The 66,212-nt window shown below is 44.4% G+C and overlaps 2 protein-coding genes across 9 annotated transcripts; one reads left to right on the forward strand and one right to left on the reverse strand.

The window, feature by feature from the left end:
* Positions 1 to 9,009: 9,009 nt before the first annotated feature.
* On the reverse strand, positions 9,010 to 52,953 carry MORC2 (MORC family CW-type zinc finger 2). 8 transcript variants are annotated; one of them, XM_047762074.1, is made up of 27 exons: positions 51,684 to 52,952; positions 43,673 to 43,726; positions 40,012 to 40,046; positions 34,573 to 34,641; positions 33,762 to 33,852; positions 30,267 to 30,375; positions 26,043 to 26,202; positions 25,813 to 25,924; positions 25,224 to 25,349; positions 24,609 to 24,688; positions 23,671 to 23,753; positions 23,055 to 23,140; positions 21,467 to 21,607; positions 21,216 to 21,370; positions 21,002 to 21,130; positions 20,456 to 20,561; positions 20,036 to 20,168; positions 18,663 to 18,737; positions 18,195 to 18,575; positions 17,583 to 17,714; positions 17,131 to 17,185; positions 16,553 to 16,694; positions 16,218 to 16,445; positions 16,036 to 16,129; positions 11,984 to 12,172; positions 11,799 to 11,875; positions 9,010 to 10,734 (listed from the first exon to the last, which is right to left on the reverse strand). In XM_047762074.1, the coding sequence occupies exons 1-27, from the start codon at positions 51,749 to 51,751 to the stop codon at positions 10,728 to 10,730; spliced, it is 3,117 nt and encodes a 1,038-aa protein (XP_047618030.1). In that variant the 5' UTR covers positions 51,752 to 52,952; the 3' UTR covers positions 9,010 to 10,727. The 8 variants fall into 8 exon arrangements, with proteins under 8 accessions (XP_047618030.1, XP_047618026.1, XP_047618034.1 ...); XM_047762070.1 differs by having other exon boundaries at positions 11,799 to 11,891; XM_047762078.1 differs by lacking the exon at positions 16,218 to 16,445 and having other exon boundaries at positions 11,799 to 11,891; positions 51,684 to 52,953.
* A 268-nt stretch (positions 52,954 to 53,221) lies between these two features.
* Positions 53,222 to 58,881, forward strand: TUG1 (taurine up-regulated 1; the record flags this gene model as incomplete). The annotated part of the gene is made up of 2 exons (XM_047762644.1): positions 53,222 to 55,597; positions 57,163 to 58,881. A coding segment is annotated over one exon (471 nt), but the record flags the coding sequence as incomplete, so codon positions are not given.
* Between the last annotated feature and the right edge of the window lie 7,331 nt (positions 58,882 to 66,212).

Below are 66,212 nucleotides of genomic sequence, written 5' to 3' on the forward strand. Positions count from 1 at the left end.
GCATCAAAAAGAATAAAATACCTAAGAATAAACCTACCTAAGGAGGCAAAAGACATGTAGTCTGAAAACTGTAAGATGTTGATGAAAGCAACTTCAGACAGCACAAACTGATGGAAAGATATTATCATGTTCTTGGGTTGGAAGAATGAATATTGTTAAAATGACTATACTACCCAAGGCAATCTACAGATTCAAGGCAGTCTCTATCAAATTTTTAATGGCATTTTTTTTTTGTCTTTTTCTAGGGCCGCACCTGTGGCATATGGAGGTTCCCAGGCTAGGAGGTCTAATTGGAGCTGTAGCTGCCGGCCTAAGCCAGAGCCACAACAATGCGGGAACTGAGCCACATCTGTGACCTACACCACAGCTCACGGCAACACCAGATCCTTAACCCACTGAGCGAGGCCAGGGATCGAACCCGCAACCTCATGGTTCCTAGTTGGATTCGTTAACCACTGAGCCACAACAGGAACACCTCAATGGCATTTTTTGACATAACTAAAACAAAACATTTTAAAATTTGTATGGAAACACAAAAGACCCAAAAATCCAAAGCAATCTTAAAAAAGAAAAACAGAGCTGGAGGAATCAGGAGTTCATACTACACTGCAAAGCTATAATAATCAAAACAGTATGGTACTGCCACAAAAACAGAAAATATAGATCCATGGAACGGGACAGAGAACCCAGAAATATACCTACCTGCCTATGGTCAATTAATCTACGACAAAGGAGGCAAGAATATACAATGGAGAAAAGACAGTCTCTTCAACAAGTGGTTCTGGGAAAACTGGACAAATACATGTAAAAGAATGAAATTAGAACATTCTCTAACACCATATACAAAAATAAACTGAAAATGGATTAAGGACCTAAATGTAAGACTAGATACTATAGAACTCTTAAAGGAAACCAAGGCTGAACACTCGAGACATAAATCTCAGCAATATCTTTTTGGATCCATCTCCTAGAATAATGGAAATAAAAACAAAAATAAACAAATGAGACAATTAAAAGCTTCTGCACAGCAAAGGAAATCATAAACAAAATGAAATGCACTTTATAGAATGGAAGAAAATATGTGCAGACAATGCAACAGAGAAGCGATTAATTTCTAAAAGATACAAACAGCTCATACAGATTAATATCAAAGAAACAAACAACCAATCAGAACAGGTAGAAGATCTAAATAGAAATTTCTCTAAAGAATACATACAGATGGCCAAGAAGCACATGAAAAAATGCTCAACATCACTAATTATTAGAGAAATGCATATCAAAACTACAATGATGTATCACTTCACACTGGTCAGAATGACCATCATCAAAAAATCTACAAATAATAAATGCTGGAGAGGGTGGGGAGAAAAAGAAACCCTCCTACACTGTTGGTGGGAATGTAAATTGGTACAATCACTAAGGAAAACAGAAATGGAGGTTCTCTAAAAAACTAAAAGGACCTACCATATGATCCAGCAGTCCCATTCCTTGGCATATATCTAGGGAAAACTATAATCTGTAAAGATACATGCACCACAATGATCAATGCACTACTACTTAAAATAGCCGAGACATTGTAGCAACCTAAATGTCCAACAGATGAATAGAGAAAGAAGATGTGGTATATATACACAATGGAATATTACTCAGCCATAAACAATAATGAAATAATGCCATTTGCAACAACATGGGTGGACCTAGAGATTATTATAGTAAGTGAAATAAGCCAAAAACAAATAGCATATGATATTGCTTATACTTGGAATCTAAAAAAAAATTATACAAATGAACTTATTTACAAAACAGAAATAGACCCACATACATAGAAAACAAATTTATGGAGTTCCACATACATAAAAAACAAACTGATAGTCTTGATGCATCGGAAACAAATCCGACTAGGAACCATGAGTTGCAGGATCGATCCCTGGCCTCGCTCAGTGGGTTAAGGATCCAGCATTGCCGTGAGCTGTGGTGTAGGTTGCAGACGTGGCTCAGATCTAGCATTGCTGTGGCTGTGGTGTAGGCCGGCAGCTACAGCTCCATTAGACCCCTAGCCTGGGAACCTCCACATGCCTCGGGTGCAGCCCTAAAAAGACAAAAGACCAAAAAAAAAAGAGAGAGAGAGACAAACTTATGGCTACCAAAGGGGAAGGGGAGGAGATAAATTAGGAGTTTGAGATTAACATATACAAACTACTATATATAAAATAGCTAACCAACAAGGACTTAACCTATAGCACAGGAAACTGTACTCAGTATTTAGTAATAACTATGAGGGAAACGAATCTAAAAATATATATACACACACACACATAACCAAATCACTTTGCTGTACACATGAACCTAACACACCATTATAAACTAACTACGCTTCAACTTGTCATAAATAAAGGGAAGGGAGTTCCCATCATGGCTCAGTGGTAACGAACCCAACTAGTATCCATGAGGACACAGGTTCGATCCCTGGCCTTGCTCAGTAGGTTAAGGATCTGGTGTTGCTCTGAGCTGTGGTATAGGTTGCAGATGCGGCTTGGATCCCGTGTTGCTGTGGCTATAGTGTAGGCTGGCAGCTGTAGCTCCGATTCAACCCCTAGCCTGGGAATTTTCATATGCCACGGGTGTGGCCCTAAAAAGCAAAAAAATCAAAATAAAAAATTTTTTAAAATAAAGGGAAAAAATGTAGGTAAAGAAGTAGAAGAATGGGAGTTGGTATAATGAATGATTTCTTACAAAAAGCTTCCCAACTTTGACCCATTCTTGCATTTCTGTGTTAAAACCACCCTGGGGGGAGGAGTTCCCATCGTGGCGCAGTGGTTAACGAATCCGACTAGGAACCATGAGGTTGCGGGTTCGGTCCCTGCCCTTGCTCAGTGGGTTAACGATCCGGCGTTGCCATGAGCTGTGGTGTAGGTTGCAGACGCGGCTTGGATCCCGCGCGTTGCTGTGGCTCTGGCGTAGGCCGGTGGCTACAGCTCCGATTCGACCCCGAGCCTGGGAACCTCCATATGCCGCGGGAGCAGCCCAAGAAATAGCAACAACAACAACAACAAAAAAGACAAAAGACAAAAAAAAAGAAGTAGAAGAATGAAGCACTTTGTGCCAATGGGCATGTAAACTGATACACTGCTTCTGAAAAGAATTTGGCATCACCTAGCAAAGTTGAAATAGGCATGGCCTGTGATGCAGCAAGTCTACTACAAAGATTATATATGCAACAAGAGACATAAACATGAATGTCCACAGATGAACTGTAATAGAAAAAAGCTAGAAACGACCCAAACACCAATCGCAGAGACACAGATTTTTTTTTTAATTGTGGTATGTTCCACTTAGTTATAATTCATTTTCATCACAGTATTCGGCATTATTAATTTAGTAGTGAAGGTGAATAAATTTCAGCTACACTCAACAACATGGATGAATTTCTGGAACATAATACTGAAAAGAGAAAGCAAATTGCATTTAAGTTCAAAAACAAGCAAAACAAAACACTTATTTAGAAATACAAACCAAGGTGGTTAGTGTGTAAACAGAGAAAAGAAAAGATGAACGAACACAGCACAGAATTCTGGATGGTGGTCACCACTGAGCAAGGAGGAAAGGGGAAATGACCCAGGAGGGGCACAAGGATTATAAAATAATAAAATATGTTTTCTTAAAACAGGTAATAGATATATGATGCATATTCTTTTTACCTTATAAATATTTTATAAATACAGTATTCTTTTGTAGCTACTCAATGTCTAATAAAAATAATCATTAAAACAGGAGCTTAGAGGAGAAAAACCCCATAGGATTTTATTAATAGATGCTGAAAAGGCATTTGACAATGGGAGATGGGGATGGGGGGCTTACCACCCACATTTAATTCTGTGTAACTGGTGCCCACCCCAGCACTCAACTCAGGCAAGACTGACAGTATGGCTTTGTCCCAGAAGCCACAAGTTTAAAAAAACAACAACAAAAACAGAAAGAAATTCTTTCCACACTTGAAAGGCCAGTCACCAAAACAGAGAGCCAATATCCTGTTCAATCCTAACATGTGCATTTCCATCTGCATCAGAAAAAAAACCCTGGATAATTAATTACTGTTTCAGAGGTTCAGCAATTAGCATAGTGGCAAATTTGCACATTTCATCTATAAAACACGTTTACTTTTAAAACTACCAGAGTTCATAAGATTGCAAATAAATTATTTAAATAATTTGCTTTTCTATATAATAATAATCAGGAATTGAGACAGAAAAAAATTCCCTTCACAACAGTAACAAAAAACATAAAACAGGAATAACGCAATAAAGTTACAGAACCTGTAAGAAGAAATAATAGAATCTTACTGGAAGATCTAAAAGGAGTCAAAAAAATGGAAAACCGGAGTTCCCGTCGTGGCGCAGTGGTTAACGAATCCGACTAGGAACCATGAGGTTGCGGGTTCGGTCCCCGCCCTTGCTCAGTGGGTTAACGATCCAGCGTTGCCATGAGCTGTGGTGTAGGTTGCAGACGCGGCTCGGATCCCGCGTTGCTGTGGCTCTGGCTACAGCTCCGATTCAACCCCTGGCCTGGGAACCTCCATATGCCGCGGGAGCGGCCCAAGAAATAGCAACAACAACAAAAGACCAAAAAAAAAAAAGGAAAACCACTTGGTATCTATCTAGGGAGATTTAAAAATCATAAAAAATGTCAACCCTCCCATAACTTACATCTAAATCTGATGCAGTTATAATTTAAATTCCAAATGGAACTGGCATGAATTGGATAACTTGATTTTAAACTTTCATGTGAGAAAAAATTCTAATAGCCTGGAAAAATATTTTAAAAGAAAAACAGTGAAGGACACTGAGCCCTCTAGATGCTGATGATGCCCCCAATTCTAGTTTCAGCTAGGATCTCACTCAGCACTTTGGAAGTGCCTGTCCAACTGGAAACAGGATGTCTCCACTGACATATTTAAGGGTCATTTCAAGCCCAACAGGTCCAAAACCAAATAGACTGGAATATAAATAATGGCCAAGGTGGGTCATTTAATAATAATTCACTTATGGGGCTGGCAAAAGTGAATTTCCATCTGCAAAAACCAAAATCAAAGTCTGACTCCAGCCTTACCACTTATACTAAAATATTTTCCACAGGGAATGGAGGCTGACATAAAAAACTTTGAAACAGTGCCACAAAAGGTAAAATGTTTGGGGGTAGGCAGAGGAGAAGGATTTTCTTAAACAAGTTAGGAAACCCCAAAACGTTTCATAAAACACCAGAAACCAAGCCAAGGACAGACAAACCATAAGGAAAACAAAGTTGTGAGCCACAGCTTTAAGCTAAAAGGCCTCAGGTGCTGCACCTGAGGCCCTGAGCAAGCGGCCTAACTTTCAGGAGAAATTACCTAGAGGCTATTTTAAAATGTAAAACATGCAGCTTCTTTTCCAGGCCCTCTGTCAGGCATATATAAAAGCACCAGACCATTAAGAACACCTATATAAAAAAGTTTCCTGTGGTGACCCAAGAAAGTGGGAAAATGGGGGGGGGGGGGAGGGGGGCTTTCACCTGGGCCCGGCCTTAACATTCAGTCTCCAGGGGGAAACTCTGCTTCTCTGCTGAGGATGTGAGCCTTCCGCTGGCCCCAGGATGTGGGACCGTCGAGGCTGCTGGCCCCGGAGCTGGTCGTGAGCGACTGGGCCACAGGGACCCGATGTCGGAACCCAGGATGAGTCTGGCACAGCAGGGTTGTTCCCAGCGCTCTCCTCTCACCCAGCTGAGGTGTGGAGGCTGCAGGCTCCACTAGGGTACGTCAGTCCTCGCGCGCACCACGGTTCCAAGGCGCACGCGCAGGACACAGACCACGTGGGGCTAGGGGCACCGCGCAGGGGCTGTTGCGCGGTCGCCTCGAGGCTCTGGAGGAGAGTTAGAGGGTTGACGTCTGGTCCTACAACAGTTGGCCGCCCGGGAAAAGACGGGCTTCTGGGTGGAACTGAGTGTTGAACAACTACAAAGCCTCTGGAAAGAGATGCCGCATGCTGGGTTCTGGTCACGTCCTCGGGGCCAGGTGAGAGGTTGCAGCCAGGCCTCAGGCTCATGCTGTATTGCACTGGCTAACAATTTAAAGCAAAAAAGACAAAACTTTTCCTTCTGAGTTAAGGGATCTCCCATTGCAGTGCCCCAAGCCTGGCTAGTGGCATGTTGGCTTAAAAGGTGGAGAGCTGGGGAGGGGAGTGAGAGCCCAGGGCTTAAACAGAGAAAGAGATATGTGGACAAGGACGGACAGTAAATTCAAAGTGGTGGATTAGAGCTGCCCACAGATTCCTAACGATCCTGCAGTTGGCTGAGCAGGAAGTGACCCCACACAGGAAGCATCTCAGCAGAGTCCAGAGTGGGCAAGAAAGGGATGTGTCTGTCAGAGCCTTCCCCTCTTCCTGGTCCAGGTTTGTCTCCGTTGTATGAGCTCCCCTACCCTCCAGGCCTTGGCTGGAAGCTGCTGAGAAAGTCAGAGCCCCAGAAGTACCAGGGGCAACCTGCCCAGGCAGCCAAAGTCAGCAGAAAACCCCACCTTCTTCACCTGAAGGGATACTGAAATGGGCATATGGTTAGAAGGCCATGAAGATGGCTATTGAGTAAGTGGTGGAAGGCCTACAGGTAGCGGGCCAGGACCAGTGGATCTCAGAAGCAAAGATAAGGAATCAGGGCAGCAAGGGCTTTGGGCCCCATGCCAACTGACACCAGCTCAATTACTATCTAGATGGGCCTCTGGATAAATTTCTGCTGGAGAACAAGCCCTGAGGCTCAGTAAGCCAGAAAACCTCTAGTGTTGTCCAACTTCTTTATTTTAGAGAAAAAAAAAAGGGGGACCCGGGATGGGCAATGATTTGTCTGAGGTCTTGTGAGCTGGAAGAAGGAAAGAAATTTCTGCAGGACCCATCAGGGGCCCTAGTTGGGCCTGGCATATTCCAAGTTAACAGATGAAAAATTCCAGACTGAAAAACTGGCTTGGCAACATTTTGGCTCATTGCTGAGTGGAATGTGCCTTACCAGGCCCTTCCTCTGCCTAGTCTATGTCTTGCCCACTATGGAGAGGGTGCCCCCAGCAGTGCTGAGGACAGACCCTCAAACATGGCAGCAGAGAATGCATGTTCTTCTGTAGCTCTGCCTTCTGTGGGCAAGCTGGCAGTCCACCTGCCCAGGGACCAAGAACAATGTGGCCATTCCAAAGGAAGCCAGAGATTCCATTTCCAACAAGGGGCAGAATCCTCCAGTGGAACTTTGAGGATGTTTCAGGCATTTTGGCAACTGCCAGTGGATCCTTACAGCCTGGCCCAGCTACATTACAGCCTTACATCAGGAAAGAGTAGCCACTGCCCACTCAGGCCAAACTTTGTGTTCTATGTAAATGGCAAAGAAGTTTGAGTTACATCAGTCTCAACACTAACTGGTCTGTAGAGCTGTGAACTCTTGCTCAATGCTTGGTCATAGGACTGAAAGACAGTCACGTCTTTCAAGAGGAACTGGACCCAATAAGAAGAGCCAAAGCGCAGTGTCACAGGAATGGATGCAGGAGGAATCAGAGAGGTTTCTCAGCCTGTTATTAACCTGTGCCTTCCTTTGGTAAACAAAAATATCAAACCCTTGTCCTGACCTGGTAATAGTATTGATGCTAAAGTGGGCTTTTTAACACTTAACTCCATGGACACTTAGGAGCCAAGGGGGTGGTACAAGGTGAACATTTCAAGGACTTCATCTGATTTGTTTTACATCTGATTTACAAAGTCCTACCCCAAGACCCAGAATTACAGCCCTATCCCAGGGAGGAACACAACTGGCCCACAAAGATGCTCAATCATATTAATTCAAACCAACTCAAAAACCCATCACTCTTCACCTTTGAGATTAGTAAACGTAAACTGGAAAAAACACATACAGGAAAATGTGTGGAGGAAATACACTGTTGGAAGGAGTTGAAATTGGAAGTCTTTTCTGGAATGTATCTTAGAATTTTTAACGGATCCACCATCTGACAGCATTTTTTTTTTTTTTTTTTGGAATTTATCCTATATAAACACAGATCTGAGTTAATGATTAAGTACACATACACCAGCATTTTTCATAAACACTAAAAACCCCAACGTCTGGACCTCCCTTGTGGCACAGTGGGTTAAGCATCTGGCATGGTCACTTGGAGCAGCTTGGGTTGCTACTGTGGCATGGGTTCAAATCCTGGCCCCAGAACTTCCATATGCAGTGGGCATACCAAAAACACACACACAAAAACAAAACAAAAAAATCCAATGTCTATAAACGGGACTGTTAAATGACAATAATCCAAGACAATGAAATGCCATGTTGTTCAGAAGAATAAAGTAGACCCATGTGAACTCTTCAGAAACAGGTCCCAAGACCTGTTCCTAAGTGGGGAGCAGGCAGAAGCAGAACAAAGTGGACGTGTATTTGTGTACAGGATAGTTTCTCTTCAAGGGGGATGGGGATGGGGATGGGTTGGGGGGAACCTTGCTTTTCATGGTCCAGTCTTTTGTACTGTTTAAATTTTTACCATGTGCCTGTGTCATTTGAAAAAACAAAAACCGAAATAAAGTGCCCATCTGCCCCCACTCCTTAAAAACAAGGGCTGGTGCACTCATTCACCTCTTTATAGCCTTGAACTCAGGAACTTCCAAGTCGTTAGACAGTTCCAAGCAAGTCAGTCTTCCATGATGGGTAAGGGGAGGGGCCACTGCATCTTATCATTCCACCCAGCACACAGGAGCTCTGCCTGGGAAGTAAGCTGCATTCAACATAGCCATAGTTGGATTTAAACAGCAAAGTAGGTGCACCTAGGAGTTGAAGCTAAAAAGGTTTAAGAAATTCAGTATTTTACTTTATGTGGGTGTCAGAGAGGATGAAGACATGAGACAATGAAGATGCTGCAGATAAAGAATTTGAAAACATTTTAAAGCCACAACGGTGGAAAGAACAAACGGGAGGAAGGTGCTAGATTTTACTAAAAGAAGAAAACAGACTGAGTTCAGGATTCTCACCATTAAAAGTTTATAGTATTGCATTTTGTTTACAGGTGTGTAAATAAAAAACTTGAATATTACCCTCTGGTAAAAATGCAGAACCAACTTCCATTTAGATTAAAAGTAGATTTGGAGACAAAAATGGACCATATGCTGCCTGTGATGGAGAGAGAGAGCTGTATAGGAGAGGAACCACCAGCTCAAGAAACCCCAAGACTGAGGATCTTGTAGAGGAAGTGATCAGGGTCTCTCTGGGTGGTATTTCCCACCCCCACCCCTCCCCGCCCTCTACCCAGGGATGTGGTTTGGGGAAGCCCCAAACCCACAAGTCACAGGCACTCAAGCCCCATGCACAAGTGGGTAAAGACTTCCAATTCCAGTGTGGCCTGCCTCCCTCCCCAGTGCTTCCCAGTCTTCTGAAGTCTTCACAGGGTGGCATGTGGCCACTGCTGATCAGAGGTAGGTAGACACTGGAAACACTGAGGTCTGAATCGAAGACCAGTGGTATAAGGCCATAGTTCTTGTGCCTTCAGCAAACCCAAAAGTCCCCAAACAAAGAGGGGGAAGAAGAGAGTTGGGGTAAATCAAACAAAATTTTTCCAATGGCCATTAAAGAGAAAACTCAGCAACTCTTGCCTTTGTCTTTAACCCTGAGAAGTTGTTTGAGGGACACAGCTGTAAGAAGCTGTGACCAGGAGGGAAGGAAGGCATGGTGTGCTTCCCGCAGAGCTGCCTCTGGAGTCCCTGCGGCCCACTTCCCACCCCGAGGGGCTCACTGACCCCCTTCTCCTGTTGGCCCCATAGCAGGGACCTTGACTGGCATGGTGGGCCAGACAGAGGGGAAGCACTAATAGGCAGTAGCAGGCTCTCTACATCGCCGGCACCATGGTGGCAGGTGCACCAGGACCCGGCCTCATCCAGGTGAGGCCACCACCAGATTAGCACAGAGGCTCCTTCACACACCAGGTCCTTTCCTAAGGGGGATCCTTTGGAATTTAAACATTCAGTGTGCTACCCAGCAATCTGACCAGAGTAGGATCTGTCCTCTCCTCAACCCAAGTTTTTGAGGCAGGAAACCTCACTGTCCACAATTAGCTGAGGAAATCTCTAGCAAGGAGAACTTAGGTGGTGGATGGGGAAGCTGAACAGGAGGATCTTTCTTCCCCAAGCTGTTTGGACAGTGCCATAGCCAAGAAGACTGAGCACTCGGACCACCACTAACACCCTGACAGGAGCCACAAGCAGCAGAACCCCTCGGCGCGAACCTCTTCCTGACCTGTGGCTCCTGGAAAAGCACCAACCCTGGGAGGCCCAGTCCCTCCTCCCCCAGCCCTGGAGCCTCTCCCAACTTCCAAAGGGCACTGGATTGGCCACAGCCAACAGAAGCGGCTCAGCTGCAACTTGGCATTCTGGTTCTCCGTCCTTTGCCCAAAAGTCACCAAAAAAAGGTATGGTCTCATAGCAGGCACAGCATCTTGTTTCTTTTAAAAAATAAATATTTATAAACTTAGGGAGGAAGATTCAAAGAATCAGAGTCTCTTTCCCTCCAAAAGCACAAATGTCCCATGTGACTCAAACCAAGGTTAAGTCCTCCAACCAATAAATGATACACCACCCCCAGGAGCTCGCCTAAGGGCAAGGGAGCTGATCTCTGGCCCCCTTAGTCCCCCTTGGTGATCAGGTCCTCGATGTAGGCATCCAGCTCGTCGTCTGTGTTAATGTCTATGTCCTGGAATAGAGCAGGGCAGGGTCAGCTGGGGGCCACAGTGGTGGGGGGCCCACCTCCCCACCCTTCTTGCAGCCCATGAGGCCTGAGCCCCAGTCCCCTCCTTTGCCCCCTCCACCCTGGCCATCAGGCCTGGCAAATCTGGATGCTCTGCCCCCTCCCATCTATACACAGATGACGCCCAGATTTTTTGTTCCTGCCCTGCCTTGACCCCAAGTTCCCACTTGCCTTAGCTGTGCTGCTAGCTTCTCAGACCAAATACATCCAGGAGCACAACAGCACCACCCACCCCAAGTGGCTCCCATCTCAGTACAGATACCACCTTCCCTCCACCCAGGGGCTCGGACCAACCAAAACAATCACCCTTGTTTCCTCCCCTTCCCTCAGATACTACGAATCTGCCCACTTCTCTCCCTCCTCACTGTCACCATCCAAGGTTCAGGCCGCCAGAATCTCTCGCCCAGAAAACTGTGGGAACCTCCTCACTGGAGTCCCGGATTCTAACCTCTGCCCCCTCCAGGCCCTCCTATAATCAACCAGAGTAAATGTCTTAGATTGAAATGTCTTAGTGCCACACCCCACCCCTCCAGGGACTTCCCACCTGTACAGGCCCTGCCTCTTCTACAGCCCACATCTCTCTTCCTCAGGCCCTGCTTGTCCGTCTACCCAAAGCTCTCACATCCCACTCCTGCATGATGGTTCTGCCCTCAGCTCAGATCCTCAGAGAGGCCACACCCAAACACCCAAGTAAAGCGGACTCCCTATTTTCTGTCTCTTGTATTTACTTCATGGCACTTCCCACCATCAAAAAGTGCCTGCTCCACTAGTCGGGCTGTGAGAGCAAGGGACCCTATCTGGCCTGTCTGGCTCACCTAGGGTGCAAAAGACCAGCACAGAGCAAACGCTCAGTGTTTACTGCCCAGATGAAGGGCTGAGATCTAGAGAGCACTACCTGCTTCTGCGCTACCCAATCCCATCTGGGCGTCATCTGGAAAAGCAAGAATGTCTTTCTATTTTATGACAAGGTTGTACATCAAAATGTCTAAACAAGGGCAAAAGTCTGATACCGTGGGTCTGGCTGGGATGAGGCCCTGGCAGCCGCACCACCTCCAGCCCTCCTGGTCAGGATGCTGTGCAGCCAGGGCTAGAACCACAGATTCCTGTGAGTAGGAGAAGGGAGCAGGAGGTGCCCAGGCCCCCCTCCCTGAGACATTAGGTGGTCCAGCGGCAATGAGAGGGCTGCCTGGCTCACCTCCTGCACCTTTTGCAGGAGCGCCACGATGTTGGTCCTCAGCTTCTGCAGCTTCTCCTCCGTCTCGCGGAGCTTTCTCTCAGAGGTACGCAGGCTCTCCTCGGAGGCCTTGGCCCGAGAGTCAGCACGGCTCTGGTAGGAATGGCACAGATTCTGGAGCCCCACTTCATACTGCTTGAAGTATTCTTTCTGTGAGGAGGGGAGCCAGAGGGTGCATGCATGAGCACACAGGGGTCCCCAGGGCCCTCCAAGATGGGCATGGTGCCCCCAACTGGCTCAGCACAAGGAAGCTTGGTCTGAAGGGATGCCAGACCAACGAGCAAATGCTCTCAAGATCAGAGAAGATCTTGTTGCCCACCTATATGGCTGCCACAAGGATGAAGATGGGGGTGGGGAATCATACATCTTAAGCACTTAGCAAAGTGCTCCAGCAGACAGCAAGCTGTGAGTAAATGGGAGGGATGAGTCTCACCATTCCAGGTGGTGCAAAAAGAACAAGAGTCACTCTCCCAGTTCAGTCACACCACTGTAACTTCAGCCCTTTGAGGAATCCCCTTCCAAGTCATACCCAACAATGTCAAGACCAAACATTCTCTTCCATAAGTACTGACCAAGCACCTATCAACAGCAGACACCTACAGGTTTGTGTAGCATGTTTATAAAGCGTCAGAGCTTTTCACCATCTTCCCTAAGAGCCTGAAACTTCCAGGACTGGGGTAGCAATGTTAACTAGCAGTTTCTCTAGACATGAGGCTTTTCAAACTCTTAGAAGGCAGCAAAACATTTGTTTCAAATAAAAAGTAAATGAAATCTCAGTAGAAAAAACAACTTAGGTAATATCTCTTTATGTTTAATTCATTATCAAAGTTCATTAATCACCAATAAAAATGATGAAGCCAGAGTTCCCATCGTGGCACAGTGGTTAACGAATCTGACTAGGAACCATGAGGTTGCGGGTTCGATCCCTGGCCTTGCTCAGTGGGTTAGGGGTCCGGCATTGCCATGAGCTGTGGTGTAGGTCACAGATGCGGCTCAGATTCCACGTTGCTGTGGCTCTGGCATAGGCTGGTGGCTACAGTTCTGATTAGACCCCTAGCCTGGGAACCTCCACATGCCGTGTGAGCGGCCCTAGAAAAAAAGAGGCAAAAAGGCAAAAAAAAAAAATGATGAAGCCATTTTGATGAACACACAATCAGCTGGTCCTGGCTAACTACTGCAGTCTCTCCAACTCTAGCATTTATTTCCTTCTGTGAAGATGTATGAGCTACTTAGTGTTGAATGGTTCCTGACTGCTGTTTTTTAAAAAAAGTTAGAACTATTTAACTATTTACAATCCAGAACACTATTCTAGTTAACCAAGACGGCAAGAGAAACTTCAAGTTCTGCACCAAAAATAATTACCACTTGGCAGCACAAAATAAATGTTCAAGCAGACTCTAAAGTATGAAAATTAAATATACAATGTCTTGACCCTAACTATGACTGGTATTCCCTTAAAATTTTTTTTCATTGTTAGGCCATTATACATTCACGTGTATTGTGTTACTTCTTAAAATATACATATTTGAATCTAATATTTGTAGAACTCCTGAGTGCTTTATGGAACTCCTGGTCTAGCTTGATGGGGAAAAGGATGGTCATTTACAAGCTGACAAGGACACAATGAACATTAGATGCTGTTGTGTCCCTGATGTTAAGATAATCAACGTCTGAGTTATATTTAGGCATAACACTTAGGAAGCTAAGAGGTAATGCATTAGTGGTACACCTCCTTTTACAAGCATAAGCTGACAGACTATTTTAGGCTCAGATGCTCCTGCTGACTATGCTTTTGGTCTGAGCAGTCAGGACCACTGCAGAGATTCCACCGCACACAAGCTTTGCTGAATTTGGTGACAACTTTAAGCCAAAAGCAACAGACTGACGAGAGGATGCCAAACCAACCTAGCTGGCCTATCAGCTATTTGTTCCTGGGATCTGCAGAGAACACCTGCAGCCTAAACAAGGGCAAGAGTTGAGGGGTGCAGCTTTGCTCAAAGCCATCCTAAGTTCCGCCAGCTTCTGGCTTCTTCAGGGTACAACATCCCCTTCTTGCAGGGGAGCAAGGCTCTTGTCCTGAGTTCTGAGATCTGCCATAACAGACTGTTCACCTCTCTGAGCCTGAGTTTCTACAACTCCTTGCCTTATTTCCTTTTCTTAAAAGTAGAATGGAGGTAAAACTTCATGTGCTTCTCTCTGGCAAACTTTATCAAGCACACAGCTTCCACACAAGGACCTGCTGCCTTGAACACACCAATCCTGCAGCTTCAATTCCAGCTGTCCTCCCTAGAAAACTTAAGCTATTCCTACCACAGCAACATCCTCTTGGTGTGTATGACTACTCCCAGGCCCCCAGCTCCAGCCCTGGCCTTCCTGCACCTCCTAAGTGCCAGTGCCCAATCTCCAGTGTCCTGCCCACTGGACATCACCGCAAACATGGTGCCAGTACCTCCATCCCAAGTCAATTAAATCATAGACTGTCTTCCTTACCCTCACCTTCTGTTTTCTCTCCTAGTTTTGTCACCAACCTCCAACTCCCATAGGCCTGAGAGACAGGGAATCACGTGCTCTCCCAATTGACTGCCTTCAGTCAACAAAGGACCTCTGACCTGGCCCCTTCCCCTGCCAGTCACCCTTCCCCTTATGCCACTCTGGCTCCCATTCTCCCTCCCTCACCTCTGACCTATTACTGGTAGGCAAGCCCCTTGTCCCAGCACCTCATCCACCCATCCTACCCAGAACCAGCATTAGCCTCTTAGGGGCAGGGGCAGCAGACAACTTACTGCTTGTGCGCCAAATCAGCCCACCACCCACTTTCGTAAACAAAGCTTTACTGAAGCACAGTTACATCCTTTCCTCTGCCTGCCGGCTATGGCAGCCTCCACACTATAACGGCAGAACTGAATGGCTAGCCACAGGGACCTTGCAGCCCATAAAGCTGAAAACATTTGCTAACTGGCCCTCTACAGGAAGTCTGCTGACGACCGCCCTGGACATAGTTCAGTAGGCAATTCCATCTGCTCACACCTTTAGCTGGCGTTCACTTCATACCAAGTTTAAGCCACTACATCTCAGGCCAAGCCCTCCGGACATGTCATTATCTGACTCTGAGGCCCCTTCCCCTGAGTGTTCACCACACCTGCTGCCTTAGCCCCCACATGCCCTTTCATCCCTGCACCTCTGCTCACAATAGTCCCTCTGCCTCAAACACTTCCATCACTCAAAACACTTAATCCAAACCCACATTTTCTTCAGACTGGGTTGCTCTTTCCCCTCCCCTGGGGTTGCTCCAGCCCTCCCACCCACTTCCAGAGCATTTACTGCTCACAGCCTCAGGTCTAGATATCTGCTCACAATTCAGTATCTACTGACTCTTGAGCACTTAGAGGCAGGACTCTCTTTAGCTGCTCCCACCCTGAGGCACCACATCTGTACTTACTGGGCTTATCCTCAACACACTGGAGCTTCTCTATACCTCCCACCGAGAGTCAAGTTTTGGGCACTCAGCCTAAGCTCTTCACTGTTTCCTGCCTCAGCAGAGGAAAAGGGTCATATTCAACATAAAAGGTCACACCAGGAAACTCCCATCATAGCTCAGCGGTAACAAAGGTGACTAGTCCATGAAGATGTGGGTTCAATCCCTGGCCTCGCTCAGGGGGTTAGGGATCTGGAGTTGCCATGAGCTGTGGTGTAGGTCACAGACACGGCTCGGATCTAGAGTTGCTGTGGCTGTGGCATAGGCTGGCTGCTACAGTTCCGACTTGACCCCTAGCCTGGGAAATTCCTTATGCCGAGGATGCGGCCCACTGAGCCCGCTGTCCCAGCACCTCACCAGCTACATACCAGTTACCCAGCTAAGCTCCACAATATCACGTCCCCCCTTTTCCTCCTCTCAGCAGATGAAAGGGAAGCTGGCTACGTGGGGCAGGGGCCACACGGCAGAGAGCTCGCAATCACAACAAGTACCAAGTAGGGCTTACAGAGTCAAAAACCAGAAGTCAGGCCAGACTCACCAGAGGAAATGATATTAGTTCCTCCGAATTCATAGCACTCAGCTCCTTTTTGGAGATGGGGAAACTTGGAGGCAGGAAGTACCGTAAGCAATTCCTAAACAAGAGAGAAGGTACAACAGGGGTTAGATGGCACAGAGAGGGTGGAGAGCCTCTGCTGGCCTCAGAAAAGGACAAGGACGCACCGAAGGATCTGGACGAGCAGGTCAATGGTCTCATGGCTGGTGCTAGGGGCAGTGGTGTCGGGCTCGATTCGAATGCAGTCTGAGGTGGAGGGCTCCACCATGGCCACAGCCTGCTGGGCCACTGCCGCCTCCTCTTCCTCCTCTCCACCCTCCTGCTGCGTGTCTGGGCTCTGGTACTCCGGGGAGGGGGGCTTCATCAACCGCACGTCCTCACTGCCCTTCTCCACCCTAGGGGGACAGTGTTTGTGTCACGTGTGTCCCAGGCTCCCAGGAGAGGCTGCCTGCCCCTGCCCTGGCCAACTCTTGTCAACTCAGCTTCCTGGAAGGGGTGTTACCAGCGGTCTCTTGGTGTTGTGTCCGTGGGCACATAGTCAAACTTCACCTTCCACCGCACCACGTTCTTGCCCACCTCCACGGCTGTGACACGGCCTGTGTACCACTCCCTGTTCACACGCACCTCCACATGCAGCCCTTTATCTGAGAGTGGGGATTGGGTTGGAGTCAGAAAATTAGACTAGAGCCCCCCCTCCCCCGCCCACCCCCCCAAGCCAGGACCATTTCAGGAAAGGTCGTCCCAGGTTCACAGGGACAAGAACCCCTTGGAGCTTGACCCCACTATGCCAGGGACATTGGAGCCCAGCCACCTGGTCTCCTTTCCCATCTGTCATGAGGGTGCCAGAGAGCAGAAAGGTAACTGACTGCCAGGGGTGAACACCAAGGAACTGATGCTAAAAATAAACCTAAGGGTGTGCTAGCCTCAGAACTCTCAGAATGAGACCAGAAACCATTGTCACATGAGAGTCCAGAGCCAGGAAAGCCTTCTTGAGCCTCCGGGATAAGGTGTTGCTGGCCAAGGGGCCACTTCCCCACAGGGGCCACTTCCCCACAGGGGCCAGGCACTCCCTGAACTCACCTTTCTGAGCGCTCTTGACATCACCTGAGTCCTCTTCCCCAGCACTGTCTGAGAGCTGCAAGAACAGAGTCTGTCAGAGGCACTGCCAGTGTCTCTGAAGAGCAGGCAGTCTGCCCAGGGTCCTCAGCAGTCACCTCAAGTCTTCTCATGTAGCCGTTTAAATCACCAGGCCTCACTGGGAGCCGCTCTCTACACAACTACGTTAAGTGTCTACACGTCTGCCTCTATGTAAACCTCAATAAACAAGATAACGGCAAGGAGCAGAACATCACAGATCTGCATCGGTGTGACCTCAGGCCTGTGATCCAGCCAGTCTCACTCACAATCCTACCTGGCACTGTTGTTTCTAGTCATCACTGTGACTGGGAGTCCTTCAGAGATGGGCTTCTGGATGGCTCACAACTGCAGGTGGTGAGCAGGGACCCAGGGGCGGGAAGAGGCTGAGAACCTACCTCATTCAAGTCCTTTTTTTCCTCCTTCACAGCAAACTTGCCCCGCTTGGACCGCTCCTTCCTCCTCTCAGCCTCTTCCTCCACTTCTTCCTCATCAGAGACCCCAAGACTGCGCTTCCGACTAGGAGTGGCCTACAGCAAGAGGAAAGGGAGCACAAGGGACCCTGTCAGCCCTGGAGGTGCTAGAAGATCCCTTCTGGCCTAAAAGAGCCATTCAGGGAGGGGTCTGCGTGTCTCAGTCCCCGCCAGGCTGGGCTCCTGACAGTACTGGGTATATAGCAACCCCCAACTCTGCATCTGCAAGGACTCTGCTCAAGGCTGTCTCAGGGATCCTCTGAGTTCATTCCCCACTGAGCCACACCAACCACTGCTGCAGTCCACCAAGGCTGCCACCAGGCTGCCAATCTCTGCACAGCATGAGAAGCCGGTGGTGACTCAAGGTTGCAGAGGACCAACACTCACAGAGGGCCTCAGAGCGCTCCCTGGACAGGAAACCAACAAGCTCTGTGCCCTCAAGAGTCTGTTCTGCTATCAGACTCCTCCACAAGGGCAGCAGGGAAGCCTGATCTCTGCCCCTTGGCTGCCCACCCCAGCAGGTACTGCCCGACTCACCGGGGAGAGTTTACTGGGCGGCTCTGGCTTCTTGACCACTGGAGTTCTAATGGCTCTGGGAGCAGGGACTTCCCGAGGGCCCTTGGAGTTGGGCAGCAGAGATGGTGATGGTGGCTGCACTAGAGGGGCAGGCCGGGCCACAGTCTTGACTGCAGCATTAGCAGGCTTTCGGGGCACCTCAGGTGGCTGGAGCAGCCTAGAAGTACTGGCCTCTTCCCGGGCTGCCACGGCAGGAGGCTTTGGGGCGCTGCTGACAACAGGAGCCTTTCGGGGCTGGCTGGCTGGCCTGGGAGCTTGCAGGGAAGGGGGTCTGCTTGGGGCATTCTTGATCACAGCAGGTAAAGGTGGCGACCGAGGACGCTGAGGTCTACGTGCAGGTTCCTGAAAGAGGCCCAGAGAAAGTGAAGACACAGATCCCAGCATGAGACAGACACCTCAAGAAAAGCCCCTCACCTGCCCCAGCTTTACCTCAGTGGAAGGTCTGGTGGTCACTTCCAAGGGCAATTTCTTCAGGTCGGCTTGGGAGCGGATGGGTGTGGTTTTCTGCAGAGTAAACATGATGGTGAGGCTGTCTGCATATCTTGGTACATTCAAGCCAGCTTCCTGGATCCCCAGTCTGGGACAGTTGGTAAATAAGAAAAAAAATCTGGGCCACAGTCCTACTATACAAGCCTCCCATTCTCACTGGGGAAACAAAAATTCACAGACACTAAACCACTAACAAATTACAGCATTCTGTGATTAATCCAACAATTCAGAGACTGGGGAAAAATGGACCAAACTCTTACAAAACAAGCCAAAAAAGCCTGGAGATCCCTGATGTACAACGCCAGAAAAGACAGGTAGGATTCAGCAGACAGGGAAGCCTACATACGATGGTTGAGTTAGAGAACATCTGCCTGTGCAGAAGCCAAAAGGGAAAAGCTTTTGTAGTAAGTATGAAAGGGTTGATGCTATGCATATATCTAAAAAACAACCTGACAAATCAATTAAGGAAAAATTTAAAGCAACAAAAATATAAGAGAATAAGCAGTCCTAAAAAAAAGACATGTGGGAAAAAAAAATTAATTTTAGAAACATGAAATTCAAATGATAAGAAGCATAACTTTGCTTATCAATTTTGCAAAAACATTTAAAAATAAATGTACTGCTGGTAAAAAACAATATAATACATTTTCTGGAAGATAATTTGGAAATAGTTTTTTAAAAAACCCCACAGAATTCTAGAATTCTCTTACTCTTTCAAATTCACTTCTGGAAAACCATCCCCCCAAAATAATCACGCACTAAAAAATAGTGTGTGTGTAAGATATGACACAAATGTCATGATCTCCGTATTTCTAATTAAAAATATATGCATTTATGTGCACGGAGCAGTCATAAAAAGTTGGAAGGATATGCAGTCAATGGTGATTACCTCTAAAGGCATTTATTTTCTAGAGTTTCAAAAATTCTAAATGAAGTGGACTTGTTTGTAATATATAAACAAAAAAATTTTTTGGAGGTTCCTAGGCTAAGGGTCCAATCAGAGCTACAGCTGCCGGCCTACACCACAGCCACAGCAACACCAGATCCTTAACCCACTAAGCAAGTACAGGGGTCGAACCCACAACCTCACGGTTCCTAGTTGGATCTGTTTCTGCTGCACCACAACGGGAACTCCCTAAAAAAATTTTTTTTAAAGAATGATCAAGGCATACTCAAGAACTAGTGTGCCTGCAAGCTGGGGTCTGAAAGCACTGGCAGCACTCACGGTAAGAGGAAGGTGAAACTGAGTCTGATGGAACGGGGAGCCACTGAGGGTTCCTGCCCCATCTGCCCACCGCTCATGACCCGCACACCTGCAGGGCCTCCAGCTTTTCCTGCTGCTGGCGAATTTTCTCTGTCAGTTGTTTCTGCTTCTCTTCCTGGGTTTTCAGGTCCTTTCTCAATGTCCCCAGGGGAACCTTCTGCTTCTGTTCAGAAGCCTCACACCTGTAGGGAGACAGTGCTAGGGAGGGCGTAGCAAGACAGCTCCAAGTAGGGCAGGTCCTTCCTCCTCTGCCAACCATGCTTTCTCACCACAGCAACCTCAGAGTTCTCAAATGTACAATTAATACTCACTTCAGGATGCGTTTCTTATTTCCAGGCACTTAACTATGTACAGCAAGACAGAGATGTAAGGGTATGAGCACTGACCTCAAGAAGCACAGTGGAAGAGAGAAAAAAGTACAGGGAGGTGGGAAGATGCCCACAAACTCCTTATAAGAGAAAGTGCTCACCGGTCCTGCTCAGGATCAGGGTTCATGGAGCAAACCCAGGTGTCAGGGTACTCTTTTTCCACAGAACTCAGCTGGAAGGGGAGGGTCCGCCACTTCAGACACAAATCTGTGACACCAAAAACACCCCCACAAAATAATCATCAGCCGTGCCCAACAATCAGGCTCCTTCCAGCCCAGCTCAAGGCAGAGAAGTAAAAATCCCTAGGCTGGCTCTAGCTCTGCCTTCCTCACAGAACAGTGACTCTTCTCAGGGACAGTGATTCAGTAAGGATAGAAACTTTCTATCTTAGACACTCAGCAGTCCCAACCCCTCTCTCCTCCAACAGGATCCTGGCTCAGTCATGACTTACACTTCTATCAATGTGGTACCAAACTAAGTGAGACCTGGCAGGTTAGACCTCCTGACTCATTCAGAAGGAACAGGTGGGCACAGCTTGCAGGGCCATCACCAAACAGACTTGGATCCCCACTGGGACATAAGTCAGGAGGCCAGCATGGGGACTAGCATGGAAAAGAGTCAGGAAGGGGTTCTGACCCGCAACTCACCACACTGGATGGTGGTTGGGATTTCCATAGCTCTCCGCCGTTTGTAGCGCAGCTCACTGGATGGGGGCTGGTTCCAGTTAGCAGAGAGGTAGCCAAACTCATCCCAAAACTTGATGATTCCCCGCTGGGCTGGAAGGCAAAAACCCACACACACGTGAGGAAGCAGCCCTCTCTGGCAGTGAGATACTCAAGGCTCTAGGTGAAGGGCCGTTACCAATGGCGATGTCCTTCCAGTACTGCGCCAGGTGCTCCCCCATCGCCCGCAGCAGGTGCCGGTACTCTTTGGCATCAGCAAAGTCCTGCTTGTTGTGCGTTGGCTCTAGGACCAGGTAGGGCACATCAACAACCCCAACGACCCCGCCACATGCCCTGCAGGAGAAGAAGACACCATGCTGTCACCCCCACTGGCCACAACCCTCCCACTGTCCACCCTGGGCTAGAAGCTCTCCTTGAGCAGGCACTCACATGCCCCCTTCCAGCTGTGGGCCCACTTTCTCATACATCTTGATCAGGCGGCTACAGTTGTAGATGAACATGCCGTCCAGGTCCCGGTGTTCTATGTTGACCCCAAAAACAAAGTTCAGTTCTTTGGGTTCTTTAAGTGCTCTGAGAAGACAAAAGATAAATTCAAGCAGATCAATCCATTAACACACAAACACCAAGGTGTCTAAGATGCTTTAAGCTTAAGCATAAACTTGAGACACTTAAGTTCTGTACTTGCATTCAAGAAGTAACCTTTTAGACTTAATAAGGATATGCACTGTAGAATCACAATGAGCTCCCTTGTTAAAAGTGTATGACTTTATTAGCTTTTGCCTTCAAAACAGGGATCGATTTAAGTATGATAGAATCCTGTGAAGCTGCCGTGAATCTCTGCAAAGAAAATTATCCAGTGGAATAAAGGTAATTTGCATAATCATTCCACTAATGGGACAGTAATTAATTTTAAAAAGACAAAAATTCCTGGAGTTCCTGTCGTGGCCTAGTGGTTAACGAATCCAACTAGGAACCATGAGGTTGTGGGTTCAATCCCTGGCCTTGCTCAGTGGGTTAAGGATCTGGCGTTGCCGTGAGCTGTGGTGTAGATCGCAGACGTGGCTCGGATCCCACGTTGCTGTGGCTCTGGTGTAGACTGGCAGCTACAGCTCCGACTCGACCCCTAGCCTGGGAACCTCCATATGCCGTGGGTGTGGCTCTAGAAAAGACCAAAAAAAAAAGGCAAAAATTCCTAAGAACAATAAACATGTATGTGAGAGAAGAAACAATCGTGGGATAAGTGTCAACAAAATTGTGGAAAATAAAAAGCACATAATCAGTGGATAGACTTACAGGGAAAAAACTCAAAACTTATGCCTGTGGCAAGGAGGTCAAGAAGCAACCAGGAATTCGGGCCCATAGCCTGGAGTCTCCCGACATGGAGGGAGACACAGGTCATGTAATGAGCCGGGAAAAATGCCCAGTCTAGATGCAAAGGAAGGAACTCAACCCACAGCATTACGCCACACTGTAACCAGGGATACAAAATCAAGAGTCGATATTACTGGATGGGGAAACTACAAGAGAGTTTACGATTATAATTCTTAAACGCTCTATATTTTACAAGTTGTATACAATGAATATTTTATATAAATATGCTTTAAATAAAAAGGGGGGAAAAAGGAAAGTTAGAGGGAAAGGATGGGGAAGGGGAGAGAGAGGGTGGGGAGAAAGAGAAGGGAAGGAAGGGGGAGAAGGAGGAAGGAAGGAAGGAAGGGAGGGAGGGAGGGAGGAGGGGTGAGATGGCCACCAGTAAGGCTTGGAATCCAGCTCAAGGTGTGGGTTCTACCTGCCTTGTCCTGGCTCAAAAGGGAACTAAGTTGGAGGGAATCCCTCTTGTGGTGGGCATTTCACAAGCATTTGGGGTCACAACACTAATGTCTTTCTCAAAAGAACCTGTGTGCAACGGAATGGCAACCTCACAGGCTAGGGAGGAATTCCTCAAGCTCTTTAACTGTCAATAATCAGTACAAAAGCTCATAATTTTTTAAGACCCAAGGTCAGCCCAGGCACTCACCGCTGCTTGGCCTCCTTGATGCGCTTCTTGACGTCAGCTTCTCTGCGCAGGGTAATGGCTGTGTTCTGGACCTGTCGCAACATCACCTGGAAACATAGACCAGTCCTTAGTAAGAAGGTACTCTGGGCCACAGCAAGTGGTATAACAACACAGGCAAAACATTTAAAATATCTCATTTTAAGTCATGTGGATGCAAAATCAGAGCTGGAAATTGACTTCCAGAGAAAAGGGCCCTCACTGGGGACAAACTCAAAAGCTGAGGTTTACTTGACCAGACTCACTGACATGAAGGAGAAAACACCCCAAACTGAAACAACAGGTGTGTGTCACACAGGAAGGGTTGGAAAACTGCCCTGACCCTTACTACTGTGTGTGTGTGTGTGTGACCTGTGGCTAGTGACACTCTTCAACTTCTTCCTATAAACTGAGGATACCATCCATCTCATATGGCTGCTGGGGTGCTGAAAGGGTAAGCTACGATTCTGCCATAAGGTGTGTTCAACAGTAATTATGGAAACATCATCACATCCTACTTTTCAGCTTCAAGGCCAGGGGTTCATGACTGGCTAAGACAGGCCAGCAGTGCTAGAGAAGAGCTGCAGGTCTGGGGCCTCACCCTAGAGTCCCGTGTGAGGTCTCCACCCAGGCGCACTTCCAACGTCCGAGCTTTGCTCTCCGCCTCCCTCGCCTTCTCTTCAGCTGAAACCCAGAAGAAACCATGATAAGAACTCAAAGGGGGGAGTTCCCATTGTGGTGCAGGGGAAACAAATCCAACTAGGAACCACGAGGTTATGGGTTCGATCCCTGGCCTCACTCAGTGGGTTAAGGATCCGGTGTTGCCCTGAGCTGCGGTGTAGGTTGCAGATGGGGCTCAGATCTGGCATTGCTGTGGCTGTGGTGTAGGCTGGTAGCTATAGCTCCGACTGGACCCCTAGCCTAGGAAACTTCATATGCCACAGGTGTGGCCCTAAAAAGCAAAAAAAAATACTCAAAGGGGCAAAACTAAGTCATCCCTCCTGGACCCCAGAGAGCAGTCCCCAGTGAGGAAGACATGTATTCAGTTGTGGGGGGGGGGGCACGCTGGAAGAGCAGCCACCCTGCTTGGAAAGCCCCAAGGAAAACATACAGGCTGTTCGAACTTTACAAATGAATCAGAACAGATCAAAAACTGCCTAAGGCAACCAGAGATTCTCCTCAGGCAGCCAAGATTTGTCAGCATGAGAGACCTTGAGATTCTTGCCCTGGGGTCAAGAAAACCAATTTCACAAGTATTTGTGCCAGAGGACAGTGTGGGAGTCTTCAGAGAGACAGACTTTGCTTTATATAAGAGCCTATAAATGGCTGGAGGAGCCTGGGGAGAAAAACTGCTGAGGGGACTGGAACTCAGAGGGAGGGGTGCAAGGGAATTGGATCAAACTTCCATATGAAGTTTCTATACCCCTGCATGCTGGATGGAGCTCTGGCCTGGATCCTGCTTTTGCCACAAGCGATGTTCCCCGGATAACCCCCCCACCCCCACCCCCGCCAAGCCCTCCTGCCCAGGGGGATTATTACCAATCCGTGCCACGTGCTCAGCTTTCTTCACCTCCTGCTCTGCACGTGTCTTGAACCGGCTTGACGTGTACTTGTACATCCTGGGGGTTGGGGTGGGGGGAAGTAACCTGAGCAGCAGGGAGGCATGGCAGCAACTGTTCTGGCCCCTCTTGATGACTCAAAGACAAGCTTACTTTAGCAAAAAGACTCAAATCCCTAATCCACTTGCCCCTTGCCTCCTGCTCCACCTCTGAAAAGCAACTTCACTACTCACCTGGTGTGTTATTGATCCCACAGTAGAAACCAACCTCAGCAACCAGCCAGTGCCCCTGCTTTCCTGGGTGGTGTCTAAAGGTCCCCTGGCCGTGCAGCTGAGAGACTCAGACAGCTCACTGTGCCAGGCTGGGACCCTCCATCTCACAGGAGGCAAACTGAACAAGCCTCAGCAGCCAACCTCCATAGCCATCAGCCACCTCCATCCCTCCCTCAGACCCACTAGTTTGTCCATAGTAAATCGCAAGCAACTTAAAGGTCCAAAAGCAGTCAACATTGTTGGAGACTCTTATCTGTCATCACTCCAACTCTGCCCCCGAGACGGTCTATCCTTGCTTGGCCCAAGGGAAACAGAAGGCCTACCTGGGCTTGTACAAGCAGCAGGAGAGCCTCTTGGTCTGGACCTTGTGCCCGTGGATGAAGATCCTCATCCGGGGATCAATGTAGAGCACGGCAGCATAGGCACGGAAGGAGCGGCGCTCTGGCTTCCTGCGGGGGCGGGGAGAGGTGCTGTGGCCCGCCCCACCACTGGCCCAACCAAGGGTCCAGTTGGACCGCCTCTCTGCAGGCCCTCCACCTTTCCATCTCCCACCTTGGCTTCCCTTGCTGCCCTGAGGGGTGCTTCCTCTGTGTGGGCACTACACCCTACCTCCTCATGTCCCCGGTAAAGACACCAGACCTGGTCCCACAGCTGCCCCACCACAGACCTGAGAATCCCTCCTCTGGCTCCAGGCCTCACTCTCCTCCTCTGTTTACTTAAGGAGCTGAGGCAAGGGCTCATGAGTCTTTCCATCTGGATTAGCTGAGGACCTGCTATCCTTCCATTCATCCCTTCTGCTTTGTGGCACGAAGAGTGGGGTTCTCAGCTTGACCAACTGAGGAATTCAGGGAACCAGCTTGCCCCTCTGTCCCTCAAGTCACCTCCCTTTTCTCCGCTCCCAGCTACACTCACGTGCCCTCCGGGGAGGTCTCTGCCATCTGGATATCTCTTGGATTTGAGATTATGTCTAGCTCTGGCTCTCCGTTATCCATGAGCTTGAGGTTGAAGATGATGACCAGCGTTCCTAAAACATCAAACAAAAATCATGCTTTCGTTCTTCCAGGTACCCCCAGCCAATCCCCACACCATTCATGGCTCTGGAGTGCCCAAATTCTAGGTCTGCGGGATAAAAGCCTCCTTACCGCTGTCCCCAGGAATCTTCATGAACTGAGCCATCACTTCCTCTTCATTGCGGAAGGGAGAGTACTTGTAGATGAGTTCTGTCTCAATGGCAAACTTCTCCACGTTGTCTGTGACAGGTTCCCGGGTCCGAGCATTCCAGGTAGGCAATGGGACTATCACCTTTGGAGGAAGCACAGGCAGATGCTTTGAAGGAGGCCCCAGAACAGCCTTCCCCAAAATGTGCATCCATCCTGTTCCTCCCCACAGTGGCTCCACACTGCCCCAGAGGCTCTATGGCTTCCATCCCTTCCCAAGAGTCAACCTCAGATGGCTAGGTCCTCTGAAGTATGCTGGGTTTTGGCCTGGAAATCTCTGCATGAGCAGTTTCCTGCTTGGGATGCCCCTGGTCACTTTCCCAATTTGGTAATAATTCTACTCTCCCACTAAGGAAAATATATTTGCAATTATCTAGTGAATCTGAAGACACACACAAACATAACTTATGACTCAGCTATTCCACTCCCAAGTATATATTCCAGGAGAAACTCTTGCACATACTTACCGACAAACATGTAAGAATACAAATACCCATGACAGAGTGGAAAAATTAAACTATTAGTGTAGGTATTACAATGCAACACTGTGCAGTGATGAAAATGAACAAAATAAGAGCCATTAGCATCCACACAAATGACTCTCACAATATTTCATGAAAGCAGCCAGATTTAAAAAAAAAAATTCCTTAAGATTTCCTGTTGTGGCTCAGTGGAAATAAATGTGACTAGCACTGGTGAGGACATAGGTTTGATATCAGACTTTGCTCAGTGGGTTAAGGATCTGGCATTGCCGTGAACCGTAATGTAGGCTGCTGATGGGCTCAGACCTGGTGTTGCTGTGACTGTGGCACAGGCTAGCAGCTCAGCTCTGATTCGACCCCTGGCCTGGGAACCTCCACACCTCGGGTGGGCACCCACCCCACCCCCGAGAAAAAAATAAATTTAAAAAAAATTAAAAATTAAAAAATAAAATCCGGAGTTCCCGTTGTGGCGCAGTGGTTAACGAATCCGACTAGGAACCATGAAGTTGCAGGTTCGATCCCTGCCCTTGCTCAGTGGGTTAAGAATCCAGTGTTGCCGTGAGCTGTGGTGTAGGTTGCAGACGAGGCTCGGATCCCCCGTTACTGTGGCTCTGGCGTAGGCCGGTGGCTACAGCTCTGATTTGACCCCTAGCCTGGGAACCTCCATATGCCGTGGGAGCGGCTCAAGAAAAGGCAAAAAGACAAAAAAAAAAAAAAAAAGCCCACACAGTATGAGTCCATTTACATAAAATTCTTAAGTAGGCAAAACTAAACTATTACTCAAGAACACATACATGAATCACACAAATATAAAAAAAAACAAGGAAACGGTCATCATCAAGGAGGTTCCCGCAGAGGTGCAGCGAGGAATACAACTAGTGGCTACATGGATGTTTGCTTTATATTCACTCAACTGTACAAATTATAATATCCTCTCCCATATATATGAAATTTAATCTTATGTCTAAGTAAACTTTTAAAAAATCCTACCCATTCTTCAAAAACCCCACCTTAAAGGCCACTTCCTCAGAGGCCCCACTTGTACCCCTCCCCTCCCCCACTCGTGGCCTGGGAATCCCTCTGCAGAGCAAACCAGCCCAGGCACCTCAGAGGTTTCACAACAGGCAGCCCACCCTGAGGAAAAGGAGACTCTATTTTAACAGGTGCTGGAGTGATAAACGCTCCAGCATTCTGAGACACTTCCCTGGTTTCTAAGAAGCTTTGTGCCTATAGTATTTGGCCCTGGGGCTAGTTTGGATACATTCCTACCCAGCAGAAAATGATCTTATTTTGAAATCTTGGCTGGGTTCACACTAGAGTACAATCCAAAACAGTGACCTTCTAGCACCAAGTAAGGAAAAAATTTCAACCTAGCTTTTTCACCAGGGGAATTGAGTTCCATTTGTGTTCTATGAATGTGTGCCTCACGCTACACCTCCTGTTCTCCATAGCAGTTCCAGGTGACAATGGCACCACTTCAACCCGTGGGCATGCATTTCATCTGGCAGCACCCCACCAGGGGTGCACTTCTTTACTTTCATTGTTACTGCTCCCCTTGTTTACCTCCCACCCTTCTGGCCAGGCCACCTCCTTTGGTGCTTCCCCACCTCGCCAGCCTTTACATGTGGGCACCCAAAACCCTAGGACCCCTTCTCACCCCACATGCTCTTTTAGGAGAGTCCATTTGCTACAAAGAACCCCCAGGTCCCCAAGCCTTCCCCCAGCTCCAGACCCAGCCTTAACTTTATGTGTCCAGGGCCAAAGTTACACACTTCCCCTCCAAACTAGCCCCTTTTCCATTCTCCCCAGGTCCAGACGGGCTGCTTACCCCACCTGCCATCCCAAAACCTCAGTCATCTAAGACCCCTCCCTTCCCCTCTTCACTGACTAAACACCAAACCTGTGGTCCCAAGAGGTGAAGGCCACTCCTGTTCCTCTCACCTCCCAGCTGCACATCACGCCAGGCCACACACAGCCACACACATCCCCCACCCAACCTTTCCAATCCAACCACCGCACAAGAACCAAACTGATCTTTTTCAAAGAGAATCTGATAACGCCACACCCTTGTTTAATTTCTCTTTAGTAGCTGCTTTCAATAAAATCCCTCACCACCACCCTCCCACCCCCGCAGCCCTGAGCTCAAGCCTGACCTGACCTGCCTTTCCTGATCTACAGAGGACACCACCTCTCATCAGGTTGCCCCTGTGCCCAAGTCCCTCCCCATAGCCCCCACCAGCTCTCATGGCCATTTCTAATAATGTCCACCCCTCCTCTCACTATCCTAGGTCCATCAGGAAACATTTCTGAAAACCCAGGCAGGGACTAAATCTTCCTGCCCCCTTTCCCGGGAGACCGTCTGGCTGGAGCACTTCTCTCACTCTACCAAAAAGGCAAGCAAATCCACCAGATTACCAAGTAAAGACGGCAGAAAGAAAGCCTTTCATTCCCAACATGAACTGATTTGCTAAGATTTAGGTGCACATCTAAACAAGGCCAGCACCAGTTTACTTTTCTTTCTTTTTTCTTTTTACAGTCACACCTGAGGCATATGGAAGTTCCCAGGCTAGGCTGAATCAGAGCTTGCAGCTTCAGCCTACACCACAGTTACAGAAAAACTGGATCTGAGCTACATCTGCAACCTATGCCATAGCGTGCAGCAACACTGGATCCTCAACCCACTGAGCGAGGCCAGGGATTGAACCTGCAACCTCAGATACTAGTCATGTTTTTAACCTGCTGAACCACAATGAGAACTCCAGGCCAGTACCAATTTAATTGCAGCCAAACAACGCAGACAAATTAGATTGAAACTTTAACCCACTTCACCCATTTAACATGACAGCTGTGATTTCTTCCTGCAGATCCTCTCAACCCCTCTCGCAAGCTCTGGCCTCCATTTCTCTCACATGAAAGGAGCTAAGAGTCCTCTCTGAGGCTGGGCAGACTAAGTCCTTCCCTGATCCCCCATGAGGAGGCACAGACCTCACCAGACCAGCTCTGTAGATATGAGCCACCAGGCCCAAAGAGAATCAATCAGCTGCGTATGTGTTTAGCTCACATAATTAATAAAGGTTTCAAAATCAAAATATTCTAGAGTCATTAGGCTGTCCTTCCAGAATAATAATGGTTAGTTGGGGCTGCCGCTTAGTGAAGAATTTACATGGGTTTTTCCACCTAATTTACTACCTGCCCAGGCCTTGTAGGTATCAGACTCCAACAGCAAAACATGCTCCCAGCATGTTCCACAAAATCACCATCATATGGGAAAGATAGTGCTGTTCCTATTATTATCACCAGATGCGTCTCCCCCCAAAGTCAGGGAAGCCCCCAATACTCCCCCCGATAGAATAGCCCTCCATCGACTCCCCGAATGAATTCAAGCTGCAGATCCAGGAAAGCTACAAATCCAACCTTGGCTCCTGCCACTTGATAGTCTCACTCTCACAACCAGTACAGCAATTCTCTGAAGCTGTGAGATTTTACCTCCTCTCACATTAAGATGCCTGCCTTAACCCCTTAACCAATTCCTCCAACCTACAGCTAATCCTGTAACAGGTAGCATGGCTGCAGTCCTGAAACCCCATTATTGGATTTGTCAAGCATACAAATGACCTATGAAAAGGGCCTGGCACAACCAGGAAGTGAGCACAAGGATAGGACCTACTTCATCAATGCCTTCCTCCTCATGAAAGGTTCGAGACAAGAAGAGGCAGGTCATAGTGTCTTCCTTCTTGGTGAAAAGGATAAAATCCTTCCCAATGCGCATTGAGCCCCTGAAAGGGAAGCAGAAATGGGTTATTTCTCCCAGGGATTCAAAAACTCATCTGGAAAGGGAGCAAATCCACCCTCTGAACGTGGTAAAACTGACCTAAAGGCCTCCCTAGGTCCCACAACCCTTGCTCCCTCTCCTCCCCTCCTCCTCCTGCTCTTCCATTGGCCTCAGTCTTTGCTTACCACACTCTTGACCACATGTACCCACTATTCAGGGCTCTCTCACCACCGAGCACCAGCCCCAGGTTAGTCTCACCCCAGCCTGCTGGTTCATCCCAGGACATGAGGAATAACAATCTAGCAACACCTTCAACACGTCACCTTCCATCTTGAGCACACCCAGTCCTCATCCTGTCCTTCCTTCACTGACACAAACTCCCCTTGCATCCACCCAGGAAACGGCAGCACCATCAAGGGTATGGCCCACTGCCTATGCTCACCAGTCCTCAAAGAAACAGGATGACCCCAAGCCTCAGCCAAACACTGGGCTAAGCAGACAAAATACCACTCCTGGTTACAGTTCCAAGAAGCCTACGCCTGGTCATACACTGTAATCACAGCCATCGTGTGGCTCAGAGCTGTTCTGCCATCTCAACTCAGCATGCCACAGGTCCCTGCTTTAAGATGCAACTGGTTTCTGAGAAATGTGTGTTGAAGTTGACTTCTACAAGGCAAAAGTCTGAGTGGAATCACTGCTCCTTCCTCTGTTTGGCCACATTAACCCTTCCAAGAAGCAGGCAAGAACAGGCCCTTCCAGGTAACATAGGATTGAGCAACAGCATGAAGCACCAATGGGAGGAGCAACCCTTGAACAAGGGGCTGTTGAGTTCCCATCTTCAGAGCAGCTTCTGGCTTTATGGCCATTACCTCATTAGTCCTCCTAACACCCCAGGAGGTGATGGCAGCAGGAAGCAGTATTACTGTCTTCTATGCACAAATGCAAACCAGGCCAGCATGCCAAGCACACAAATGCATGCCATGGACCACTTCCCCAAATGCTCAGGAAAACTCCAGGACACTGTCCAGAGGTCCTGGAGGGTGCCAAGTTCCAATTCTCCTCCTCCAGTTCCTGAGGTGCTGGCCATGCCCGACAACCCCACAGTCCTCCTCCTGTCTCCCAGAAACTCTCTGGTGGCAGAAGGAGGCACATTAGTTTGCCTTCTGTCAAAGTTTGCTCTTGCTCTAATTTGGCAAAACCTCTCATTTTGTGCCTCTTCTGTCTTTGATCCTGACCTTGGGGGTAAATAACAACTCCAAAATGCCACCTCACTGGCTTCTCTGTGGCTAGGCCTTTTCTTACCACAAATCACTTCCTCCTAAAACTTTCAATTTCTTAGTTTCCAAATGAATACACTCTGAACAATAGATGGCTCCATCTCAATGGGTCCTTCACAAAAGTGGTTCTATTAAAATACACTGATGACAACACTCTCAACTTCTATACGCTCTCCTTCCTGGACTCCTAAGCACTTTCAGAATCACATTCCACTCGCTCCTGAAACTTGCTCAGTAAGGAATTATTTCAGAGATTAGAAGCTCATTTTCTACAGTAGGAAAACAGATATTCAGAGAAGTGGAATGACTGGTCTGAGGCCACAAAGCTGATAAAACCAGGAAGGAGGAGGCTGGCCTACAATCCAGAAGGGAAGTCAGGGTTTCTTACATCACACTGACTCTAGGAGACCTCAGCTGTTGGAAACCTATATCTCTCACATCAGAATCACCTGCGGAATATAAAGGTAGAAAAAAAGATTCTTACACCCTATCCTAGACCCACCAAATCAGGCCTGGAATTTGCCATGGAAGGATCAAAGGAGAAATAAAATAAGAAGTCAGAAACCAGGCCAGGACTCACACCAATGATAGAATTCTTTTTTTTTTTCTTTTTGCCTTTTCTAGGACCACTCCCGTAGCATATGTAGGTTCCCAAGCTAGGGGTCTAATCGGAGCTGTAGCCACTGGCCTACACCAGAGTCACAGCAACGCGGGATCCAAGCCACGTCTGCGATCTACACCACAGCCCACGGCAACGCCAGATCCTTAACCCACTAAGCAAGGCCAGGGATCGAACCTGCAACCTCATGGTTCCTAGTCAGATTCGTTAACCACTGCGCCACTACGGGAACTCCAGCATTTAATTCTTAACCTACTTGCTATTTGCTATAATCCCAATTTACAAAGGAGGAAGTTGAGGCCCAGAAAAGTACTTAAAGTGGCTGATGTCAGATTTGAACTTTAGTTTGTCTGACTGAAATGAGACAGACAGCACTTCCAGCCTTGCAGTCAGAAAGACCAGGTTCGTATCTCAGATCCACACTTGGGCATTTTCACACCTGTGGACAAGTCACTTCACCCCTGTAAACTTCAATTTGAAGATAAGAACCACAGCACCCACACCTCACACAACTACAGTGAGGCTTAAACTAAATCATCCAAGTAAGGTTTTTAGCACAGTGCCTGTAACATGAGTAAGTGCCTGTTACAGAGAGAGAAGTGAGAGGTCCCGGACCAGGTCCCTGATGTCTTGGGGCAGGCTGGCGTTCCTCCCCACTTGCCCAAAGCCTGCTGCATGGAAGAGACAGCTGATGCTGCTGAGAGACCAAATGCCATCCTCTCTCAAACAAAACAACACGTTTCCAGGGCAAGACTGGAAATGTGACTCAGAATTCCACTTGTACAAACTCCAACCCCACTAAATCTTATTCCATCCAAAGGTATGTACAGCTGGAAGTGACCATGTCAGAAATAGAAACCTTTCTCTTGGGGCTTCACTCAAAACCAGAACAACACATTCCAAACACCAAACAAGTAGGAACCAAGGGCTGAGAAAGATGTCCCAAGGGATTTAAAGACTTTAGGTAGGTTCCTGCTATGGGACCTAGCAGGATATGTAAGTAGAGACCACCTCCTCCGATGGGGGAGGTGGGCAGGGGGTGTCCAGGTCTCTCACTCAACCTGGATCCCCAGTGCCTGGCACAAAGCATGACAAGCAGGCACTCAGGGAACACTGCTGCGCCATGGAGCAACCCCCTCACCATCTCAGATGCATCCCAAGCCCACAAAACAACCACTTGCATCCTCAACCACAGGGTAAAAATAAGAATTTTCAACAGGAGTAGAGGTGCCGTTCCAGAGCACTGTGCCAAGAGAAACCTACAGCTTCTCCAACCTCAAAGAAGTTGTACATTCATACTCTTCAATCTGTGATGTAAACTAGGCTAGACATCGGTTGGTAAGTCCCCAGACCACCACTCCTGCCTGCCTTTCCTTCTGTGCCAGAATTACAGTGACAGAGGAATGAGGAGGAGGAAAGTTGTCACTGGACAGAAGCAGGAGAGCACAGCATCACTTGATTTTGAATCCTGCGGCAGGCTTCTAGTGCACTCACGATTTTAACCCATTCCCGTATTGCCCAATCTGGGTGGACTCAGGTGTTCGCTTGGCTGACTTCCCAAACTGGATCACGCTGGCAGCATCACCTGAAGTGACAGGCACAAGAGAAAGTGAAAAGTTTGCTTTTCTTTCCAGGTTCTCAAAACCAAAGGTCTGAGCCCCATTAAATCCACGCAGGGCTGTGTCTACTAAAAATCTGTGTCCAAGGAAATTCACAGCCATGAGAATCCTCTGACTGGCCTTCAGAACCGCCACCACTACGTTCTTATTCTGTTATCAGAACATGGTAATAAGGATGTGGAGGCCACTGCAGTTCCAGCTCCAGGACCTTATGCAAGCTGATAAATACAGTATCAAGAGACAGGTAAGGAGTTCCCGTGGTGGCTCAATATCTGATGCAGGTTCAATTCCTGGCCTCGCTCAGCAGGTTGAGGATCTGGCATTGCCACGAGCTGTGGTGCAGGTCGCAGTTATGGCTTGGATCCTACGTTGCTGTGGCTGTGGTGTAGGCTGGCAGCTGTAGCTCCTTCAAGCCCTAGCCTGGGAACTTCCATATGCCACAGGTGCGGCCCTAAAAAGACCAAAAAAAAAAAAAAAGAGAGAGAGAGACAGGTAATCTGACGGACTTTCAGATCCTATCTCCCATGTTAGGAGAAGACCTGGCAAATCCATTAGTGCAAGAGACTTCTCTCTCCCTTCTAGTCACAAGCATGAGGCAACACAAAGAAAGACAAGTTAACACAGCAAGCATTTTGTAAAAAACGGTTTACATCCTCCCCAAAAGAAGCAATCAGCCCATCACTTACTTGGATCCATTCCTGCTCCATCATCCAAAAAACAAAGCATAAATCCTCCTCGAAGGTCCTCTCGCCTTTCTGTAAAAGAGGAACTATCATTACTGGGCAGTTACCCACCAGAGGGCAGCAACTTGGGTATGATCGGAAGGTGAATCAATATGAAGCTTGGTCCAGAAAGGCCTTCTCCTTCTATCAGTCCCAGCTAGTGTGAGTAAAACATCAGGGCCCTTGAGGGTGGTCATTTCCATCGAAGGTGTTCCAATGCATTCTAGTTCATGACAAAGCCTGAGACAATCTATAAGGAAGGCAGAGAAGCCTAGTCCAGCATCTAGCCATAGCCAGGACCACTGAACCTTATCAACACTGCTCAAATTCAACAGGGCACCTCGTTTGTGGGTTAAGTGTGAAGTGGCCTTCAGACAAAAGTAATCAAGCCAGGCAAGCTTATGGACATGGGGTTGGGGGGCAGCTGCTACCTAGAAGGTGAATTACTAAGTCTGTATGTGACTATCCCCAGGCCCACTATAGCTTCCAGGCCATCAGCAGTCCTCTTCACACCCCCTCCTTACTATGGGTCCTTAGTACAGCTCCTTATCCCAAGAGTGAGACGGCACAGAGTGTAGCACACAGTATAGCAAAAGCTGTCTGCTTTCCAACTGGACCTGCTTGAGTGGAAGGAGAAACAGTCCTTGGACACTAAGATCCAGAGCAGCTGTGGCAGGGCTTCCTGGTCGACAAGAAGGAAACAAGAGAGTAAGGCTGCCATTCCAGAGACTAAAGGAACCTCTTCTTCTTTCAGCAGCTGTCTTCTACAGTAGCAAGTGGTTACTCAGAGTAGTCTGGGTCCAAGCTTATCACAAACACCGGAGGAGAGATTTCCAAATAGGGAAGGGGGCCATATGAGCTTCCAAGGTGACTTTTGACCCCGATGACAAGGACTAAGTGGACAGAGGAGGAACAGCACAGGCCCTGGAATCAGGAGAGCAATTCTACAAGAGGCAGAAGGTCAGTTTAAGGTGCCAAAGGGACAAGTCCAAGGCTGCTGCGGAGTCTAGTTTCTGATTGAGGACTTTTTTGTTTCCCCCAAGCTACAGTTCACCACCTTTATATAACTACCTAAACTGAGGAATTTCAGTTTAAAACGCTCTCTGTCCTCCCCTCAGGCTACAGATTCAAGTAAGTTACAATGGCCTTCTGTTAAATGGACTAGTTAATGTAATTTAAAATGCTATTTCAGAAGTACTACAAGACATAGAAATTTTCAAGTATCACTTATTGTTCAAGAAGCTGAATTTTGCTGAAACATTAATAACAAGTGCTTCTTGAAAGTTTGAGGACAAGGACCTTCCTCTAAGTACTATTGGTAGATAAGAAAACTTTTCCTTGTGGCAGGGCCTTTTATCAGAATCTGGAAAATTCAAGTGAGATCTAGTAAGCAGAGGCAAGTGCAAAAAAGGTGCAAAAAGTTTCCGAAATTTCCTTCTGGAGGAAGCAACGTCATATGGAGTTTCAAATTGATTTAAGAACAGAGTTTGGTAAAGGAAGTCTTCTAAATCTAGCAAAGAGCCATTTGCTGTACACTTTAGTCATAAAAATGTACATGAAGACTGTTTGGGGATCAAAAATTGGCTCAAGCCAAATGCATCAGAAAGGCCTCCCAAGGATTACTGGCATTTCTTAAACACTACCTTAGGAAGTTACTTACAGGCCCTGGTGTTTGTTAGAACCAGATTCACAGGCTTTTTAACACACAATCATCACTTAATGGTGGGTCTGAGATCCCTTTCTTGCTCAAAGACTCCATTTCAAAGCTTTTTCACACAGTTTACACAGGTAAGAGATGCACCTATGGATCCTCCTGGCTACAGACATTACTGCCTATAAGCAGCTAGTAGTATCCAGGTTCACGATCAATGTGCGGCACCACACCAAGGCCAAGACAGACTAGCAGACACAGCAGAAATTTTGTTAACTTTCTTCAGCTTTGTAAACAGGCAGAATGGCATCTTCACTGGGCTACAATGTTTATCCCAAGCACTCATTTATTCAATATGCCTGGATCTGTGATGAAGATAGGAGCCATGAACAATGCAGATGTGACCACTGCCTTCATGGAGCTTACAGTCTAGTCAATGCCACTCTCTGTAGCAGATCTGGTAAGCAGGAGGGTGTAAGCAGGAGGCTGAGAAGCGTGTCAGCTAGAGCAAAAGCAGTGTGCAGAAGAATCATCTTAGGAGCTTGTTAAAATACAGATTCTGGGCTCTACCCTGGAGAGCCTAACAGTCTTGGTCTGAGGTGGTACTTGAGAATTTGCATTCCTAGCAAGCTCCCAGGTGATGCCAACACGGTCCACCAGTGGACCACTCTTTGAGGAGGAGAGCTAGAGCCAATAAGAACTAGAAAGCTTCCCTGCTCAAAGCCATCTCCCCAGACATTCCACCAGTTAGAGACAAATTCTAACACCTTCCATTCACTTTAATCAGTCAATTGAGTGATATGTGAAACATCCAATAAAGAATTTTTATGAAGATGGGGGTAGTTCTGGACAGAGGGGAATCTAAACAGCTGGAGTTTGTCTGCTACCCACCCTCCTCCAACATACATTAGAAGCAAGACAGGGAGGGCAAAGCCAAACTGCCTTCTTTGCAGTTGTGCGGACCCTGGTAGCAGTTATATACCATTATGGTACCAGTGTGGAAGGCTGCACATATAAGCTTCCCACAACATGACCGAGTCTGTCTTCTCCAAATTAGCCTGACATTCCTCCTCCACTCCCACTGGAGAAAAGGAAAAAAGAAGTTGGAGAAAAGATGTGAAATGGAACTATAAAAGTCAGAGGTGATAAAATGATGTCCTTAGCAGAGGCTGTATAGGATGACACCCAACTTCATCATATTTTGCAATCTGTTTGAGCAGTATTCATCTCATTTACATTTGCTCCAACTAATTTTCCCTTTACTAACCACTGACCTGGCAACATAAAAGGGATCTTTTATGTTGAGGAATGGCAGTCTCTATCCAAGGAATTCCAGAAAGTCAATAAAACACAGTCTACTTCAGACAGGCACATTACGGCTCTATCTAACAGGAATGCTTTGGGTAAGGGAGTCTGGTTCCTTTCTCACCCTTCTTTAAATTAAAATATGAGTTCAAACTACGCCTGATGTTTAGGGAGATTTCCTAGTTCATATCAATCTGGCTTCAGAATGAAAAACAGGAAAATACTCTCCCCTATATATTAACAACAAAAACTTTATAGTATACTACTAATTCTATTATTCTACTTGTATAATGAGATTACTTTCATTCCTACTGTTTAATGTGTTAACAAGGCACTGAGGTAGGAAAGTGTGAAGTTAGGTACACCTCAGTCAGGATTTCCAATCTCAAGGTACTTGGAATAAACCAAGTCTTTCCCACCATGCTATAGTACTCAGTGCTTCCATTACACCATTTAATCCTTAACTACCTTGACAGTTCCCTCAAGATCCAGTTATTGTTCTCTAATCATCTGTAAAGTATTAACTGTTTCTCCAATTAGCAACTAAGTCCTCTAATGAGAATTTAGCAAAGACTCCGTCACATCCTTTTTGGACTCCACCCAAAGCACAATAGCAGTAACAGTGAGCACAGAATAAACACACACTGGGCCTTTCTCTTTTAAACTAAAATCCAACTGTTTGTTCTGCTGCATTCTAAGTGTAAATCACTAAATTTCCTTGCTGAATTCACCCACTAAGGGTGGTAAAAAAAAAAAAAAGCAGAGACGATCTCTTTTGAAAAGCTTCTTCCAAATAAACTTGGCTCTGCTGCTTTGCCCCTTCAACACCACTTGGAGCAGAGGCCCATTCTCTGCCATCTGTGCAATGATAAAACAGCCGCCTTTTCTTTCAGAGGTAGCTGTTACTACTACTCACTAAAGCACACTGGTATGTAAGACACATATCATGGCTTGGGAATGATGCCTTCATCTGTCCTGAGGGTTTAGTAACCCTCTTCTAACATTCTTCTGCTATGCTCCCTTTTCCTACTTTCTTCTAAAAATAAATTAGTCTCATTTTCACCACTTTGGCAGAGCCTTCTGAACAGAAGGCTTTCAGAATTTAAGCAGTATAGTTGACTTTTAGCTGTTGTATTTTCTTTGCTCCAAAGTATATCAGCCTAAGAAACCCATATCTGGGGAGATTCTTTATAATTATATGACATTGGAGATTCTAAGAATTAATTATTATATGCATATTCCCATTTAACAAACCAGTCCGTGAAGAAGAGGGGTTATATGATAACTGTATACTCCCATAAAGACACTCAAGTTTTGGAGTTCCCGTCGTGGCACAGTGGTTAACGAATCCGACTAGGAACCATGAGGTTGTGGGTTTGGTCCCTGCCCTTGCTCAGTGGGTTAACGATCCGGCATTGTCGTGAGCTGTGGTGTAGGTTGCAGACGCAGCGCGGATCCCATTTTGCTGTGGCTCTGGCGTAGGCTGGTGGCTACAGCTCTGATTAGACCCCTAGCCTGGGAACCTCCATGTGCCGCGGGAGTGGCCCAAGAAATGGCAAAAAAGACAAAAAAAAAAAGACACTCAAGTTTTCACAAAAGCTAGACAATCCTAGCCAAACTGGGTTTAAAAGCTGTCTTCTTCTATTTCACTTTCACGTTTTTAGCATTCAAATGACCAAAATGTGCTGGTACAAACACTGAACAGTCAAAAAGCAAGCTATTTATAAAAAGGGAGGGGCAACGATAATGACCAAGATTTCTTCCACTGTTGTAGCCACTCCAGGGAAAAAAAAAAAAGAGGCTCTTACTGCCAAAGAGCAGAGCCAGTTTCACATAAGCAAAAGAGTAGATTCTGTCAGTATCTTTAAATTCTAATCAAAGCAGCCTTCCTTCCTACCTACCTGACTCCTAGGCCTGAGAACATCTCCTCTGCAAACCTCAGTGCCACCTGAGTTACCAAACAGTATTCTACAACTGATACCAACAACTCTCTAAGTTGGGACTGGTCCCCACCAAGGTTGCAGAGGGAGAAGACCGCCTTCAGCAAGATCTCTCTTTGGCTGCATGGACCACAAACCTGGTCACGTGCTCTCCCAATTTGGAAAAATCAGCAGTATTTGGTCATTTCACTCCCCATTACCCTACTCCATCATCCCCATGAATCTCTTAGTACCTTTATTTAAATAGATCTACAAATCTGGGCACCCTGTGTTAGTTTCTCTACACCAATATTCTTTTTTTTTTTGTCACAGGAAACTCCTACTCAGTATTCCTGATCTCTATTACATGCCTCACCAAGGCTGCCTTGTTTCTGCCTAAGACCTGGAGTATCAAGCTGTCTACCTAGGCTCTAGAAACAAGTCATTTCCCACTCATTTCTTTTTAGGCACAGCAATAAAAGCTTTCAAGAACTGGGCGTTAGAAGAAAGAACTGATGTCTATCTTACCTGCATAAATATCTATTCTGGTGGCATCAGCATCTCTGAAAAGTTGAAAGAAAAAAAAAAAAAAACAAGATTCAAATAAGAATATGAAATACAAACCATCAAGATGCACACAGTATTTTGAGTGGGATACATACTATTTTGAATCTATTTTCAGGAAGTCATAAATTCTACATACATTAAAGACATACTTTTACACTTGGTAACACAATTTTCCTTATATGTCTGTGAAACACTTCTAAAGCTCCAAATTATTTAAAATAATCACATGACACATACGACTTGGACTTTTTTTTTTTTTAAGTAAAAACTTCATAGTGAAAACATCAGGAGAATAAATAAGAACATTTCTTTTACACAGTAAGAAATGACTCAAATCACTCATTTGGTTCCAATTATAAAAAAATGTTCTGGAGTTCCTGTTGTGGCTCAGCAGGTTAAGAACCCAACTAAAAACCCAACTAGTATCCATGAGGATGCAAGTTCAACCCCTGTCCTCGCTCAGTGGGTTAAGGATCTAACATTGTCACAGCTGCCATGTAGGTCACAGATGCAGCTCGGACCTTACTGCTGTGGCTTTGGCTGTGGCCTACAGTTGTAGCTCCTTCAACCCCTAGCCTGGTAACTTCGATATGCTGCAGGTACAGCCCTAAAAAGACAAAAAAAAAAAAAATTCTAATAACTTTTCCATTTTTCCTTCACACCAAGATTTGAGAAAAAAGGAAAACAATAATCTGCCACAAAGCCTAAGAAAAATCAGGTCTCGTGGTATACATATTACAGTCAGCAAAACTGATTCACAAGCCCATAATCTTATCCTTCGTAAATTTGACAAGAAGTTGGGGCACTCCACTAGGCTCCAATCATCAGCTAAAGTGAAAGTTTAGTCATCAACAAAGTCTTCCACAAAAAGGCTTGAAAGTAATCTAGACCAATTATGCCAACTGTAGGCAAGGAAAATGAGGCACCATGTTTCATCAGTTTTAATACAAAAAAAGTCCACTCAAATCCAAACAGCTCTATAGGTACCTACTCCCAAAGACGTAAAAACACTTCCAAAAATGAGAGAGATTGGGAAAATGAATGCATGAGCAGGAACATACAATCCTAGGCAATCTCCAGTTCACCGTATGATACACAAAAAAAGCAGTCTGCCCAAACATACTACAGTCTCACTAAACTAACAGGTGGCAAATTCACAGTTCCATTAAGCTACATTTTCAAATTAAATATAAAAATTTATGAGTCAGAGTTCCTGTCGTGGCTCAGTGATTAATGAATCTGACTAGGAACCGTGACGTTGCGGGTTCGATCCCTGCCCTTGCTCAGTGAGTTGGGGATCCAGGGTTGTTGTGAGCTGTGGTGTAGGTTGCAGACGCGGCTCAGACCCAGTGTTGCTGTGGCTCTGGTGTAGGCTGGCAGCAGCAGCTCCAATTCGACCCCTAGCCTGGGAACCTCCATATGCTGCGGGAGCGGTCCTAGAAAAAGCAAAAAGACAAAAAAAAAAAAAAAATAAAAATTTATGAGTCAAACAGGACTGAAACAACTGAAAATATTGAAAATGTGAGTTTTCTGGTTAAACAACTTGTTAACTAGCACACTTCCATGAGCAGTCCAGTGAATAACAATAAAAGTAGTTAACAATATAGGTTTATAGCACAGACATTGGTAGACATGAGTATCAGGAACCTTATTAACTGTCAATCTGTTTAGAAAGTACTTATGTCAACTCTTATCCTCTTCTTCATTAGTCATCAACACTTATCAATAAATGCCATGTCTGAATTTTATGCTTGCATTCAGAAATAAAACTGGGGCAGTATTTTCTTGATATAATTACAAACAGAATCTTGATTTGAACTTTGCTTATTTATATTTGAACCAAACCAAACTTCTTTCTAGTCTTGCACAATAAAATTTATAGTCTTCTATCACTAAGAACCCACCTCTGTGTTGTACTGTACAGCCCAGGGAACTATATCCAATCTCTTGGAATAGAAGATGATGGAAAATAATATAAGAAAAAGAATGTGTGGAGTTCCCGTCATGGTTGAGTGGTTAACAAACCTCACTAGTATCCATGAGGGCACAGGTTCAAGTCCTGGCCTCACTCAGTGGGTTAAGGATCCGGCGCTGCTGTGAGGTATGTTGTAGGTCACAGACGTGGCTCGGATCTGGCATTGCTGTGGCTATGGTGTGGGCCAGCAGCTACGGCTCTGATTCAACCCCTAGCCTGGAAACCTCTATATGCCCTGGGTGCAGCCCCAAAAACACACACACAAAAAAAGGAAAGAAAAAGAGCGTGTGTGTACACACACACACACATATATATATGACTGGGTCATATGCTGTACAACAGAAATTGACACAACACTGTGAATCAACTATACTCGAATAAAAATAAAAGTTTTTTTAAGTCTGAGGCAAATGTGTGGTGGGAAGGATAAATTGGGGATTGGGACTGACATATACACACATATATATAAATAGGTAACAAGGATCTACTGTATAGCATAGGGTAGTCTACTCAACACTGTGTAATAACCTATATGGGAAAAGAATCTGAAAAATAATATGTTTACATATAACTGATTTACTTTGCTGTACACCTGAAACTAACACAACTTTCTAAGTTAAGCATACTCCAACAAAATTTATCTTTTAAGAAAAATGTAAAAAACAGAGTTCCCATCGTGGCACAGCGGAAACGAACCCAACTAGGAACCATGAGGTTTCAGGTCCAATTCCTGGCCTCGTTCAGTGGGTTAAGGATCTGGCATTGCCGTGAGCTGTGGTGTAGGTCACAGGCGCAGCTCAGATCCTGCATTGCCATAGCACAGGCTGGCAGTTGTACCCCTAACCTAGGAATCTCCATATGCCACAGGTGTGAACCCAAAAAACAAAAAAGAAAAAAAAATAAAAATGTAAAAAACATAAAACCTCATTGCTAAAGAATGATTTCTTCCAAGCATAGTTGCTAACTATAGATGCTTTGATCAACTAGAGTCATCGAACAATAAAATACAGTATTACTCCTCAGTATCCATCTGCAGGGGACTGGTTCCAGGACTTCCTGGGGATATCAAAATCTGAAGATGCTCTTCTATATAAAATACTAGTATTTGCATATAACCTATGTTCATCCTCCCACTTACTTAAAATCATTTCTAAGTTACTTAAAACACCAAATACAGTGTAACTGCTATCTAGATAGTTGCCAGCATACAGCAAATTCAAGTTTTGCTTTTTGGAACTCTGAATATTTTTGATCCATGGTTTACCAAATCCACAGATGCAGAACTTGCAGATTCAGAAATGTGGCATAATCTTAAAGACATTAGATGGTGTACTACCTGGGGAGCACAAATTAAAACAGAGCTTCTCTATCCCATTAATTAGATTCCTAATTTTTTATCTTAATTCCCCGTGTTTCACTACAATTATCTTGCTCTAATACACACGGGAAGGTTATAAGGTTATAAGTTCACTGTTTTTAGCTTGGGCCACAGCAATGAATGAATAAAGTATCAACTAATGTGCTATTAATACTTTGGGGGTAAAAGGTCTCTCTTAGGAGTGAGTTGCATTTGCAACAGAAATGCCTTCCCCCCAAGTCCTCAGAAAGCAAAGGTCACAAAGACCCAAAAAGTTTTCAAGCACATACCTGGCATTATCAACCAGTTCAGCAAGAGCACCAAACAAGAATTCATGAGTGGTTCTGAAACGACAAATATTGAGAAATCAGCAAAAAAATTACGGGAGTCAAAGTTATAAAAATATTTTAAAGTTTTCAGGAAAAAACTAAAATTGCCATTTGCATCATTAATTAACACTACTTACGTTTAAACTCCACAATTCAAGTCTTTCCAGAGCTCACTAGTCTTCCTTGAGTGTTAATCTGTCAAGTCCCAATATCTACTCAGAAATGTTTAACTATTTTGAGTAGAAAAACCCATATGAAGCACTAAAAGTTTCCTATGTGTACTACTGAAAAAGAAATGTTTTCACTATTCATACTCTACCTAGATAAATGCCTATATTTATTTTTCACTGTTTTAACAAACTGTCAGTTTCTATACATCTCTAAGCATGCTCAATGGACAAACTGTTAGCATTTTGCTTTCCCAATACCTTTGTGTGACTTACTGATGAACATCAATTCAGTCTTGCACAATTTATAAGCAAATACACTCCATTTGAAAGTAGAGAGAAAGGAAGTAATAATCCATTTCTTGATGTTGCCTGATTTTGGCTAAAAACAGAACTTTCTCTACATTAAAGAAAGGAATCCAAAGGAATTCCTGCTGTGGCACAGAAGTTTAAGAATCCAGCTGCAGCAACCGTCAGGTCACTGCCAAGATGCAGGTTCGGTCCCTGACCTGGTGCGGTGAGTTAAGGATCCAGTAATGGCCCAGTTGTGGGGCAGGTCATAACTATGGCTCAGACTCCATCCCTGGCCCAGGAACTCCCATATGCCACAGGTACAGTCATTAGAAAAAAGTTAAATTTAAATCAAAAAAGAAAAAGAAAAGAAAGCAACCCAAGACCCTCCCAAACAATTCCTCCTAAGAGGACAGGGCTTGGTATGGTCTCCTAGGGCCCTTGTTAAAGTTAGCCACCCTTCAAGGAGGGTAGCCAATTGTCTTCTCCTCCTCGAGGAGGCTGCTCAAAATTTAGGTGGGATTAAATTCACATTTATCATGTTATTCAGAACACAATAAAGATTTATGCATGTCTCCTTACAATTCTTCCTCTATTTACATCCTCTTTAATTTGTGCTATTTCCCATAATAATTTTTTAATTTATATATATATATATATATTTTTTGGTCTTTTTGCCTTTTCTAGGGCTGCACCCGTGGCATATGGAGGTTCCCAGGCAAGGGGTCCAATCAGAGCTGTAGCCGCCGGCCTATACCACAGCCGTAGCAACGTGGGATCCGAGCCATGTCTGCAACTTACACCACAGCTCACAGCAACACCGGATCCTTAACCCACTGAGCAAGGCCAGGGATGGAACCTGCAACCTCATGGTTCCTAGTCAGATTCGTTAACCACTGAGCCATGACGGGAACTCCTCCCATAATAATTCTAATTCCTATCTAAATCCTATCTAATTCTAACCCCTATCTAATTCCTATCTAACTCCTACTTAATTCCTATTCTACCTCATTAGAAGAGTAGATGAGTCTACCTAGAACCACCTAGAAACTATGAGTTTTGATCAAAGAAAATATAAAAGCATTAGTTCATATAACATACTATCATCATCAATTTTTAAAAAATTACCAAACTACTCCAACTGATTTTTTTGGTATACTAAGCTTCAGCCAATGCATAAAGTGAAAATTTCTAAAAATTTAGAATGAAATACACCAATATTAAATAACCAGTTTCTAGGATCTCTAAGCACTTACTATATTAAAACAAACTATAAAATGCCTGTTTATGAAATAAATACCCCACACTGAACTGTCCAAGAACCCTTGTTTTTCCTCAAGTAAATCTTCAAATTTTTACAAACGCTAATTTTTAATTAAAATTACCAGTTCTTGGAATTTTAAGAACTTTTCCCCATGAGATCAGTGAATATATCTGTTTCTGATCCAAAGGCAGCACCAATAAAGTAGAAATTTTTTTTGTTTTTTACAAAAAGTAGTGATTTTATCTCCAATTCTCTCGAAAAGTACGTTGAAATTCTTCTAAAATTCAATTCTTATTTTACATGAAAAAAATTTTTTTCAAGGAAAAAAACCTGCATAAAACATCAGTATCTTCAAATTTTTTTTTTTTTTGTATTTTGTCTTTTTAGGGCTGCACCTGTGCCATAGGGAGATTCCCAGGCTAGGGGTCCAATTGGAGCTGAAGCCACCGGCCTATGCCACAGCCACAGCAATGTGAGATCTGAGCCACATCTGTGACCTACACCACAGCTCAGAGCAATGCCGGATCCTCAACACACTGAGCAAGGCCAGGGATCGAACCTGCATCCTCATAGATGCTAGTCGGGTTTACTAACCATTGAGTCACGACAGGCTCCTATATCTTCAGTTATTAAAAACTCTGTCTCTGAGGAGTTCCCCTCATGGCGCAGGGGAAACAAATCCGACTAGGAACCATGAGGTGACAGGTTCGATCCCTGGCCTTGCTCAGTGGGCTAAGGATCCGGCGTTGCCGTGAGCTGTGGTGTAGGATGCAGATGCGGCTTGGATCTGGTGTTGCTGTGGCTCTGGAGTAGGCCAGCAGCTACAGCTCCGATTAGACTCCTAGCCTGGGAACCTCCATATACCGCTGGTGCGGCCCTATAAAGACAAAAAAAATTTTTTTAAATAAAAAATAAAAAATTTGTCTCTGAAATCATCTTAAATTCTTCAAATTATCAACTAAAGAAACAAAATATTCTGTATATTACGCCACTAATTAAATAGGGAGAAAAAGGTGGAAAATTAAGGTGAGTTGCTGGAGTAACGTAAGTTAAATCTAACATTGCTCTCAAGTTTCAACCAGTCATTTTCCTGCCTAACTTGGCAATGACTTAGAAATTTTAAAAGTGAATTCTTTTTTTTTTTTTTTTTTTTCAGGGCTGCACCTGCAGCATATGGAAGTTCCCAGGCTAGGGGTCAAAGTGGAGCTACAGCTGCAGGCCCACACCACAGCAGCAAAGGAGCCAAGCCACATCTGTGACCTACACCACAGTTCATAACAATGCCAGATCCTTGACCCACTGCTTGAACCCAGGGATCAAACACACATCCTCATGGATACTAGTTGGATTCACTTCTGCTGCACCGTAACAGGAACTCCAATGAATTATTTTCTATACTCCAAATATTTTTTAATTTTGAAGGTTATTGTATTAGAATATAAAACTATAATTTCTATTGCAACACTTATTTCAAACAGAATTTGTCAAGGAAACTTAGTAATATAGCTCCTGGGGCAGGGAGGACAAGAACACAATCATAATAAGAATGAAACTACAACTTTTACATAGAAATCTGGCCTTGGTGGAGACAATAGTGAATACGAATGCTCTGGAAAACTAATCCTGATATCTTAGCCATCAAGCCAAAAAAATCAAAACAGTAATAGCAGGAGTTCCATGGTGGCCTTAGGCATTTATGGATTCAGTGTTGCTGCTGCTGTGGCTTGGGTTTGATCCCTGGCCTGGGAACTTACATGTGTCAAGGCTGTGGCCAAAAAAACACAACTGCTTCTCACTAAAACACATTTGATTCCTTCACATAAAAAGTAAAGGCATTTAGGAGTTCCCATTGTGGCTCAGTAGTAATGAACCCAACTAGTATACATGAGGACTTGGTTCCATCCCAGGCCTCACTCCAGTAAGTTAAGGATCTGGCATTGCCCTGAACTGTGGTGTATGTTACAAAGGTGGCTTGGATCCCGAGTTGTGTAGCTGTAGTGTAGGCCAGCAGCTACAGCTCCAATTCAAACCCTAGCCTGGGAACTTCCATATGCCATGGGTGCAGCCCTAAAAAGACCAAAAAAAAAGGCATTTATAATTCAATAAGACCTCAAAAAGGCAAGCACAAAAGCACCTCTGCCTAAGTTACTGATTTCTATACGAAGTTTAGAAAAATGTCTTTGTACATTTAAAAATCTAAAGAAAACATTCCAAATGCCTTCGTTGTTCCACACAGTATCAATGCTGTTCCACAATACATATTTCAGATAAGTTAACAGGTAACTTTAAAATGTAACTAAAGGGTACCTTCATGATGTGTACTGACACATCATAAAAGGGACCTTTTGTGACAACTGTTGGTAAGGTCAGAGACAACCCTCAGAATCTCCTCCAAAACTCCAACTGAATAACTGATGCTACTAACAAATGCTAAAACCAAAGTTTTAAATATCTCTTTAAAAGATTTTAAAAATTCTTCAAATCATAACCAAAAGCATACCAACTGCATTTAAGCTCTTATTTTTTTTCAAATGATATTCAAAGAGGTGCACTCATTGGTAGCTAGCATTTGATAGGTATATTTGTATAAACATCAAAGGAAATTCTTTTCTCCACAAACCTAGATTCTTTGCATATGATCCAAGAAAGATCAACCACCTGGAGAAAAAGATTCTTAACAAACTCACTTTCAACTGACTGTGGCTTTTATACCATTTGCGCCATGATCAAAATAGCTATGCAGCCCAGCATTTCCACTGACAGATTCACGTGTAAATCTACTCATTATGTAAGGAAAACGGCCTATTTATATTCAGCCCAAATTTAAAGCAATTGATAATCCATAACCTCATCACACAGTGATAGTTTTTGTTAAATTACTGGATATGCTGTCAAGAGTTAACTGCCTAAACTGCTAGAAAATAAAGCTGAAAAATTCTAGAGCAACCATTTTACATTCAAATGGCTTTAATATATTTAGAGTGTGAATCCACATTTCAACGGGATTATAAATCATTAAGAAATATCATCTTTAGAGTTAACAGGTTCCTCTACATTCACTTCACATACCCATAAAACAACCCCAAGACATCCCATGGTCAGGTTAGTAAATCACTAAATACGTCAACAGGAATAGACATAGAAAGCAGGCATCTTATACTTAAGCAACCTGCTCTATCAGACCACTTAGCAATACTGCAAGACTGACCTAAGATACGCGCCTTATGCCAAAGGAACATCACTACCACTGCTACATCTAGAATCTGGCACCTAGACTGCACATGAATTTTTTACTAGCAGTCACAAAACCCATCACCAAAGAGCTGTAACGGCATAAAACTACTTTTATTTAAAAACCCTAATTTCGATTACGTCCTATGAGCAACATGCAGTATTAAAAGAAATTAACCTAAGACTTTCATGTTGGAATTCCTAGGCCTGCTTTAAACCTTAATGCTGATATAATCAAGAGAATCACCATCAGTAGTTACTGCAGACCTTACACCAAAAAAATTCAAGATAGTTGTTTATTATCGCCAACAGATGCTCCAGAATTTACTAAGAATTTATCTGCCTAACGACTAGCATCAAACAGCAAGTTGCTACCACACTGACCAACTTTGGGTTTATATGAGCTATTATTACAAACACAAAAAATAACTATCACCATCTATTTACTGTGTACCATGTACAATCTAATTGCCTTATAAATATTATTTTACATAACCCTCCTAAACAGATTAGCCCCATTTTATAGATGAAGAAACTGAGGTTCAGATAAATCGACCTATCCGAGGACATGACCAGGAAGCAGTCAAACTTAAGCTTGGCTGGCTCTCAAGGCCATACTCTTTCCACTGCACCAAACTGATTTCCACCCTTCTTAAAAAACTCTTACAAAAACTGGACTCTGCTTGAAAATCTACCCTAAACAGGAGGTAAACAAAGGGTCATTTCTTTTATAATTCATAATATGGCAATATTGTAGATGTCAGAAACCATTTTAGAATGGTCTTGTGTTTTTTTTTTTTAATTAGAACAGGAGAAAGGAGAAGACATTTTAAGACAAATCCTCCTTTCTCTGAAGGTAACACTGCACCACTTAACACAGAGGAGATGCAGCCACCATTATTACAATTAACAAGTCACATTTTATGAAAACTTAAAAATGATCATCCAATCAGGTCACAATAAAGAAAAATCTTAAAGCTGTTACAATCCAAAAATTTTTCTAGGTGCTGTGAGGTTCATATTGTCTTCAGGCAGAACTGAACACACTCAAAAACAAACAACTTCTAAGGTGTGATCCAAATAAATTCCAGAGCTTCCAAAACGACACATTCAACTCTCAAAATGCTTATGCAAGCAAATGGTCCCAGTTCAATACAGTAAGTCAAATTCCCAGAAAATTCTCTAATTTCAAACAGGTGACTCAACTGAGGTTCAATTCCTTACTTCAGCTCTGCTCGTCTACTGTTAATAAGCTATAAAGTAGCAACAGAAATAAGCAGCAAGAAATATCCTAGAATCCTCAAATTAGAGGTTCATTTAAAACTAAAACTGAAGATGTTTATAAAGTGGAAAGTAAAAGTGTAAAGTAAACCATTTTCTGTACAGACAAGGAAACAGCCCTTAAAGGTAAAATTGACTAAAGTCCATATTTTGCTAATGGTTAAATGCACTAATCATGCCTTAAATCTGCCACTTAGCAGCTGTGTAACCTTTGGAATGTAACTTAATCTTTGAGCTTCAGTCTCTTCAAAAGCAAGACAGGAATAATCCCTACTCCAGTAGGGATGCTATAAAGATTACTTTAGACCAGGACTAAAAGTGATTGGCATGAAGCAATTAACTGTTGTTACTATCATTTTATTAGAACGTAAAATCTTTGGTGAAGCTGGAACAAGAATCCAGTTTCTAAAGCCTTATTCAAGGTCTTCCAAAATTATCCCAGTCTATCATCCCGACTCTGGCCCTTCATTTCAAAATTCAGAACTGAATTTATCAAACACTATCATCTGTGAACATTTAAGTGTCCTTCAACTGCATGTTCTTAATGTAGCAGTTCAAACATACAAGACAACGAAAGTTCTGCCCAAGGCTATGTTGTCAACTAGATGAGCATAACCTTTGATCAGAGACCTTCTCTAGCTGGATTTCAAATTCATCATCCATAGCATGAGAATTCACCTCAGTGACTTCTACAATACCTACTCAAACATTCTAGCTCAGTAAGAATTTTCCTAAACAAAACAAAACCAGGCTCTCACTTGGCAATTCACTTCACTACTCAGTTTTTATTTCCTTCATAGGAAAAACAGCAAACAAAAAATTACAGGCATCATCACAAAAAATGTTATCCTTTTCCGTAAAAGACTAAAACTTAGTTACTATTACTGGATAATTGAAGTCTATATTCACAATCCTGAAGGTGGTTCTTCAGACCTCTGGGCCATTCATTTAGCTGTTCATCATCTCTCCAGGTAAATAAAATGAGAGAATACTTACCTTCATCTCAAAAGTGCCAAATGAATATACTAAGAGACTAAATAGTTATGATCCCACTGGATTACACCCAAGAGTGTGGGCATAAAGATTAAACCTGAAACATTCCAAACCAATGAGGGGTGATGATAATCTCTTCCCAAACTCAAGAACCATGAACACAGTATGTGTCCAGTGATTTGCATACATTTTAGGGAAAGGTTATTTAAATCATGGGTTTAATCAAGTTATTAGCACATACAAACTTATATTGGATGAGGAGGAATTTCCCAGAAAAGGAAAGCCAACTGTTTTCTGAGGAAAAAAAATTTCTTCTCACAAGTTGTCACTTAAAAATGTCTTCCTTTTTTTCTTTTTTCCTTCTTAAAAAGAAAACACTTGTTACAACCTGTTTGGCTGTTGTCACCAAAGAAGAGAAGTTGATACTAGAATAGTCCAATTTTTGGCCATCCAAAGAATACGTGTTGGATTCCTAGCAAACGCTTGATTGAAATGACAACTTATTGACTTCAAGTAATTAGTTTGCATTTGAGCAAATAAATTTCGATCCAATAAAGAAAGAGCATATTCTTCTGGATTAGCAACAAACATTTCACTGATCTCAGTTCTTCCATACAGAGCTCAAGACTCATCCAGGGACACATCCCGAAAAGTAAAAATGCAAATTTTTCTGGGAAAAGAATTCCCATATTAGTATCAAGCAATGAGTTATCACTGACCTCATTGGTACCTACAGGATACTTACGAATTTGTGTGTAGATATTCAAAGGTTAGCTGAGCTCGATTCAGACTGCTGTAATTTGTGAAAGCCATGAGTGCAGTGAGGTCTCCAGTTCTTTACCCACTAACTGGGAACTATAAGCTTATTAATGAAATAGATTTTTTTCAGGATTCTGAAATCTGTACTCCTCAAACAAGGTTACCTAGTGAATCTATCCACAGTATATTCAAAGAGATGTCTAAAACAATTGATTTTGCTTTTAAATTTTCTTAATCTTCTCAGTGACTATGATGTAATATTTTGGAAAGAACTACGTCATAAACCTGCAGTTTTAAGGAAGAGTTAGCGTTAATTTGTGATAGTTCAGATTTGAATTGAAATGTTGTTGGTCTGGAGTAGATGATACTGGAGTTGGCAATTACTGCTCCATCTTCACGTTCTTCGAGCTTTTTTTTCAGTTCCTCTAAATTTCCTGTGAGGAAATTTACCAGTCCAGAAATTCACCAATCCGTAAATTCAGCAACTTATGTCATAAAATTGGACAACCACCCATGTCTTCGCCATCAATGATCCCAGGATCCTTAAAGAAGCCCCAGTCTGGCGACCATGTTGTTGATGGAGTGCATATGGCGTTAGTTCCGGCTTCACCACCTCCCAAATGAAAGATTTCCAAAGCGCTGAAGACCGATTTCTGTTTTTCAAAGCCTGGACCAAACCTAGCCTGCTGTCCGTCCCACTTTCCTCAGGGTAGTGGGTCAAATTACCTCACACAGACCCATTAAGTCGCCTCAGACCTGACCCGCCCAAATCAACTCAGGCGAGTTGCGCCCCTCCCCCACTTCCCTCAGACAGCGGCCTCAGCCTCTCAAGCGCTCGGTCCCGTGTTCTCCTCCTCACATAGAGAAGATAGTCCCAGCTTTCAAGGCCCGGATTGAGGGCAGTGACGAGCACACTACCCGAGCGGGCGTTGCCCTGCGCTCACAGCTGCAGCTGCCTTTGTCCCTCCCCACGGAATTGGAACCCAACAACCGCAGCGCGCTCTTGGAACCATGTGCTGCCTCCGCCTCCGCCGCTGCCGCCACCGCCGCCGCGAGACCACAGCCCGCACTGCGCTGGATGAGATGGTGACCGGACTCAACACCACAAAATTCGGCGTTTAGGTCTCCTCCGCCGCTGCTATCGCTGGCGTCTCTGCCACCTCAGCCAGCGCTTTGTCTCCGCTAGCGCACACAGCCCGGGCCGCCTCGCGCACTCCCCGACGCCCCAAGCCCCCGAGGCCTCCGCGGCGTATTCGGCCAATCACAGAGCCGCAGATCCTCCCGCCCCCGCTCTGATGCGACGCCTTCTGATTGGTAGGTAGCGTATCTCCACGTGACCGGATCTTGTTAGCTGGGCCCTCCCCTGTCACGTGAGTGAGCGCGCCTCTCTTCCTGCTTTCTTGACCCTCTCCGCCATTTAAAGAAACAGTACCGGGGGCGGGCCGAGCGACGCAGCCGGGACGGCAGCTGCGGTGCGGACCGGAGGAGCCATCTTGTCTCGTCGCCGGGGAGTCAGGCCCCTAACTCGAAGAAGCCCTGGCGCGCCCTCCCCCCCTCCCCGGTCTGGTAGGGCGAAGGAGCGGGCGCGCGGTCGATCGAGCGATCGGTTGGCGGCTCTTTCTCCTGCTCTGGCATCCAGCTCTTGGGGCGCAGGCCCGGCCGCCGCGGCGCGCGCCCGGTGGCCGTTGGCGTTCGCGCCGCGTCTTTCTTCTCGTACGCAGAACTCGGGCGGCGGCCTATGCGTTTGCTATCCGACGAGGAGTCGTCCGGGTGGTCGGCGGCGGCGGGCAGTTGCTCCGCCCCGCTCCTGGGGAGGCGGCGGCGGCGGCGGCGGGATTTGGCACGGCCGGGGAAGCTGGGGTGGCCGGGGCCGGCCTGGAGGCCTGGCACCACCCTTCGGGGCCTGCAAGGACCCAACTGGGGGGACAGGAGGGAGCCGGGGGATGGTTGGTGGTGGGCTTTCTACTTTGTCTTTTCCTCCTTATGCCGCCTTAGTGAGGGGCGGGAGCGCTGGAGGCCGCTCCGGGGTGGAGAGACAAGCTCCGGAGTCGGAAGAGCTGGGTTTGCTTCCGGGCCTAACCACCAGCTGGCCGAGTGACCTTAGGCAAGTCACTCTGTAATTTGTCTGAGCCTCAGTTTCCTCCTTCTCCACCAATGTTTGTGGGATTGAAAGCGCTTTGTAAACTGTAAAGCGTCGCTGTATGTAAGGGATGATTATTGTTCGTAATGGCTTGGTTTTTTTTTTTTTTTTTTGGAGTTGTAAGAAAACTTAGAAATTGCCCATTCCTTGAACCTGCAACCTTGGATTGGAGGTGGAGATCCCCAAACTCCCTGAAATTGTATGCAGAAATTAGTGGGAATGTGCATTTTAGAGAATGAGGAGCCATCGCCAGCAAGTTTTCATTGGGGGCTGTGACCCAGAAGAATTAAGAACCACATTTCCTTTGTCACAAGGAGGAAACTGAGGCCAGATGTCATTTGGGACCCTTCACAACCAATTCGAAGCCCCTGTTTGAATCCCTGAGATATGTGAGCTGTTCTGTGCGTAGTGGATATTCGTGGTAACAACACTCCACTTCTTGGCTTCTATTTTGAGTTCTTTCACCGTGGGTTGCCTAAAGGGTGACTGATGCTTAAAGGTACAGTGGCACCCAGCATAAAGCAGCTAAAACTGGGCATGGATATGTTCTCTAGTATCAAGAAGCCTATTTAATCTTTGGCCCAACAACTTTTTTTTTTCTGGTGCCTGACTACCTTTCTGACTCTTCATTGACCATTTTCTATGACCATGGTTGCCATCCGTTACTTGCTCCTATTGTATATTCCTAGTCTGTGTGGTTAGTAGTGAGCAGGCTTATTTTTAAATGGTGCTGCCAAGTCCAACTAATTAATGGTGCAGGTGGATTTTTAGCAAGCTGGCTCACTGGAACAGACTGAACCAGGCATGGAATTCTTGAAAATGTTTGGGGGGTTGAGTCTTTATTAATTGAAGGTTAACGTTTTCTGAGAAGTTTTGTTAGAATTTTCTGCTGAACCTCAAAATCAGATTGAAAGTGTTTCAACCTTAACTTTTTTCTGGTCTGCTTTGTATTCTATTTGCTTGCAAGTGTGTTACTAAGATGGCCAAAATGCCAGTTTTTGCTTCTTTGTTAATTGTCAGCTGCTTTTATCAAATATCAGGCAGTTATCCAGCAAACACTATAGAAATGTTTGAACAGTTGGCTTTCAAACATTTTCATTTTGTGGAGTGGTGCTTACCATTGGTACAGCTCTAAGCAAGCAAATGCAAACACTTTAAGTGTATTTTGTCTGTTAGGTGTTAGCCGGTTCTGCTATTTCATACAAATGTCTGGAAATCAATTGACTATTCCCTTTACCTAGAGGGCAGAGACAAATGATCTCAACTCCAGAGAAATGACTGTTTTGGAGAAAACTGTGTTGGTCTTTTAGCTCTTTTGTAATTAAATCTGGATGTACCTCAAAAGAATCTTAAGACTGGTGATAAAATGCTTTCCTCAGGAGAAAGGAGGAAAAAAACAACTGGAACTCAAAGCTTGAAATTCTTTGACAAACATAAGATATCCAGGATGGGAAGTTGAAAGGGTTTCACTACATAGCGTTCTGCCCTAGCTGGAGCAGATGTCTTTCAGTGTGGTTATGGCGTGGACTTCAGATTTTCAAGAACTGGATCTGGGACCTGGAAGAATTATCAAGATGTGACACGAAGTTGGGAGCTGGATTTTTTTATTTTTGAATTTATGGACGATTGTCCTTGCTTTGAGAAAAGACAATGACTGAGCAAGCACTGCCACCAGCGCTGTTACTGGGAATTCGGAGACCTGAGTTTTTGCCAGATCCTCGGTGCAAACTCTGGCGACGCTCCATCCAAAGTGAAAAACGGTACTTGCCATTTTCCAAAATGCCTTATTCTGAACCGTCTCTGCACTTTTATTCACACCCTCCTCTCTACCCTGAAATGCCTTCCTTTGCTTCTTCAACTGTCAAAACTCTGCCATTTCTTCAGTATCCAACTCAGATGCTCTTTCCTCCATGAGAATCTTAAGCCAGAAATATCTTTGTTTTATAATTTGAGGGAGTTTCCTTTATGGCACAGTGAAATGAATCTGACTAGCATCCATGAGGACTCAGGTTCAATCCCTGGCCTTGCTCAGCAGGTTAATGATCCAGCGTTGCCATGAGCTGTGGTGTAGGTTGCAGGTGTGGCTCAGATCTGGCATGGCTGTGGCTGTGGTGTAGGCTGGTGGCTATAGCTCCAATTAGACCCCTAGCCTGGGACCCTCCATATGCCACAAGTGTGGTCCTAAAAAAGCAAAAAAAAAAAAAGTAATAATAATTAATATATTTTGATAGATACCTTTTATCTATCTTTGTGTATAGTAGCTTGTAAAGTAGTTTTTATGTGCATTAGCTCTCTTTCTAGATAGCCCCCTCAAAGCAAGGGTCTCGTCTGGGGAATCTTCGCCCAGACATATTACCATATATGATGAGGCACTTGGTAGAAAGAAGTAATTTAGAAAACAGGCTATCTCAAAATAGGCACTCATAGGTTTGCTTAGTTGCTGTGTGATAATCTAGTTATGGGCCATGTTTCTTCCTCCATCCCATGATATATCTTTTTTTTATTTTTAGGAGCCATATCCACAGCATATGGAAATTCCCAGGTTAGGGGTCGATTCTGAGCTCTAGCTGCTGGCCTACACCACAGCAACGCCAGATGCAAGCTGCATCTGTCACCTGTACTACATCTCACAGCAACGCCAGATCCTTAACCCACTGAGCAGGGCCAGGGATCGAACCTGCGTCCTCATGGATATTAGTTGGGTTCATTACTGCTTAGCCACAATGGGGACTCCACTTTATTATTTTTTAATTTTAGTTTTAAAATGATTTAGGGAGTTCTCAAGCATAAAGAGAAATTTCTTTGTTGTATAAGATATTACAGAGGGATGCAAGGACTGGGGCCTTATTCCCTGCATACCTTATTCTCTTCCACTCAAGATGAATTTTGTTTAAAATGAAAGTTAAGTACTAGGTCATAAGAATTTGCAGAAGGCATTTAGAAGGGTGTTGGTATATAAACTTAAATTTACTTCTCATACCACTTCTTTGTCCCACCAACCACTGCCCAGCAACCTGAATAAAATCAAATTAGTCCCCCAAAGCATGAGACTTGGGACAATTTCTTTTTGCTGCTTCCCTAAGACAGTTTGTCCTCAAGAGTCAGGAAACAGTCTTTGCCAGAAAACTCTGTTCTTATCATCACTGATTATTAATATTAAGGCTCCCTCCTCCCTATTTATCATCTGTCAGCTTCTAAGCCAGGCTTGCCAAGAATTAGTACCATCAGGTGGCTGATCTACTGACAGCAGTCCCACCCCCATTGTTAGAGTCTTGTGTTTGTAATTCCAAGCATTTGTTATCTGTTTTGTCCCTCTCCCCTCTAGTCTTGTGCCTCCTGGTTGCCGAGTATTCACCTGGACCTTCTAACCACCTTCCTTGAGCTATTCCATCAGCCTTCATATCTGGTACCTGGAATTTTGCCCATGGTGATTCCTGCCACCTTACTACTGAAGAAGACAACCATGCCAGTGAACCACTGTGACTCAAGGCATCCGGCAAATTTGAATCATCATCATGTGGCCTTCACCTCCACTCCTGTCCTGTTCTACCCAGATTCAACACAGCCCTTTGTAGTGAAGTCAAACTCCTCAAGCCAAATAGCTGAAGCTGTTTTATCACAATTAAGGCTCAGTTTGTTCCATGAGTGTGCTTTCGTTTCTTCAGTTAAAGCCTTCAGAGACACATAATAAATTTGGACCAGGGGATTTTAGTTATCAACACTGTCTGAAGAATGGCACCATCTTTTTGAGAACCACATTGAACCCTGCCCCAAAATCTCAAATGATTGAAGTTCATGAAGTATCTAAGATCCCATCCAAGTCACTGAACTCTGTTTTTCCATTTCAAATCTGTAGTATCCTACTGAATAAGCAGATATTCTGACCATTTGGGATTAAAACAAAGGCACAGTGAACTCAGAGCATCCTTGGGATTACTCAGGAACCAGAACTTTTCACACAAATGTAAGAAATTCTACCAAGATATCCCTTTACCTAACAGCATCTCACAAAGCTCCAATCAGATTCCAGAAAAGGTCTCTTGATACATCCAGGTAGAACCTATATGGTAATCCCTTATGTTTATATAGCACTTTACAGTTTCAAAGCACTTTTACATGCATTAATCTCAATTATCAAATAACACAAGTTATAATCCTGTTTTGCAAATGAGGAAATGGAAATTTAAAAAGTTGTCCAAGGTTAAACAGCTACAAAATAGTAGAAGCCAGGCCTTCTGACTCCCAGTCCAGTTCTCTCCTTGGAATTAACTTAGCCTCTATTTTACCCACAGTGTTAAAATAAATGGAGATTGAGAACCCCAGAAAAGTTTCCAACTTCCTGATCTGGTACCCCCAGTCAGTCAGGATAATCTTGTGCTGGCTGTAGCTAGACCAGAATTCTATGGCAACATCTCTGAAGTTTAGCAATAGACTGTCTCCATGGTGGTAGATTGTCCAGTCAGTAAGGCAAATGTTCATCTGACGATAAGATTACCCAGCATGAAACAAAGCTACTTTTAAATCTTTCTTCATCTTCATAGTCTTCCCAAAAATGGCCTAATTAATTGGGGATCCCTATTCATATCATGTCTTTTTTTTTTTTAAGTCTTATTAATATTCCTGGACAGCAAGGTCTTACCTATGATCCGCTATCCCCAAACTATTATTTACATAATATGAGCCATCAATTTTTTTAGAACAGTACTGTTCATATATATATGTGTGTGTGTATGTATGTATATATTTGATATACACATATAATATATATCAGAGCTTCTGTAGTCCAATAGGTGGTAAAATGTGTACCCTTCCCTGATACGTAATGCAGTGTAGTGTATTAAAGGATTTCAGAAGGTTTGCAGTAAAGAGCCTCATTTAGCTGTTTAGTCCAGTTGTCCCAAGTTTAATGAAACACAGAATGTTACTTTTGCAGCATTGTTTTTAATGGAATGGGAAAACTGCTTTGGAGCAGTAAAACCAGTGCTTGCTGATTGGCAGCAAATTGCCCTGGAGACCCAGAAATAAACAGCATCTTTGAACCCACCCTTTTTCTTACCTTGTCAGTAACTTCTTGAATTAGTGTGTCTCCATCATCTGAGAGCCCCACATCTTGACAGTTGTGTTCATTTTCTATCAAAGGAACCTCTAGGAGGTTTGTGTCGATACATGGGAAGGGAATGGGGGGAGTTAATTCTGCCATGAAATTATATGAATTCCATGGCATTTAGCAGTATACATCTCTGTCTCCAGAATTGTGCTATAAACCTAGTTCAAGGGCATTGCATCTCAGGTGGGTGAGGAGACTGGGAAGGGGGGAGGAAAAGGATAGAGAAAAGGGGAAGAAGGGGTGAAAAGATACTGCTTAGGATTTGAGTTTTGGCCCACTGAGATCTTACTAGTCTTTGAAGAGAAGTCATCCAGCTCAGGACTTCTTGGAATAATATTTACAAAGAAATGAATGCATTTTTCAGCTATATGCTGACTGCAGAAAAACCCCAGTATTATTGTCACTTAAAACCAATAGCCTCACTTACAAGCCCAGTTTCAGGCAATCTGAATTTGTAGCAGACTTGAATGTTAACTTCATCATTCTGTAATGTGGCGTACGTTAGGGGAAGAATAAATAGGAAAACACTTTCTAGGCTTACCACTTGGCTTTGCTTATACAGTTTCTGGTTTCTGTGACCTATTTTTTGTATTTCAGCATTTTGTGAACAGCTTATTCTTAGATCATTGGTTTTCCAAAGGCTTTGTGGCCATGAAGCCCTTTGAATGAATGCTATACGGAAGACCAGAGTTAAAGTGAAGCTGCTCTGGAAGAAGCAGAAGTGGGGGGCCTGAAACCTGCCACAAGCATCTTACTTTACCACCATGGTGACACCTAAGGAGACTTCTTTACAACACCTAGAATTCTTCAGAACACAGTTTGAAAACCACTGCCCTAGACGACAATGTGTTCAACTTGAAAGGCATTCTGTTCTGTACCTCTACCCAACACCATCCATGTTCAGTTGATGTTGAACATCATTAAGAATACTTAACTGTGGGTAAACTCAGAAAAGTACAAGAAGATGGGCATATCTTTGCCCATCTGCCCTTTGCCCCTAGATGGACTGCCAGTGATTCCTAGAATTGGATATAGCTAGAGAGCAATTCATACATACTCTACACTGATAAACCCCTTTACCCAGTTTCTTTTTATAAACACCAGATACTCTAGTGGTACTTGAAATATATGACCTCGAAGTCTTAATCCTCCTTGGACACATGAATGACCTGATATTGAAGTTGATGCCTCATTGAGGTCATATTCAACCAACTATACATTGGACCTCCTGTCATCAGCCATGGTACTCTACTTTGTGTGCAAGGGATAACCATTAACTGTGAAAGTAGAATTCAAATATTGGCAATGTTACCTAAAAGGGTACGTGGTTTTAATCACCTTCTCAAACTGTCACTCAACCAGTGGCAGTTACACTACTCCTTGGTTTTTAATTCAGTTTGATTGCTGTTTCCAGGATTTAATGAGCTAATAATCCTTAAGAAAAATTGCTAAAACAGTTCCTCCATCACTGGCATATCTGCCTATTCTGCTCTAAAATTACAATACTCAGCTCTAACTACATGTAACACCTGATCCACAGGAGACAATATCTGAACATACTTTCTTGTGATTTAAAATGTGGCCATTTGCAAAACTTTCTTCCAAACAACGGGAGATTTTAAGATGGGTCTTTTAATGTCCGGTACCATCAACTGTAGATGTTAAGGATATTTGGAGGTAGGCCTTTTGACCAGGCCACAGTAGCTTACTCGGAGGGCATGTCAGATTGCATGTCATCTACCTTTTTGCTGGAAATGTAGACCAACTTGAAAGAAAATCTGCAAAGCCTGTGGCTACAGATTTTATGAGTAGACTCAAGAGCTTCCTGATGCTTCTTCTTAATGTCACAAGACCACAGTCCCTTGTCCTTATGGATATTTTCATGGAATTTCATCTGTCTCAATACTGTTTTACACTGAATCAGAGTGGTTGACTTCATTCCTCGTCTTGAGATACTCTTGGGCATTAAGACAACCCATATGTCTCTGCAGGAGGGATTCAATTAATGAACTCCCAGACCAGATGATGTAGAACAAGTAGACTTCACTTTGTGTCATGAGAAAAAAAAATGTCATTTCTTTACTTCAGAGTCAACTTAAGGGCCAGCTGTCCTCAACTACTTTAATGAATGCACTGGTTAAATGTTGGGAATGGTTTCTTTATATCTTTGTCTCATCCTCTGTACTAACTGACTCAGTCTTCAAATCATCAAACAGGGCCTAAGTCTGATTACTCTGTACTGCTCAACCCTCAACAAATTAAAATCTGATGACTAGCCTGCTTGTATGTGCAACTATTATTTGTAAAGAAGAAGCTTATCTGCAGACTCATTGTTTTCTACCTTGAAAATGTCAGCTTGACTTTCCTTTTCTCCTGTACTTGACAGAAAAAGACATTGATCTACACTGCCAGTCATTCCTTTCAATCCTGTCAAAATGAGGGACCTAAAATGAAAATGATCATCTATTCAAGAGTCTGATGTACACTGTGTATAGGAATTGATGATTCAAAAAGCCTAAAACTCAAACCTTTTATCTTCATGCCTCAAATCTCATCTTTTAGCAGTACCATTCAACCAGTCTGAGGCCTTGATGTCCTTGTAAGATGATTCTCAAGAGATGTGCTGAGTTCCAGAAGATGGAGACTTGATTACCAAAGAAAGTAGGGCCAACCTTGATGAACCTGGCTCTCCCAACCCTGTCACTCCCAGATGTAGCATAGACTTCCAAACAGAACCCTCAAGTCTGTATCAAGGATATAACCCTCTGAGCTGAACGATCTTGGGCAGATGAGCAGGAAAATGAAATTTGCTGTACCTGACTGGCCCATTATGACCAGAAAATTGTATCCAGAGTAAACCCTATGGATTAATAACCCTGGAGTACTCAGGGTAAAAACTAATTTACAGAGCTTTGATATTAAACTGCCTGTTCTTCCAGATCATAGCCTGGCTATTGATATGGCTGGCCCTGCTTGCCTCTTTACCTGACTCAGCCCTTGCCTGCCTTTTTGACTGCAGTCCAGCTGGCTGTGCTTGATAAAACTACAGCTGATCTCAACCTATCTTATACCCAGTTCCACCAAGGAGTTTTGAACAGAAGCAACCTGCACCCCACCATGACTTAGTGTTCACTGCAGGAAGGAGCATGCTTTTTTTTTTTAATTTTATCTTTTTTAATACTTGGGACCCTTTCTACTAGGCGTGAAGAAGTACAGCAGATTGAAAGCATTGCCCATTCTCTCTTCTACAGTAATACAGAGATGAAGCTGATTCACCAGGACTCACAGAAATGTACCGATTCAACTTGGCAAAAGACTTGAACACAAGAAAACTTTTCCACTAAACTTAAAATTTGCCACTGACTTGAATAGCCTCATAGAACTATTTGCCAGTAGAAGGCTGGTTGTCCTGCTTCATGTCAGCAAGACAGCTGGACTCTCACACATGACCACTGAGTTTGCTTACATCGAAACTGTTGTATCATTCAAAGTATCTACTGGACATGATTATTCCATTCAAATGGATTATAAGCTTCGAGTAGAAGACAGGCTTACTCATGATTTTTTCCAGAATGCTCCTATTGTCAAGGAAGTCTACACCAGCTGTTAACCATTCAACTCTATGAGCAGAGATTAAATTTTTTCAATATCTGTTCTTATCGTTGACATCAGTTGTTTTTGATTGACCAACATCTATTCCATCTCTTTATAAAACAACTCCCTGATGCTTCTTGGAACCACCTCTCTCTTTTTCAATTCATGTGGTTCAGTCTGACCTAACCTTAGGTTTCATGGGTGGACATGTAATTCAGACCTGATCAGTCAGCAAAATCCATCTCCTTGACCATAGTGATTGGTTCAGGAATGATCATGTGATTCCAGTGATTACTTAATCCTGAGAGTTTTAGTGAACTGTGGAGGAGAAGCTCAGAGGCTGTATACTGAGGTTGCTTAGCTCTGTAGGATGAAAAGCTCAAACCAACAGGGCCTACCATATCAAATAAGCCAGTCAGAGAATGAAGCCAGTGCAGAGGAAGGCGGAGCCAAATGATGGAGAGACTTAAGTTCTGATGATAATTTTTTGTGCCCCTGGATCCAACCGTGCCTGAAGCTAGAATATCCCCTGGACTTTTCAGTTATGTAAACCAATAAAGACCCTTTTTTGCTTAAGCTACTTTGAGTTGGGTTTCTATTACTTGAAATTGAGTCTGAATATGCTATCTACCAATACGGAAGTTTGACAGATCCAAGTATTAATTAAACTAGAGGTCAAGGCCACACTGAAATTATTTTTCAATCTAGAAGATTAAAAAACAGGAACTGACAATGTTTTATGTTTACAGAGCATAAAAATTAATTACATGGTAGAAAAAATACAGAAGAAAACCTAAATGTCTATCAGCGAAGAATTGGTTATGTACCACATGGCTTAGCCATATAAGAAAATCAACATGTCTGTTAAAATCAATAAAGTACATTTATTGTGTATGGGCATGGAAAAATGGCCATAATATATTAAGTGAAACAAACTTGCTAGAAAAATTTGTAGTATGAACTCATTTAAGAATTTGTGTGTTTATGTTCATAATGCATAGAAAAGTCTATAAATGGCCTTTTTGTGAACAGTGTAGGTTACATGGAACTTTCAACTTTATACATTTCTGTATTTGAATATTTTACACTACTCACATTACTTTTAAACTTTATTTAAAAATAAAGAATTTTTAAAATTAAATTTAGTGCTTACTGTTCAACCTTGGCAAGTTACTTCTACTGAGCCTATTTTGTCAAATAATTTAAAAGATCTGCCTTTATATTAGTGAATATTTAGCTAAATATGTCCATCATCCATTACTCAAACTGATAATTGTTGCCCCTTCTAAAGTTCAGACATTATTCCTTAATTTTTAGTGTCTGAGTATATTGGCCTATCAGAACCTCATAGTTCCAGTGTATATTAAAGATTATTCCATTTCTCAACCAACATTAATCTGTTAAGACCTTTGTTGTCAGTGTTCACGCTAGGCAGAGAGAAGGAAAATGTCTCATTTTCTTTGAAATCCTTGAGTATTCTGATCTCACTGCAATCAAGGCCAATAATGACCTTTTTATTGCTAAGTCCATATATATAAACATCTGAACCTTCAACAGCACAGCTTCCATCAACACTCTGACACACTCTTCCCTTAACTGTCATTTTCTTTCTGCCTTCCTGGCTCTCCATTATAGGTTCTTTTCTTCTCCCCATCATTTATATTGGTGTAGTGGACATCCATTGATTTTCATCTCCCCTCAGATAATTTCCTTTTTATTTTATGATAGAACCCTACTTTTCCTTTGGAATGTTCTGTGAGAGTACTGTAAATGACATTATTCTTGCATTATCCCCCCTGGCTGAGATGTGATTGTGTGAGTCAAGCTTGTCGATCTAAATTCCCCTCCCACTAGAACCTTGAATCTTGAGAGGTGACACAAAATTATCAGAACTTGAGTCCTGATGGTAGTGTCCCAAGGAATCCATATGAATTTGTGTAGAGTTCCCTTGTGGCTCAGAGGGTTAAGGACCTGACATTGTCAGTGCTGTCTCTCTGGTTAGAGATGTGGTATAGGTTTGATCCCTGGCCTAGGAATTCCACGTACCATGGACATGCCTCCTGCCCAAAAAGTTCATGCAAAGATATCCCCAGAGGTGCCTTAGTTTTATAGCAAAGACCTGTTTTTTTCAGATTTTCCTTTGTTTCTCAGATTACCACATATCTTCATAGTGTTCTCTTTATTTGCCAGCCAAAGTAGATTTCTTAGGCTTGAAACCAAATGACTGAACAACATCAATAACAGAGTTAAATAGTAAACTTCAAACCCTCAGGTACATAGAGGGTCTGGAATTAATTATTGCACTAAGACAAAGGCAGCAGTAACACTTGCTCTGTGTATTGAGGTAAGGGTGGGAGGGATCCTGACAAGCAATTTACAGCTAAGAATGATACTTCCCCTTGTCATTTGGAATCATGTACCTGTTAAGGGCAAAATTTAGATAACCAAGTAGCTATTGACAGTAGGACAATTTGAAGTAGATAGGGAAGGCCAAGATAGTTAGGAGTGTTTAATTCTAAACTAGAACTTGGAGATTGGTTCCACAAATTACAAAATTGGAGTGCTGAATGAATTTATAGTGTTACTAAGATCTTTTGTGAAAATTCAGGCAATCAGAAACGAGATTGACATGGAGTACTAGTATCTGGGAAGACTCAAAAGACTTGGAAAATCCCAACCCCCATATACCTCAGGAATAAAAGCTTGAGTCATACCATTAGGCAAAAACCCTTGGCTGAAGAGAAACGTATAAAGTGTACAGTGAAGGAAGAAGAGATATGTACAGTTGGCTCTCCATAACCACAGGTTGTGCATCTGTGGATTTAACCAACATGGATCAAAATGCATAGCTGAATATGGGGATCTAGAGCCCTGGGATAGAGAGAGACAACTTTAATATGTCATTTTACATAAGGAACCTAAGCATCCATGGATTTTGGTATCTACTGGGGTCCTGGAACCAATCCTCCCCCACATGTAATGAGAGATAGCTACCAGCTCCAGTCCTGTGAATTGTAGAAATAAGAACTATATAACCTCAACCCATATCTCCTAGGTTACCTAGTCTTTTCATCCCTCTTCCCTCTCTTCATCCCTCTCCCCTCTCTTCATTTCAGTACTTTGTCCCCACACTTCCGGGCTGAAGTTTAAGCATGATGCAAGTTATTAACCCAATCAGATTTCCCCTCCATTGGAACTGAGCGATTCTGCTGGCAGTGTCCTCAAACTAATACATGTGGGTGTGTAGGTGATGGTTATATATACCTGTAAATCCATAAATTGTAAATATCAAAATGGGTTTAAGAACTAAAAGAGAATGACTATCATGTAGAAATCTAGACACTAGATGTGATAACTGGAAATTATTTTACGTAATCTCCTCTGGGAAGAAGAAGGATTCATTTTTTGCAGTATGTTGAATGGAGTCATTTATAAAATTGTTCCTAAAGAATTCATGTACTGGTGGAGTTCTCTTGTGACACAGTGCGTTAAGGATCTGGCATCTTCACTGCAGCAGCTTGGGTCACTACTGTGGTGCAAGTTCAGTCCCTGGCCTGGAAACTTCCACATGCCACAGTTGCAGCCAAAAAAAAAAAAAAAAATGCATTTACTTGGCAGCCAAGGGATCAAACAATAGACAAAAGCATTTGCCTACCCACTGCATTTTTCCCCCT

The sequence above is a fragment of the Phacochoerus africanus genome, chromosome 15 (assembly GCF_016906955.1).
Source record: "Phacochoerus africanus isolate WHEZ1 chromosome 15, ROS_Pafr_v1, whole genome shotgun sequence".
In the NCBI taxonomy this organism is placed as follows: Eukaryota; Metazoa; Chordata; class Mammalia; order Artiodactyla; family Suidae; genus Phacochoerus; species Phacochoerus africanus.

Coding starts and splice junctions, on each gene's coding strand:
- MORC2 (XM_047762070.1), bottom strand. CDS start 51,751: ATGGCTTTCACAAATTACAGCAGTCTGAATCGAGCTCAGCTAACCTTT. Junction 24,689..25,223: donor TGCTGCTTGTACAAGCCCAG/GTAGGCCTTCTG, acceptor CCCAACCCCCAG/GATGTACAAGTACACGTCAA. Junction 21,131..21,215: donor CTGGAAGGACATCGCCATTG/GTAACGGCCCTT, acceptor TTTGCCTTCCAG/CCCAGCGGGGAATCATCAAG.